Source organism: Cavia porcellus, unplaced genomic scaffold, assembly GCF_034190915.1.
Source record: "Cavia porcellus strain 051 isolate PalLab524CR breed Dunkin Hartley unplaced genomic scaffold, mCavPor4.1 scaffold_31, whole genome shotgun sequence".
In the NCBI taxonomy this organism is placed as follows: Eukaryota; Metazoa; Chordata; class Mammalia; order Rodentia; family Caviidae; genus Cavia; species Cavia porcellus.
In genome coordinates, this window is record NW_026947514.1 from 11,678,502 (window position 1) to 11,750,428 (window position 71,927).

General features: G+C 45.6%; 1 long non-coding RNA gene and 1 pseudogene across 2 annotated transcripts; both read right to left on the minus strand.

Moving 5' to 3' along the window:
* Positions 1–9,389: 9,389 nt before the first annotated feature.
* LOC100720836 (B1 bradykinin receptor-like) lies at positions 9,390–11,490 on the minus strand (annotated as a pseudogene).
* Positions 11,491–15,666: 4,176 nt separating this feature from the next.
* Positions 15,667–42,147, minus strand: LOC111754779 (uncharacterized). 2 transcript variants are annotated; one of them, XR_002789445.2, is made up of 3 exons: positions 41,430–42,147; positions 40,037–40,192; positions 15,667–26,784 (listed from the first exon to the last, which is right to left on the minus strand). It is a non-coding gene; the product is annotated as an uncharacterized LOC111754779 (long non-coding RNA). The 2 variants fall into 2 exon arrangements; XR_010044749.1 differs by having other exon boundaries at positions 15,667–40,192.
* Between the last annotated feature and the right edge of the window lie 29,780 nt (positions 42,148–71,927).

The window sequence follows — 71,927 nt, forward strand, 5'->3', positions numbered from 1 at the left end:
GCGCCTGGGTCTGTGGGGAGCTGGGTCCTGAAAAGTGCAAAGGCTCCAGGAGGATGGGGAGCAGTGGGTGAGTCTGGGGTGCTGAAGCCCTGAGCATCCCTGGCCATCTCAGTGGGGTGGCTGGGGAGCCCCAGTGACCCCAGGCCAGAGTCTGCATTGCTAGGAGCCCACATTGTGGCTGGAACCCTGAGTGCAAGGGAGGAGGAGGAGGATTCCAGGGAGCTGTCGAGGTTGTCGGAATTGTGGTCAGTGCTGGACCCTTTCATGCGAGCTGAGTGGACCAGGAGTTTGAGGAAATGTGCTGCATTGTGGTCCTGGGTCGGGGCCTTGGGCTCTGGCCTGGACCAGTCACTGGGTCAAGTGGGGGCATCCTGGCTCCCCTCACTGTCCCAATCACTGAGGAGGATGTAGAGGAGGAGGAGGAGGTGAAAGGTAACAGCTGGTGAGGAGGCAGTGGGCTCCTGGGACCCTGGGGTGGCCCCGTGGTCCCCATTTCCATCCCCAGGTGCCACCAGGTGACCAGACTCAGTGGGCCCTTTTCTTTGCCCTCCTCATGGGATTTTCTGCCATGAAGCCCATGGGGGTCCCAGTTCCCTCCTTGAAGACCGCGTCGTCTTGGTGTCCACTGAAACTGCCGAGTCCTCTCCTCTTGCGGGGTCCTTCCATCCCCGCTGCTTATTTTGCCCTCAGATTTGGGGCAGATCCCATTTTGATCTTGGCACAGCTAAAAGAGTGATGACGGACTGACTTTTCACCCCCTGCTTCTGTAAGGATGAAACAGCTCATGATGAGAACATTCAGAGACTCTTGCCATACTGTCTGCAAGACATTATATGTCAGGGAAGCATAGTTATATTATTTTCAGACATTTTTAGAGTTTCAGTCATGGTATAGGTTTTCTGATTGTAATGACACTTTGCAGCTTTTCAGCTGAAGACGTGTTCTCATGTTTCCTTATGTAGAACTGCCCACTCTTCCCTATTTCAATAGGGAAATGCATTTGTTTTTATTAGAGCTTGTATTTCTGTAGCTGTATGACTTGATAGAAATGTGTATTGTAAGATGACAGCTTTTTGTATTGCAACCATATCTGAAAAAATATGAATTTCATTAATTTTTATTAGGGTGAAATATACATAACATCACAGAGCTCTAATAATTTCTGAATCTTATTGCTGCCATATTTTGATGTTTGTATTCTCTGAAGATGGGGTTCGACAATGGCCTGGCTTTTATAGCCCAAATAACTCAAAAGCTAACCCAAACTTTGCAGATCAATTAGAAACTCCATTGTGCTTACCAGCCTCAAAGTTCAGGACAAGTAAAAAGGATAAACCAGACTTTAAAGACAGTAATAACTAAGATGGCCTTGGAAACTGGTGAAAACTAGGTGAGTCTCCTTCCTTTTGCTCTTTTGGGTGCAGGATGTACCCTCTGTTACTGGTATTTCCCCTTTTGAGGCTTTTTATGGGAGACCTCTTTGTCTTATCCCTAAGATTTCTGAGGAAAAATTAGCTGATTTAGCTAATCAAGATCTTATTAAATCCCCCCAGACTCTTCAGCCAGTTCTGACTTCCATACACCGGTTGTTTCAACAATGTCTTCTGCCTGCGGCCCACTGCGAGGACAAATGCCCTGCTGTGGAGCCTGGGACACCGGTCCTCATCAAGCGGCATTACCATAAATCTCTTGAGCCACAATTAAAAAGGTCCCTACATTGTAGACTGAGCACTCCAACCACTATCAAAGTAGCTGGAAAGCCTGCCTGGATTCATCATTCCCACTTCAAGCAGGTCTCAGCTTCTGAAGGCGATCAACCTACGGATAAGTAGACTGTCGTTCCCTCCAAGGACTCTATAAAGCTTATGATTTTAAAGCCACAAGGTTATAAACAGATACCTATGTCTGAAAACCCCATGAGCCAATGATTTGGATCACTGACTAAAATCAGTGGGGAATTCTGTACACTAGCAAAAAGAGCTTCATTATGTTTATATGACCGAAGTACCTGTAATGCTGCTGTACTGTTCTGTATGCATTTTTCCGCCCTCTGGGTGACCTAATTGATATGTTAATCAATGCTCCCCTGTATAAAGGATTGTAAGAACCTGAGAACCTAACCTAATTGATATGTTAACCATTGTTGTCCTCTACAAATAACAGATGTGGTGCTAAAATAAGCTGACAAAGGATTGTTAATTACTGCTAGACTTCTCTGTCCTCTGCTAAGGGAAACATTTCCTGAGCAGATTTCCTGGTCTACACCTATAACCCCTTTGTAACCTGTGATATCTACAAAAAGGCTAAAAAGTTTTGAGGCAACACACAGCTTTTGCAAACTCCAACTGCACTGTGTCGCTGGGCCCAGGATAAAATAAATCAGTCCTGGTTTTTAAAAACATGGCTTGCCCATTTTGAACTCGAGGTTGGGCTCTGGGGGCTTGTTTGTGGATTACAAGAGTCATAAGACTTCAGTCTGAGGTTGGCCATTGGAGACGTGTTGCCCAGGTAGGTCAATTTGAATAAGCTTAAAAATCCAGAAGTGAGTCAAAAGAGTGGTGCTGTCCAGAAAGCGATGAATGGAGCATTTGGGGTCAGAGATTCTTCTGGACTAGGAAATAGAAACTGTGCATTGCACTTTGATCAGCCAGGGTAAAGTGATTTTGGTTGCTTCCCTAGCTCGGCTTCAGTTTGCTTTTCTGTAAAATATTTGGAGAAAATATTTCAAAAAATGTAAAGTGACAAATCCATTTTGAGGACCTGACTGAGGGGGTCCCCTTTTCCCCTAGAGACTCCTAGGATTCTCTGGTGGGGACACTAGGACTCCGAGGCCCTTGTGTGTGATATGGCTTCCTGAGGTTTTGTTAACTATACAGAGGGTAAAATGAAGATCTGGTAATGGAGATCATAACTATGCTACACTATTTCATGTTTTATGCCCTAGGAATGAAATACTCCCTATTAGACGCTCTAAGCTTTCTTCCAAGGAATGAATGCTTTTTATCATTCTTATCAGATTTATGTACTGTGGAGTTGTTAGTAGACAGGAGACTTGGAATAAACTGGTAGTTCCTTGGCTTGGATCTCACTTCAGTGCTACAAGAAAGTAAAACAACCAAAGTGTTGAAGTCCAGAGATTCATGTCTGTGCTTTAGTGAGTGAAGCTGAGTCTGAAGAGGACCGATCTTACTAACGCCAATCACCGGCTTGTTTCACAGTCCCCAGGCTCAGAGCAGCACAGGCCTCTGTCCAGTTTATGATAAGACAGCTGTGACTCTTGGCTTCTGTTGAAAGAATGACTTGGAGAATTTGAAACTGTTCTAGATTTCACGTCCAGCCTTAAGAGACTGTGATGGAGGGGTGTAGAAACTGTTTTCAAACAAATAAATATTCCCAGGTGATTCTGATCCTCTGAGGGACCCATTGTAAGAAACATTCCTTAGGGTGAGATTTTCAGGGACACTTCGGGCCAGGCTTTGCTATGTGTGCTGCAACACATCCTGAATATCTGGTGCATAACAGGCCTGTTTGCAGTGTCAAGTTGAAAAGATGTGTAACCTCAAGTTTTTAGGGAGCCTAGCAAGTTATCCTAACAGTCAACATTTGTATTTCACTTTGTAAGGAGTTTCCACCTAAATTATCCCTACATGTTATGTTATATCATTCTTAATAGGTATATGAAGTATTTATTGAGTCTATTTGCAGATAAGGAAGCTACAAGTTATCCCCCATGAACCAGTGATTAAGTTAAGATTCAAGTTCACTTCTGTTGACTCCCGGTCCTGGGTTCCTCCCAGTGCTCTGTTTAGTTTTTCAGCTCTAGAGCACTTGTCGCATTAACATGTTCTGAAGTAAAAGTGTCTAAAGGTAGATGAGTTCTTGCTAGAGGCGCGGGTGGGCAGTGGGGAGGGAGGGTGGGGTTTGGTCAATGTGTACAAATGTGTAGTTACTCAGGAAGCATAAATTCTGGTGTTCTCTTATCTAGTGAGGTGATTATAGATACTAATGTATTGTGTTTTTTAAAACAGCTACACAGAAAACGTTGAGTGTTCTCACCACAAAGATGTGATAAATGTTTGCGGTGATAATGTTCATTAGCTTGGCTTGAAAATAGCACAGTGGCCATGTGACCTTAAACATGACTTCATGCTGGGAGCACTGACACATTCTAGTTTTCTTTAAAGAGGAAAAGATAGCTTATCTCAGAAATGATATCGGCAAACTATCCACATGGAAGAAAACAGATTTAGGCTACACCTTCATCAGGGATGAAAATGAATCCCAGTCTAATTAGAGCAGTGACTCTGACCTGGGAGAAGTGTGCGATGTTTTGGCACAGTTTCGATGATTGGAATGACTGCTTGGCTCTTCTAACATTTATTCCGTTTATTGTTCTGAATGGGTTTTAACAAAATAGTGTCATCATAGAAAATTCTTTCTTTTTATTGTTTGTAACTTTGTTCATCTAATTTTCTCAATTGTTTGAAAGTACACTCAGTTCATTCTACATTGAAGAAGTCAATTTGTACAGTTGCAGGGTATTTTAATAGTGTAAATGTTTTGCAGCATATAAGTCATGTGTCATAAGAGGATACTGACATTTTGAGATACAGCAATACCTACCATTCTATTGGTGACTGCCCTTGGGTGGCTTTGGATTGTTCTAATGACCTCCTTCAATAGGCACAAAGGTTTAGTAGAAACTGGATGCAAAGCATGGTTTACTAAAATCTGATATCGTGTAAAAGTGGGTACATTTTCTGGTATTGATAGTATTTGTTGGTTTTTAAATAATCTTGCAGCGGCTTCCTGCAGACCAAAGAGGAGATGCAGGACAGGTGGCTGGGTGGCTTTGGGGACAGAAAACGGAGGAAGCTCCCTGCAGACCAGATTAACACCGTGCATGCCACAGAGTAAGAACCAGTTTGATTTTTGCTCAGTGGGATTAATCCGCATTTTCCTGGATGGTATGAAATTTAACATAGAGGAAAGATGTGCACTGCATTATTCAACCTGACCTCTGGCGAGGTCTGTAGAAAACTGTTTAATGCTCATTTTCCTTTGATAAAAGTGTTCATGTCAGCGTTGTTAAGATGCAAAGGCCTGATGTGCTCAGCATGCCTGATGCTTGGAGTTGTGTTTTCTCTTCCGCCTGTTTCTGATTACAAAGTGCTTGAGATGAGTGTTGTCATCACTGATCATTTAAACGTGAATTTTGGCTTACATTAGCTCAGCTGTGTAAGCGCCTGACCTGCAAGCACAGGGTCACCAGTTCAATCTCCAGTAGCAAAGTTAAAATAAAATATTAATTTATCATAACCATCTATATAAAGTGCTTTTTAATTTCTAACACCAATTTGTATAACAAAAGAAAAAAAAGGATTCAAATGGACTGATTAGTATTTAACACTTATTTATAGTAGTTGGCACAATTCTTAGTTGTAGTGAATATAATTGTTATTTAACTTAACAGAACCAAAATATTTTTATTAGTCATTTTTTGTAACTTCTTCTGAAATTTCTATGAAAACAAAATCTTATCCAGCTGTTTTACCACCCAAATTTTCTGTTTCTAGCATGAAACATCTAGATTCAGTAAGTCGTACATGACTAAATACAAATATAATTGTAATAGAAAAACTATTAAGTAAAAGTAGAGCCTTATTTTGTTCAGTGCTGAGACTAAAATGTTAAGCTTAAGTTTTGCTTGACAGTAATATTAGCTAGTGGTTTTGAAAATGTGTAATGCTGATTCTAAAATTCTAATAAGGTATCACATTTTAATACCATATGTATTATAGAAGGCTGATTTTGAACTGGTCCTGTGAATTTAAATAGTATAAAGAATTTTCCTGATTCTGTCAGGTAATCCTGTCTCTGCAAAGCCACCTTGTGTGGTTCTTCTGGACATGGCAGTGAACTGGCTAAACCTTTGCTGGTCACTGTTTGCCTTTCTGACTCATGGTACTGCTTATTAATCAGAGTCAGATGCTGAGTGTATAGTTTGAGAATATTTTTTTCCTCTTGGAACTCTATGTGTTACACTCAGTAGTGAAACCCAGACCTGAAAAGAATGTATGCTTGGTTTACTAGACAGACATAGACCTCCAAGAATGTTAGAAAACACTTGGACATGTGGAAATGTCAGCCTGGAAGGATTGGGTGATGGGTGGTGTGGGCATGTCTATGTATTTTTGTGTCCACCTTTTAGGTTTAAAGCATCTTATTTATCATTGTATCTCTGGTGCTGACCTTTAGTAATATGTCCTGAGGTGACACTGAATTATCCATCAGACTATGGTTATGGCTCATGTCTGGATGTCCCCCAAAGTCTCATGTGTTGTGAGGAGTGGGCTGTTTGGAGGCAGCTGAATACACAGTTTCTGACTGGCTCCGTGTCTGGTGCTGGGGTTGGGCTGTGCGAGCTTCGCCTGCCCTCCGACATGCAGCCTGCAGACAGGCTGAGGGAAGAAAAGAGCCTCGCTTCTCCCCTGTGCTCTTGTTGCTTTTGCTGTTTTTCCCTGCTCTGAGCAGATGTGGCCCCTGTGCCAAGTGCCACCCTCACTTGGAGCCTGCAGATTTTGGAGTGAAACCTCTACAAACTTTGAGCTAAAGGAACTTTTTTCTGCTTCATTTTGGCTTGTTGATATTTTGTCTCATCAACGAGATAACTATGTACAGCTTTTGTTTTTACCTTATTTGTCATTGGTGTATGTTTCCAATACTTGGCGGATCAGCTCGTGGTGTCACATGTCTTGATCACTGTCACTCTTCCCTCCCTGACACCTGTTTCCTCGATGCTCTTCTCTTCTGCTTGAAGTTTGTCTTATTTTAGACTTAAACGTATTTCTTATAAAAGAAAAGATCAATGTTGAATTTTTCGTGTCTATCTTACTTCACTTAACATTATGGTCTCAAGTCCATCCACTTTGCTTTAGGTGGCATGAATTCGTCCGGCTTTTGGGCTGAATACAAGCCCATCGTTATGGACACCAACTTCCCTCATCATTTGCCTATGGGGTGATCTGGACTCTTTCCAGAGCTTGGCTATTGGGAGATCTTTTCTGCAATCTCCACATTTTCATATGGACTACATGCAGGCCGATGCTATGACATATTCTTTAGTTTATATCACACATATACTGAAGTTTAGTTAACTATGTTGTGAAATTTTAAATACTTCTTTATTTAGACAATGATTTTAATTTTCTGAACTTTTATGGAGAGAGATAGTAGTAAAATCTAGGCATCAATGACATAAATTCCCCCTACATGTAGTGAAAAGTTGTGACTTCATCTAAGAGGTGTAGAAGATTCTAAAACATTTTGCTTGCTCTCTAGGTGACTTCTTCAATGTCAGACCAGCCTGGTGTATGCAGCCTCTGTCTTTTTGGGAAAATCTGCTTCAGGACGTGGGGCCACAGAGCATTGAAATCAAATGAGATGCGGGACGAAGGCCTTTGCAGTGCATGCTGAGGTCCTCCCTGTGGGTGCCTGTGTGTGTCCCAGGACCTTCTGTTACCTGGACAGTGAATGGAGGAGCTGCAGGACATCAGGGGTTGCAGACTCCACTGCTTCCTCCTGCTAAGCAGGTACCACAATGGCAAGAGGGTGCCTGGTCCACAAGGGAGCGCAAACACACAGCACCTAAAAGACCAGGCCTAGGAGCTCCAGAAGCCCAGCTGCAAGGGGCCCAGCAGGGGTCCCCCCCTGTTAGCTGTGCTCTTGGCCCCTACAAAGTGACCTGCTCAGTAGAAGCCACATTATATCTGCTGGATGAGTGAATGCAGGTCGCGGTTGTTATATCTCCCTCATGTCCTGGAGAAGCTGGGATCTGTACTATTCCCTGGCATTTCAGTATTGGGAATGAACTCTAATGCAGCTTCTCAGCACCATGTGGTCCAGGGTAAACACATGTACAGGCTGGTGCTGCTGGTGGGCCCGAGTGCAGGTGTTTGAAGCCGCTATGCTCTCTAGGAAACCCCTAGGTGCAGATCCCTGGTCCTGGGTCTCACCTGAGGTCCCAATGGCCTTGTATCTCAGGCTATCACAGACTCCAGGAGTGCTGGCCTCCTCTCCCTGTCTGAGATGAATCTGGGCCTCTGTGGCTCTCCCTGAGGACTAGTAGATTTTGTGCAGTTGGGGGCTGCCCACTGGCACCCAGTAACTGTCTTGGTCTCTGCTAACTGTACCTCCTAATCCCTGTCTATTGAACTGACACAGGCCCTGACCTCCCTGTCTCTTCCTTGGGTTCCTGCAGCGTCTGGGACTCTGTGGTGCACAGCCCACACCCCGGATGACCATGCTGTTCTTGAATCTCATCATCTCCCACACCCCTTGCCGTCCCTCTGCATCGTCCACCCAGTCCCATGGATACACTTGACCTTGTCATCACGCAGAGTGACTCTGCATCTAGCAGGTCCCACTCAGACTTTCCTGCCCTGCAGTTGCAGGGTTCTATCCTGCTGGTCACCCTGCATCCTCCTCATATGCCTGCCATCCAGCCCCGAGTTCTCCATACACGGCTGGTTCTTCCCCTTCCTCTCTCTCCTCCCTCCTGACCTACACACCTGCCTGGCCCTGTGTCTGGCTGGCTTCTGTGTCTGGAATACACCTCTTGCCATTTTCTAGGTCGGTTCCCACTTGTTCAGGTTGGGTTATATTTGGCCTCTCTGGAAGCCTAAGTGTCCCCCTCGCTGCCCACACAGGGCCCCTTCTCTGTGCTCACAACCCCTGTGTCACCTGTTCTGTGATCTCTCCTAAGAATTCTTCCTGTTACATAAGCTCAAGGAAAGCCAATGTTAGGGGCTTCCTGGGCACCTGGTGAGAAGGAAATCCCCACCAGCCAGTGTTCAATAAGAACGCTCTCCCCTCCTTTGCTCTGAGCAGCCTTCAGCCCTCCAGCCCTGGGTGCTGGGTGCCTGCAGCCCTTCCTTCCCTCTCCCAGGCTAAGCTTCCACCATTGCTGAGACGCCTCCAGCTGTGCCCCTCATGGTGCCTCTCTGCCCTGAGTGCTCCCTGCTGGCGCTTGCGGGGTGCTTTTGCGGCATCTCAGTTCTTTCTGAGAATTACATAGAGGCTGGAAGCTCCCTGGACACAGGGTCTCTGCCAATCCACCTCTCACTCCTGGCTGTCAACCTAGAATTTTCTAGACCAATGAAATTGTAACAGAGCCTCTTAGTGGATGTGAGGAGTAGTTTCCCTTGAAGCTGGAACAAATCCCTACAAACTCAAAAGCTTAAAGTAACACCAAATTTATTCTCTTCAGTTGTGGAGATGGAGCTCAAGTCAGGGTGTCAGCAGCTGGTTGTCCTGGAAGCTCCAGGGAGAATCAGGTGTCACATCTTTTTCTGCCACTAGAGGGCGCGTGAAAACCATGACTCGGCCACTTTCCTTTACCGCTCAGACCTGTGCTTCTGTCCTGTCTGAGTCTGTGCTTCATGCTGCCTTCTTATAAGGATCTTCCTGATCTCATTGGTCACCAGATAACTCTGGTTCATCTCCACATCAGGATATGCATAAAGTCCTCCTTACCCCATAAGGTACATTCACAGGCACCAGGGCCAGGTCCTGGCTATCTTGGTGGCTGCCATTCAGCCTTGTGTTTATGATGTCAGAAGCAACAAAGAAGCCAGCCTTCCTGGGTTGCTGATGTTTTAACTCCTCCAGAAGAGCTGGTGGCTTTCTAACCTGTGGGGTCAGGACATGGGAGGAAGACTTCTAGGGGTGTGCTGCTTATAAAGCCCCCAGATCATTGGTCCTGATGAGGAGGCCCACAAAAACACAGATCACGGGGTCCACGCACCTGTTGGTGACAGCAAAGAAGTAGGTCAGCTGCAGGCCCAGGTCGGCGACCTCCTCCCAGAGCAGCCCTGGAAGGTGAAGAAGTGGTAGGGGCCAGCACAGCAGGAAGGCAACCACCAGCATGGAGATCAGCGCTGTGGGCCTGCCGCCCTGGGGACCTCCACACTAGCTCTTGCTCACCTCTTCCCAACAATCAGTGAGGCCAGGACGTGGTAGTTGGCAGCCAGCAGAGGAGAAAGCCGAGTACATTTAATTCCACCATCCTTGAAAAGTGCCAGTCCTGGTGGGGAACAGCAGGATGAGGGCAGAGACATTCAGATCACGGAGGGCCTTGACGGAGCCAGCAGGAATGTGGGGGTGCTTGAGGACCCTGCCACCCAGATGAGCAGGCAGATGGCCTACGCATGCCACGGGTACCCCCAGCTGACCCTGGGTTGCACCAGCACCCTGTACGTGTGCTGGCTGATGGCCACCACCAGGAAGATGCTGATGAACAGGTGGGCCTTGATGGCCCCATTGATGACACTGCCCAGGAAGGCTCGAAAGGGCCAGTGGAATCTGCTGCACATGTTCTCTGCCCAGAAGCAGGCCCAAGACAGACATGAGGTCGGAGGCCCCCAAGTTGGCCAGGTAGATTTCTGCCACCTTCAGGCTCGGCTGGGACAGCAAGAGGAGGGACAGGACCAAGATGTTTCCCAAAAGGCCAAAGACACAGAAGATGATAAAAAATGTTGGTAAAACTCTGTACAGCACATCCGAGGCTTCAGGAGAATCATATGATGCGATGTTGGGCTGGGCCCCTGACTTTTGTTGGATACCTGGAGCTCCAGGAGGGTGTGGAACTCCGCTGTAGTGACAAGTGTGTGGGGTAATACAGGAGGTGGAACCTATGGCTCTGCTCAAGTCCAGCCTGTCCTGACCAATAAAGTTTTATTGCAACACAGCCACGCCCATCAGGTACACACTGCCAAGGGCTGCTATTTCATGGTACACTGACAGTGTGTACATAGTATTTTCCAAGATAAAACACACAGGATGGCAGCTCCAGCTTGTGAAGATCCATGTCCCTGCAGGCAGAAGACACAGATGTGGCTGGGCCCTGGGAGAGAGCTGTCACCAAGGGCTGTGCCAGCAGGGTGCTCGGGGTGGGGCATGGTGGAGAGTTTCCAGAACAAGAATATTCTTTTGCTTGGCTTGAAATACTTCAATGCTGGAACAGCAACTAACCCTCATGCAGTAGGGGGTATTGTGCGCACCATGCTGAGTGATTATCTGTTTGCATTTCATTGTTTAATCTTTTAGTAGCCCTGAGCTGGGCAATGACCCACCCATATACTGGGCACTGAGATGCACATCTCACAGCTGGACAGTTGCAGAGCCTGGCTTCCAACTTAGGGGCCCCATGTCTGTTATACTTGCCTGTGACAGCGTGAGTGGATGATGAAGCCAAGCTCCACAAAGTCACCTGAGTGTGAAAGGTCCCAGCTGGTGAGTGACAGTGCCTGGTGTGACCCCCAATCTGCCCTGACCCCAGGCCATGTTCACACAATGCTACACAATGACCCACATCATGCCTCCCTCATACCCAGGGTTATAGCCACTGGTTTCCATGGAGATGAAGAGGTACCACCCCTTCCTGAGGGTGACCAGGCCTGCTGGCTTCTGAGACTCCTGAGGGACAGACATGACTGGGAGTTGGTGGCCACCAAGAGATGGGACCACAGCCAACTCAGGAAACCCAGGCATCAGGTGGGGCCACTGCTATGCAATTAGGTCAGCAGGTCTGGGTTCAGGGACAAGATCCGAGATAAGGAGCCCTCACTGGAAGTTGTGATTGACCATATGGTGACATTTAACGGCAAAGCCTGGAAGCTGTCACCACAGGAGAGGGCAATCAGGAAAGGAGATTGGCTGCTGCTGGGCAAGAAACACGGGGAGCAGCTTGGGCGGAAGAGCCCACGCAGTTCTGACTGGAGCACAATAGGGGTCTGTGCGCTCTGTGGACAGTGGCTTTGTCCTTTGTGGGAGCTCACAAGTCTACAGCTCTGTTTCAGTGTCTGGAAGGACTTTCAAATTGTGTAAGAACTCTTCCCACAGTGATTGACTAAAAACCAGATGTTCAGCAAAAGCTTCTGGTTCTCAAGGAAGTTAAAGATACATGTGTAATTTGCACAAAGCCTCTGATCTCCGGACCTTTGGAGCCACAGGGAGGTGGGACTGGCAGCATAGTGTCTCCCTAAGGTCTTTGTGTCCTTTCCCAAGTCTAGGATGTCCGAATGGGATCGATGTCTTCACACAGATGCTTCTGAGAAGACAGTCTTTGGGGTCAGAGAGAAATGTGACTCAGCTACCTTGCTGGCTTGAAGATGAAAGTGGGGACACAAGCTGAGGGCATTGGTGGCCTCAAGAAGCCGGGAAAGGCAAGAAGCACCATCTCCCTGGAGCTCTCAGAAGGAACCAGACCCAGCAATGTCTGATGGTAACCCTGGCCCCGGGACATGTGCTGTTCAATGCATCCAACATGTGGTAATTCTTTAGAGCCCTGCAGGACTCTTTCATCCGGACCAGGAACACAGGGACTTCAGATCCAGCAGGCACTGCAGCTGCCACATCTGCAGGGCCCGAGTGTGGCCGGCACCTGCGTGACAGGGTTGTCTGGACCAGTTGCTGCCTGTGTTGGGAAAGTCAGCCAGAAAAGGGAAACAGCATGATTTTCTCCACCACATTGGCCCTCTTCACCTGAACCCCGATTCCACCAGGCAGGGGATGAGGATGGTTTTTGAATGCAGACTCAGGGATTAAGAAATGCATCGTAGTCCCCTGAGAGGATGCTACTTCCAAGCCAGGCTTCACCTGCACAGTCACTGCCTACAGAACCTTCTGAGCCATCCTGGAGGGACTGAGCTGGTGATTGTAAATGAGCTCTTGAAGGTTGTCATGGGTGAGCATCTACTCAGGGTTCCGGGTTCTTAGTCAGTGCTGATGGGTTGATTGGCTGTGATAGAAAACAAGGATTTCCAAGTGCTTCCAAATGGTCTCCCTCTCTCCTTCCTGTCCTAGAAAACAATTTAAACCCACACTGAGCATGAAATACAATGTATTCCATTCCAAGTACAATTCTGCCCATTCAGTGTGTTCACTCAGAGAACGCAGGTTCTGCCAATGGACAGCTGTAAAGGAAGCTTTCTATTTATTTTTCCTTGAGATACAAGAGCTCGTTTTGTATCCCACTTTCCTGAGAGACAGGAAACACAGTCATTTACTTACTCAGAAGGAAAACAGAAGAGCTCCGGGCTCTGGCTGGACGGTGGACTGTGAGCGCTGTCTTCATGGCTTTCTGTGCTCCCCACTCTGTAGATACCCGGTTCTCTTCAAGGTCATGGGGCTGCCCAGAGGGAGTCTTTCATGACAGGGGAAGACAGGTGTGTTGGCAGGATCCACAGCCCTCTTCTTTGTCATTTGGGCGTGGCAGAGGATATTCAGCCCCTCTCTGCTGTGTGACCTCCAAAACCTGTCAGGCTGACCTCCCAGCAGGCGTTATAACTTCCAACAGGCTCTGAGTCCCTATTTTGGCTTCCAGACTCCCCAACACCCACACAGCCTCAGCCTGCACTGAATGATGACCCCCCCCCCCCAGTTGGCCTCTGAAAGCTGGAGCTTGGGAGACAGCTTGTGCGGAGCTAAACTCCACACCGCTCCTGCATTTTGGTCATGCAGGTGTCCAGCCAAGAAGCCATCCATGAGGACCCAGGGCCCCAACAGTGAGCACAGAGCAAGTTTAACTCACACAGGGCTCATCACCGAGTGGGGTCAGAGGTGCTACCCTGGCAGCTCTGAGTGCCAACTTCCATGTAAGTGGTTTCTATGGGATTGGACCACCCTGGAACTCACATTTCAGAAACTGAGAAAATCCTGGCTTTCTTCGGAGTCAGGCAGCACATCCTATCAACCAAGCCATGGAAGCTGTGGCTCTGTGGATTCCTAAAACCCCGCTGGGTCCAGAGCCCTGCATTAGGAAGGTCCCAGCCAGGGCAGGATTCTAGGCTACTGTTCCTGCTTTTGAGTCGAACCCCTCTCCATGTGGGGATCACAGAGTGCGGACTTGCTTTACATTTCAGTCTTCTGTGACTGAGGCCTCAGTGGACCTAACTGTGCTACAAACTCTCCAGCAGTGTTTTCCACTTGCTAGAGATCTAAAAATTGTGGAAGAGAAGAAGGAAGAAGAGGGCGGGGAGGAAGAGAGGGGAGGAGGAGGGAAAGCAAAGGAGAGGAGGAGGCAAGGAGCATGGTGGGGGAGTAGGAGGAGGAGGGGGAAGAGGAGGGGAAGAGGAGAAGAGGGGGTCAAAGAAGAGGCTGATAGGAGGAGGAGGAGGGAAAGGCGGGGGAGGAGGGAGAGGAGGAGAAAGAAGGGGGACAAAGAGGAGGAGAGGGGGAGGAGCAGGAGGAGGACAAGTAGGAGGAGGGGAGAAGAGTCCCAGAGCAGGGGCTCCCAGTGACTCCTCTACAGGCTCCTGTAGCAGAAGTGCCTGCTGGACAGTTACCTTGGGCTGCCTGGGCCTGACTAGGAAGACCAACTCCTGCAGGGGTGGTCTGCAGCCCCTCCCGCCTGCTCACCCAGGCCAAGCCCCGGGAAGCTCTGCCACCCACAAAGGCATCAGCTCACCTCCTGGCTTCCCCAGCAGGGGCTTGGCTCAAGGTTTTTCCTCTGCCCAAGAATCCTGAGGAGGAGCTCAGCTCTCCACGCTGTCCCTTTATCCTCTAACCACTCGCAAAGGTCCAGTATCCCCTCTGCGAGGACAAGGGCAGTCCTGATCCTGTCTTCTGGCTCAGAACCAGCTTTGGGATCCCTTATTTATGGGGTGAGTTCTGGGAGACCCCAAGGGCTGGGGAGTCAGGCATGCACACAACGCAACACCTGTGCTCATGGAGGCCTCAGGGCTTGGCTCCCCAGACACTTGCCACCAGAGGTCCGGGAGCCTTCTGACCTGTGCCGCATCAAGAAGGAGCCTCTGGCTGGGGCCTGGCTCCCGCCCTGACTCAGGATGCACAACACACCAGCAGCCCACATTGCTGTGCAGTGGGCTGTGCCACTGGTGCTTCTGGTTGGACTGCAAGGCTCAGCGGGAAATGGGGCTGACTGGCTTCCCCAGAGGTCAGCGTGGTGCCCATCTTGGGGCTCTGCCTGGGGCCACCACAGGCTCCTGACATTCAATGAAAGCCAAGGGGCCCCTTCAGAAACACCGCCTCCTCCTTTCAGAGATATGAGGTCCACTCCATGACTGTCCTCCAGGGTGAAATACCATTCAGGACAAAGCCCCCCTGAGAAGCCCACCCGCTGCTGTAAGCAGCAGGTGACAGGTCCCTTGGAGCCTGGCAGTGCAGCAGGCATCCAGGCTGATGGACACTTGGCCCTGAGGCAGGGCCCTGAGGGAGATGCTGGTGGCAGCTTCTGGTTTTGCCTTCTCATCTGGAGAAATGGCTCATCAGCCAGCTCTGCCTGCAGCCAACCAAGCCGGCCATGTTCCCTTTGCTTTGAAACCCACACAGCCCAGGCCAGCCACACATGGGTGCCCCTGACTGCTGGAGCTCTGCGTCAAGGCTCGCCCATGGGGACACTAGCCCTGAGTGGACCAAGTCCTAGTTTGTCTGTCAATACAACTTAGCTGCTTCTCTTTTGATTTTGAAGATTAGCATGATTTCTTACGCTATGGTTAAATAGTTTTGCTATGTATTTTTTTAAATGCAGAGTTTGTTTTCCTTTGTGAAAATCTGAACCAGAATACAGGCGTGTACCATGACATACCTTGTCATCCTCAATCAATTCCCCCTTTTCTTTAATGAAAACTTTTCTTTTTTAAAAAATTTTTATTTTAAAATTTCTTTTATTTTAAAGAGATTAAGACAAAACAGAACATAACAAAGCAGATCAGAATAGAACAATGTAAGCAACACAATATTTCACCAGAACACAACCTGTAATTGACAGTAACTGCGATAATGTCTCTTTCTTTGAAATAGTTGAGCATAACTTCATATATGATAGTATCAAACATAAGAAAATAGTATAAAACAATTCAAGAGAATGTAAGTATTACAGGGCATTCAGAACCAAATAACAGAAAATGAACAACGGCTACTGTATTACCTCATTTTCCATAGAAGATTTGTTTATACTATAACATGTAATACAATCTAATAAGATACAACATGATAGAACCAATGGAAACAGAAGAGCAAAAGCTTAGTAGGACTGCAGAATAAGATGATATTAAATCAGCACTGGCTATTATAATGACTTGTTTTCTTTAAAATACCTGTTCATACCATCTTAGATAATAAACACTAAAGAAACCAGGATAAATCCATTCCAACGAATGAATGTGATCATTATAAGGCTTCAAAGCAATGTAACGGCAATCCTGATTACCATAAACTCTTATGTGCTCCTACCATTTCTTACACTAGGGAGACTATATGGTACTTGTACATGTGAGTTTATTTCAATCATGAGTATGGTGCAACTCAAGTTGCACCCATTTATTAATAAATATCTCAATGTGATCATTCTTGATAGCTGAATAGTATTCCATTGCATAAAAATAGCACAACTTTTTTTATCCATTCCTCAGTTGATGGACACTTAGGTTGTTTCAAAGATCTGGCTATTACAAATTGTGCTGCTATAAACATGGGTGCACATATATCACTGTGGTATGATGTTTTCAGTTCTTGTGGGAATAAGCGTAGACGTGGAATAGCTGTGTTGAATGGGACTTCCAACCCCAGCTTTTTGAGGAATCTCCATATGACCTCCAAAGTGGTTGCACCATTCTACAATCCCACCAACAGTGCAGGAGAGTTCTTTTTCCCCCACAGTCTCTCCAGCATTTGTTGTTGGTAGTTTTCTTGATCCTGGCCATTCTTTCTGGAGTGAGATGGAATCTTAGCGTGGTTTTAATTTGCATTTCTCTAATGATTAATGATGAACATTTTTTTCATGTATTTATTTGCCATTTGTACTTCTTCATCTGGGAACTGTGTATTCATCTCAGATGCACATTTTTGGATTGGGTCTTTGAATTTCGGAGGTCTGATTTTTTTAAATTCTTTATATGTTTTTGACAGAAGTCCTTTGTCTGAGGGACAGTTCACTAAGACTTTTTCCCAGTTTGTGGGTTTTCTTTTCATATACTGGAGATTTCTTTTCACATGCAGAAACTTTTTAATAAGAAGTGATCCCAGCTATTGATTCTGTGAAGCAGTTCCCATGCGGTTTGATTTCTGTTTATCAATTCTCTACCTACCCCTATGTCTTCAAGATTTTTACTTAGTCTTCCAACAGATTTAGTATTTCTGTTTTAATATTCAGATGTTTGCTCCACTTAGATTTCAGTGTAGTGTATGGTGATAGGCATGGGTCTAGTTTTAGTTTTTGGCAAATAGAGAGCCAGTTTTTCCAGCACCATTTATTAAAGAGACTGTCATTTTTCCAGTGTACATGTTTGGCCCCTATATCAAAGATAAGGTTGTTGAGGGTGTTGGTAGTTGTGGTTGTATCTTCTAATCTATTCCATTGATCTTCAGATCTGTTTTTATTCCAGTACCACGTTGATTTTATTATAGTAGCTTTGTAGTCTAACTTCAGGTCAGGGATTGTGGATTGTCTGCCTTGCCTTTGCTGCTTAGAATTGTCTTTGCTATTCTAGATCTCTTCTGGTTCCAGATGAATTTGAGGAGTGATTTCTCTAGATCTATGAGGTATGTTGATGGTATTTTCATCGGGATTGCATTAAATCTATATAACAATTTTGGGAGAATGGCCATTTCCACAATATTTATTCTTCCTGTCCATGAACAAGGGATGTCTTTCCAATTTCTGAGATCTTCTTCCATTTCTTTTCCAGGGTATTATAATTTTCCCTGTATAGACCTTTTACATCTTTCATGAGATTAATTCTTAAGTATTTCATTTTATTCAATGCTAGTGTGAAGTGTGTGGCTTCTCATTTCTCTCTCTGTGATTTTTTATTAGTGTATAGAAATGCTATTGATTTTTGAGTATTAATTTTGTATACAGCCACATTGCTGAATTTATCTATTATATTTCAGAGTCTTTCAATGGAGTTTTGGGGTCTTCAATGTAGAGTATCATGTCATCTGCAAATAATGGTAATTTTACTTCCTCTTTTCCTGTCTTTACCCCTTTTATTTGTCTCTCTTGTCCAATTGCTCTGGCTAGAATTTCCAGTATTATGTTGAATAAGAGCGATGATAAGGGACATCCTTGTCTTGGACCTCATTTAAGGAAAAGGCCTTCAGTGCTTGGCTATTTAATAGGATACTGGCTCTTGGATTTTCATGGATGGCCTTTATCATATTGAAGTAAAGACCATCTACTCCAATTTTCTGTAAGTTTCTTACCATGAATGAATGTTGGACCTTATCAAAAGCTTTTTCTGCATCTATAGAAATGATCATGTGATGCTTACTTTTGGCTTTATTGATATGGTGCATTACATTTATTGATTTCTGTATGTTGAACCATCCCTGCATGCCTGGGATGAATGCCACTTGGTCGTGGTGTATAATCTTCTTGATGACTTGCTGCATCCTATTTGCCAATATTTTATTGAGGATCTTTGCATCTGTGTTCATTAGGGAGATTGGCCTGTAGTACTCTTTTTTAGTTGGGTCTTTCTCAGGTTTTGGTACTAGAGTAATACTTGCTTCCAGGAATGACTTAGGAAGAATTGCTTCCCTTTCAATTTCATTGAAAAGTTTGAAGACTGTTGGCATTATTTCTTTATATTTCTTTTGGAATTCTGCATTGAGTCTTCCTGGGCCTGTGCTTTTTTTGTAGGTAAGGACTTAATTACATTTTCAATTTCATTAATAGAAGTTGGGTTATTCAGCAGTTTTACATCTTCTTGAGCTAGCTTTGGTATTTCATATGTTTCTAGGAGTCTGTCCATTTCTTCAGTGTTGTTGAACCTATGAGAGTGGAGGTTTTTTTTTTTTTTTTTTTTTTTTTTTTTTTTTTTTTTTTTATCAGTACCAGGGATCGAACTCACGACCATGTGCTTGTGAGGCAAGGGCTTATGCCACTGAGCTAAATTCCCAGTCCCTGAGAGTAGAAGTTTTTGAAATAGGTGTTGATGATCTTCTGTATTTCCACAGAGTCTGTAGTGACTTCACCTAATTCATTCTTTATTGCATGAATTTGATTTTTTTCTTTCTTTTTCTAAACTATGTTGGCTAGAGGCTTATCAATTTTATTTATTCTTTCAAAGAACCAACGCTTTGATTCATTGATTCTTTGGATTGTTTTTAGTCTCTATTGCATTAATTTCTTCTCTGATTTTTAGAATTTCCTCCTTTTAGCTTTGGGCTTGACTTGCTCTTGTTTTTCTAGATGTTTGAGGAGTAGCCTGAGCTGGGAGCAGGCAACGTCCTGGGGTAGGGATTGACTCCTCAGTGCCATTAGGCAACCCTCCCCACTCTGTGGGCACAGTGAGCAGCTTCCACCTAGGATTTAGGAAGCAGGCATCACCTGACCATCTGCTGGCACCTTTGGACTTCCTGTCCTTCAGAACTGAGAAACAGATCCCTGTGATCAGCTCCCCAGGTTACGGTGGGTCACTACAGCAGTCCCAGGGGCCTCTGAGAGTAACATCGTACTACTGAGCATAATACTAGCAGTTTAAAGGAATCTTTGTACTAAGTCCTCTTTCTTCAATCAGTTTCTGTGTGTCTTAGTTACTTTTCTCTCATTGCTGGAACAAAACACAAGACACTCAAAATGAAGGTAGGAAAGGTTTTTGTCTTACAGTTCTTGGAGGTTTCAGTCCACACTCATTTGGCTTCAAGGCAGGGTGGCATGGCAAGGCTGAAGTTCTTGACAGCTGCAAACAGTAAGCTAGACTCGCCAGAGAGAGCGACACACCCCCTATGCACCTTTACATCACATCCTGGCTCCACCCCTGGGCGGGTGAAGCACTCAAACACTAATCCAAGTGCTAGAGGCCAACTAATCACAACTGCTTAATTTGGTTGCATACATAATTCCATGAGGCTTGGGGACCACTGACATAAACCATGACACTATGGAATATTTTCCATACAGTGCCAAACATTTCTTGCCATCTTTCTATTACTTTTTTGTCCTGATCACATTGTTATTATATGATATTATATTGTACTATATTATATTATACCAGGAATGGTGGTGGTGGGGACCAATGATGTCAATCTATCAGTAAAGGATAAGCTGCTTTATAAACAATAAGTTGGATTTTTTAAGATTTATTGATGGATCCAGCAGGGATGAGCCATCACACCTCAGTGGACACCCATCCTTCCAGCACTTTGGCATTCTGGTTCAGTTAGGTTTGAAGCCCGGCATAGACACAGTCTAGATGTTCAGTGTGGGGAAAATTCCTTATTTTTTCTAAACTTGTCACAAGATTGCTGTCCCAGTGTCATGTAGCTAGGATTAGATGAGGTAATCTGGCAGACAGGATAGGAAGTGCTTCCTACAGGGCAGCTATCATTTTCACAGTGACTGGCCTTCACCTAAACATGTCCCACCTTGTGGTGCTATTCATTGTCATCTTCTGGGGTGTTTATGCCTGCTGTGTTCCTGCTGACAGTGGGATTCTCCACTCCTCCTCTAGGAGATTTTCTGTCTGGCTCTCTTTATTATGTAAAGTATCACTTAAATTCTCAATTATTTTCTTTCCAATATTTCTTGATGTTACGAAGACAATACCACCTTTAATGTTGTTCTAGCATTTTTAAAGTTAGAAACATTTATTGACATCATGCAGAATGACTTTTATTATCACCTTAAGCTTTGGCTGTGAGAGGCAGAAAGCCTAATATGAAGCACAAGAAATAGGCCAGGTGTTCCTCTCTCTTTTATGTGAGTCAAACCCGGACATGAGCAGGTTCTGAGTAGGCTCTTCATCCTCAGAGGCCTCAGATCCTTTGATGTCTTGCTCTTGTCCATTTCACCTTGTGTGTAGCTTTGACTTCATTGATAAAAATGATCCCTCCAGATCTAGGCTTCTTTTCTCCTTTCTATTGGCAGAGGGAAAGAAATAGAGCAAAGGTCACCAGTTCTCAGAGAACACTGCTCAGGCTCTGGTCACCCGAATTTTCCTTGTAACCTGTTGGATAGGTTTTCATATGGCCCCACAACAGTGCACAGAGAAGCTGGGAAAGTTAATCTTTTCCTTTCTGTGTCATTACATCCTGTTAAGAGTGTTGACACTTGACACATGCGTAGGGTCTGGCGTGGCCAGGCCATGGTTGAACTGAAAATGAGAAGACACCTCAGGGGGCAAGATAGCTTGAGGCCGCCCCCACATCACAGCCTTGCCCCTGTATTCAGCTTCAATGCTCTCCAATATGTCCCTCTTTTTGTTTTGTTGATACACAGGACAGGGAGCCAGCAGAAGCTAGAGAAGCTGTGTTAGGAGAACTCTCACAATTTAAATTCTGTGTGGTCCATCAGCTCATAACAGTAGCCAGTTACCAGAGGAGCCAGCAATTGTCAGGGGTTGTTAGTGATCCCAGCTTCCCCACATCCAACTTTTACTTGGCATCACACCTCTGGAAGTCACACTTTTCTGCAGGAGGTTCAAGACCAAGCTAAGATGAGATCTGCATTAAATACAATCAGGTTCTTACTTCCTATTTGGTCAGTGAGGTCTCCTCAGGAATTATCTTAGGACCATGCCCAGCATCTCTTGGCTCTTCTAGTGGTGTCAGCCATCTGCATGAGTCATGGCCATTGCTTGACCAAGTTGCTTTCTGTGAAAACTTGGGAGAGCTTTCTCCTGATGACTCTCCTTAGGCACAGCAAACATTGAAGATCACTTTCCTCTGTGGTTTCATCATCTTCTAGATCAGAAGCCAGGGGACTCACTGAGTATCTTAGGATGACACAAGCAGAGGTTGTTTTGTGTCCTGGGTCCCCAATGACCATGAAGGGCTAGGGCCAAAATATGGCTAGGATTTTAGCCCATCTGCCTCTAATTTTTTGTCTCTAAACCTCAGCTGTTGAACATCCAGAAGAAAAGATGGACAATTATAGAGAACATTATAGGTAGTAAGCTTAACATTACTCTCATCTAAACATGAAGCACCTTAGAACATCCAATGAAACCTATTATGTACTATCCATGGGTATTTTAGCATTAGAATACCAATAGTGTTAACAGTTACATACTTTACACAGTAAGTCAGGAATTAATACTGTGCATATTATTGTATCATGACAATCATTACATTTTTACAATAATCCAAATTTCTATTTTGACCTAAAATATCTCTTTTTCAATCACCGTTGTCTAATACATAATAAGTATCTATCCAGCTTGTTGACTTTTAGCGGAATCTCACAAGTTTTTGGTACCAGCAGAGGTCTGAACAGGAAACACAAGTCTGTTACCATAAGAAATCCCTGATTCACAACATGGGAGCCCTATGCATCCAGAACCATGAATACATCCAGTATATCAGGAAGTTGATAGCAGTCAATTATCACAGCCATAGGAAATCATTGCACATGGATTTTCAAACCAGAAGCTTATTGTATTATTTCTTTTGGAGAATGACCAATATGAATACATAACAATAATATGCTTTATAACTGTTAGTTGGAGTGTCTCTTTACAAGACCATGGAAATTACTGGCGTCTTTCATCAATAAACAAGAACTGGTTAAAAATGTTACCAGGCAACTGCTTTCTTATTTATTCATTAGAGAGCTGCCCAACAATCCCAATTATAAGGGATTTTGTTACTTATCCTAATAATGTTATTTTCCTTTTCTAAATAATGAGACTTCGAACTCCATGATTTTAACATATTATACTTCTATACTCAATCTTTGCCTCCTTTGGACCAGCTGGCAACCAAGGAGAAAGCATGCTTTAAATCTATAACCCAATGAATTTTTGGTCAAATGATCCAAAAATGGAAAAAGCAAAAATTATTGAGTTCAAAATGAAAGGAACAGCTTTTCACAGAGCAGACAAATGAACAAATATAGACGGATGATCTGTTACAGATTCAAACCCAGAAACAAGTACACAGCTTGTCAGGGTCTGTGAGAACCCTTTAAGTTCCCCAGGGGCCACTAAGTACTGCCACCTTTTCCCCTTGCTAAACGGGCTCACAGACTCCTCTCCCCCCCACCATGCTCTCAGGGCATTTCTAGGTGTTCTAGGCCACATGGGTTCTTGTATGGGCATTTTTGCTTTTTGCTCCACACATGTAAATGATCACGAAGCTCAGGAATTCCTAGCAACTGCTTAGGAGAAGACTACAGAGAACAGACACACAGATGGACTGACAAACATCTTACAAAATCGTAGTGCACTCAAACATTTCCTTAACCAAAATGAATTACAATAACTTTTTGCAAACTTAGAATCTACAACTATAAATCGACCAGCCCCATTAGTTATAGGCCAATTAGCAGAGATCTCATGGGAAAGGATCTTGGAGAGGACTGTGGGGTTCTGCAAGTAAAGAGAAAATAAGGGACATAGACACCAAGGGTCAGCAAAAAGGCGCCTCCTGGCCGCCATAACCAAGCGGCTTTCATCTGAATTACCGCCAGGTGAGTGGGGTAAATGTAATCATTCAACAATAAATTTCTTGCTACTCTGGATGCAACAACAGCCCCAGTGGGCAAGGGGCTGACAGAAAAACGAGCATGGAGAGAGGGCAGTCCTTCGGGACTTGACCCGCCACAGCTGTGGTGCCTGTGTGAGCACTGCTCTGAAGGGCCTGCTGTAGAGGAGGACAGTCAGACATCAGCAGGATCTGTGTCACCCCGTAAAACATCGAAAAGAAGAGCTAAAACCTGAAAAGGAAAAGTTGTCAATAGCTAAGAGAGACTTGGGCATTTATTCATCTCCCAGGAGAGTGTAGCAGAAGCCATCATGGTGGATCCAAATCCTTGATATCCACGAGTAACATCACGAGCTTTAGAGGAGATATAAGGCAAGACAATTAGTTGAGCTACAGATTCAGAAACATTCAGCTGAATGGGCAGGAGAGATCACACTTGAAGAACAACATTCCAGTACAATCAGCACTCCAACTTTCAAAGCTGGGCTCTTGTCCTTGTTGACACAAAACAGGACAAGCAATTAACTCCCCATGTGTTTATCTTCTTGGGCCAGCATTTACATGGGAGTTAGAACCAGTGGGAAGTTACCCAAAGGCTTTACAAGGCTTGCGTCTTGTGGTGGCAGTGGCGAGGGGGCAGAAGCATATAGTGGAGAGGTGGAAGCAACAGAAGTGACACCCCAGGGTAACCAGGAGACTAACCAAGGGGTGTTCCCCAAGTGGTACCAAATGTTGTCACAGCATCCCAGCAAAGATGCCAGGTGTGCAAGACAGAGACTGAAGCTCGAGGCTCCTCAGACAGCAGTTTTCCTGTCTTGTTGCAATCCTCCATGATGAGCAACCCCCTTCAGGATACGAAGGGCGCTGGATCAGGTCATGACTTTCCAAGAGGGGCATCACAATATCCCTGGAGGTCACAGGGCCTGCCTTGCTGAGAAGGAAAAGCAGCGCTGCTTTGTGGTTCTGCTGGGCTTCAGACAGAGCATTCCCCAAGACTTACCTTTTGAAGGCGTGTTCCAAAAAAATGAAGATAAAATAGATGCGTGTCAGGGCTGTGTTTCACCCCAGGAACACAGTGAAGGAAGGTCACTGTCCACAGTTGACGTCTCTACTGTACAGTCCCTGTTTTGGCGCCAAGCTGTTGTGGTGTGTACCTAGAGCCCCAATTATCCTGATGGGTGCACAGTGAAGGCTCAAAGGAATGAGACACGCGGCATGGCCTTTAGGGTTGCAGGAGGGAAATCCTCAGCAGAGCTCCTTACTCTGCGAGCGGCCTGCAGAGCAACCCTGGCAACAGGTATTTAATCAGAACCAGCAAGGAGTTCAGTGGACAACAGAGGAAACCTCAACAGGATCTTGGGAAGGGTTCAAGGACCCCTCAGAGCAACAAATGAGGCCAAATAAGGAAACCTATCCAGAAAGTCTCCAGGTGGCCTCAGCTGTGGCCCATCTTGAATCTGAGGTGTCTCATTCTCAGTTCAATCATGCCCAGGCCGTGGTGACCGTGCTTTTTTATACCCACAGCATGAAATCCCTACTTTGATTCCATAAGAATACATTCTTTCATTTGAAGATAGATTATTCGTGTTTATTTAGGGAAATATTTTGAAGTTTTACTCTCACATTTGGTCTTTAATCTATATCATACTGAGTTTTACATGCTGGATGAGATAGGTTAACTATCACTTGATCTTCACAATGTGTCTGGCAGTTCTTTTAAACGGGGTTGGCCAAACAAAAGCATTCCAGATCCATATTGTCTTGAACAAAGTTGGATACAAAACCAAGGTGAGGGGAAGGTGGGTTGAAGCAGAACTGCAGACCCCAGGGAGAAGAGCGAGGTGCATGTGGGAGAGTTTCCATGACTGACAGTCTGGAAGCTTAAGGCAGAAATCCCGGGCTTCCCTAGCTGTGGGCACGAATTCCTCTTCCTGAGAGTAGGGTGGGGCTCTGGTTCCCAAGCCTGGCTTTGTGCAGAGCACAGAGAGGACCAGCAGGCAGCAGTGCCCTGGGAGTAAGGGTGCAGTTAAAAGGGCCAGCGCAGGAGACCGATGTTCCCAAGGCCACCACTCGTGGGTCACTGGTGTTTCAGGGAAAACTGAGTCAAAAGGAGCCAGAAACGTATCAGGTACAAGGCAACTGTATTGACACTCCCAGAGGAGTACTCTACTAAGTCCACAGATTTATTACATAGGCTGATTACAGAGAGCTTTTAAAAAACTTTTCTTAAAATAGAGTGCCAGAAGCTACTTGAAAAAGCTAAGCTTTAGCCAAAGGCCACGGTGCAGTGGGTATCTTGTGGGGAGCCTCAGAGGCATATACTTTGGTTTCAGTCACTTTGGTTAGATCTCTAGGCAAAGACACTTTGGATCATCTTTCCTTTCAAGGATCCTCGTGGAAGTCCCTTCATTATAAAGAGAAACACGTTTCCGCATCTGGTACTGAGCACTGAACCCGGAACCTGCACACTGAGCCACATCCCAGACTTTCTAAATTGAGGTAGGGTCTCAGTAAGTTCCCAGGCTGTGGTGGAATTTGTGATTTTCCTCCATCAGCATTCCCGAGTCCTGTCATTATCTTGTGCAATACCAAGCCTAGCTGAAACACCTCTTTTGAGGTATCAGAGAGAGGATTGAGATCCTTCAGAACTGTGCTTCTCTGTGGACTCTGTAAATCTTTTCAGATTCAATTGGATCAGAGGAGTAATTTTAATAATCTAGATTTGGCCAGCTCTGAAATAAATAGCTCAGGTAAATGTCTGCATCATAAATGCAGTTTAGTTTGTGAATAACTCTTAAGATACTTCAGGAGCCCTGAAAGGAAGAGCTTGACAACCATCAAAATGACACAGCAGTGTTGCAGAGTTTGTATGAAGCAAAAATAGCCAAGTTAAGGCATCAACATCGGGAGGAAATATGCAAACATAAGGAAATCGCCCAGGTAAGGCCTCTCTGAAGATAGTGAAGTCCCAGTTAACACAGCCTGGGCAGTGGACAGCACAATGGGAAACGTGCTACAGGGACAGCTGGCGTTTCCTGTGGTTCCCTCTGGAGTGCGGTGCTTGCTGTCAAAGTGGAGTGTGCTCCACCCACTCTGCTGAAATACGGGATTCTGGGCTGTGCGACCCCGATCGTCTGTGCCAGAGGAAAGCTCTTGCACAGCAGAGTGTAAACAAAGCGCTGGGCTGTGTTCCCATAGAGCTGCATTGAGAGATACAGCCTTGGACCTGCCCTGGCCCCCTGGTGAGAGTTTGTGAATTCCCGCTGCAGGGCTTAAGACTTGAAAGTATATAACCGTGACCACGTGATGCCTGTGCCTTACATCTGGACGACCACGCTGAAGAGGAGAAGGAGAGAAGTCTGACATCAATGAAGAAGGAAGAGCTAGCAGGGCTCAGAGAACCACAGCGTCCCTCTTCCACGCGGGACGCTGGGGACTCTGAAGAGACAGCTGCAGCCCTGCACTGTGAGAAACAGTGCCCGTGAACAGACCTGAACAAGAAGGCCAGGGAACACCGCATCATTCCAAGAAAGTACAACAAAGTACTGGAACTCATGGCCACTAAACAAGGCATCACCAGGCTGCATAGGAGGTAGGGAAGGTAGTGACCATGACTTACAGAGTGAAGCCATGCACAGCTCAGCTCCTCCCCACTTATGCAGGATATTATGTATGGTATCGAATGAGAGAAAACAAGGAAAGCATAGAATCGAAATTGTCACACCAGATTTTCTAAAATGCTCCAAGAAAACGAACTAGGATGCAGTTCCCTGAAGGGAAAGGGTGTTGGTTTGGAGCAGGTAGGGCCCAGAAAACAACAGCTTAATTCTGGGTGCGGCCTTGGTGGGAATCTCAGGGGACTGGGACATTTTACATTGATAGTGGCCTGCTAGAGGACCATTCTTGTGTGTGTTTAGAGACATTTACTTCGCGGTGGTGTGATTCCCTTAAAAGGTTTCCTATACAGCATCTGAATGTGTCTTCCTCACATTACGAGATGTTTTGAAATATTATGCTTAGAAGAATAAGTTTTTAATCATCCTACTAATTAGAGAAAAACTATTTAGGTGCAATTCATGTATTTCTGTTTTGTACTTCTTTTTATTTTTCCAATCCATTTTGTTCATAGATAAAAAGAAGAAAGTAAAAAACTACCACAAAAGTTTAAAGTACATCCCGGGTAACAATGGTGTATACATTGTACATTGCCCTCTAACTCATGTTGTCGGTGTCGCTCCCGGCCGGCAGGAAGAACACACGACAAGATCTGGCAGTGGCTAGGCTCTCTTTATTTTCCTTCTCCGCACAGTCTGCCCCGGGATTCTTCCCGGCCGAAGCCTCTACCGGTCCGCTCCCCGCGGCTCCTTTCGTGCTTCTCTTCTTGTGGCGGGAGAGGCACTCGCTTATATGCAGTCACAGCACCCAATCAAAGCGAAGCGGGTAATGCAAGCTAATTGGCTAACATCAATTGTTGCTAGGCAGATTATTCTGTGAGGCAGGCTGTTTACGCGGCAAGGACACCCAGGAAGCAGGACGCAGGCGCCATCTTGGCGCCCTCGATGGGAGGGGTAATCTAGCTCAGGCTTTGCTCTTTCCCACAGGCCCCATGGCTGTTATGCATGGTGGCCTAGCATAGCCGCGGCTCCCAACATCATGTATTTCTTTACAGCAGAAATATTCAGAGGAACATTGAGCTCATAAATTCAATTCTAGGCCTGCATCAGGGCTCTCGGTCATTTTGAGATTCCTGTAGGACAGAGGAGCGCTGTGAAACCCACACTATATCACTTCCACTGAGCTGCATCCAAAATGCCTGTGCCTCAGTGATCCTTGTCTGTGTGGATTGTGTGTGTGTCACTGAAAACAAGTTTCTGGAACCAGAAATGACTACTACACAGGATCCAGCACTGCAAAGCAAAATGCTGGGGACCCGAAAATCTGACTTGAGGGGTCAGTGGTCCCCACCCTGGCATCTGAAGTGTGTGGCATGAGAGCAGCACAGTGAGCATATTAGGCTGTGTGTGTCCTCACCAGGCTCTGTGACGTGTGGGCCGCTCTACATACGCTGTTGTTTTCCAGTGCCCAGTATTGGACCCAGAATAATGACACTCAGCTACATTGTCACACAGTTTCCTCTCATCTGTCCTGCGATGGCATCTGGCTAATTTGCTAAACTGTTCAGGCTGGGCTCAAACCAAGGCACAGATCACCACACTCAGCTCTACATGCTGATATTAAACCTCCTTACAGAGCTGTGACGGGCCGGGCCTGGCTGGATAGGTGTGAAATTTCAGCACTCTTGGAGGCTGAAGGAGGTGGATTGAAATTTCCAGCCCATCCTGGACTTTAGTGTGACTCTGCCTCTAAACAAAAGAAAACCATACCAAATCTATGAATGTAGATTACTCAGTAGCAAACAACTAAACAAAACAAAACAACAACAGCAACAAAAGAACCACAAAATCAAACTGTGCTAGTTTTAATTACTGTGTTATGTGCTGCTTAAGAAGGCTTAGTGAGGATGTGGCTGACCCTAGCATGGTGGATGGTTCTAGGACTTACTTGGTGGTGCGGTTTTTGTGTCATTTCTCTACTTTGCACAGTAAATGTGTGAAAAAGAGATGACAGGCTGAACAGTGGCCTATCAAGGAAAGCTTTTCGCTCATTTAAAAACTCCCAGACAGAAGATGCAAAGAACTGGACTTCTTGGCCAGCTCCCTTTTTCCGCTGGGCCTCGATATTCTGGCCAGTCAGATCCACTGATGCCTGTCAGCACCAGGGTCTTTCTGCCTCAGAGATGCCAGCTTTGGGGGTTCTGGTCTCTGCAGGAAAGAGACCCAGAGGGTGGAGCACCCTGGTCACACCGCCCAGCAGGGGGCGCCATGTCTCCAGGTGTGAGGGGAAGAGAGACAGGAGAGCAAGGAGCTTTCTGGTGCCCTGTGCACATTTGCTCTTTGCAGGTTTAGGATTCGACTTACTCTTTCACTTTACTGACATTTACTCATGGAAAGAGTGCGAGTTTGTTGAGGTTTTCTACCTTTTAGGATGCTTCCTGAGCTAGATTTTAAGTACTGTATTACTCAGGATAATTAATAGACGTTAAACATTTGCTTCTGATTTTCTCTATAATTTAAAGAGATGTTTCTGTAAGTTGAGCTTCACTACTCCAAAACCTAATTACCCCGAATTCCAGGGCTCTGACTTTCTAGATTTTACATTTTTGGATTAGGAGTGCCACCCAGTGAAGTCTAATGAAATATTCCAAAATAACACATCTGAAATTGAAGATAGTTTTTGTCCCAAGCATTTTGGATAAGAAATAGTGAGCTTGTATTTTGACTACAATCAATAATATCTTTTTGGTGAACAAAGTATGTTGTCAAAAAGTCTTCAAAACGATTTCATTTTTCATATTTGCTGTAAAATGAAAAAAGGTGAGATGTAAACGCTTTGGAAATTAACTGGGCTCCCTACCCAGGAGGATGCACTGAGAACAGGAATACAGGTGCCGTCCTTTGGTGTGACTGATTTATGTTGGGGTGCCTTCTGTGTATCATTTCCTCTTTGCCAGGAGATAGCGTTTCTCTGTGATGTCCAGGCTGGCCCTGACCTGCTAGGTGCAAGCGATCCTCCTGCCTCAGCCCCTGCTGAGCAGCTGGGACTCCAGCCTCCTGCTGTCCTGGCCAGCTTCTATGTTGTTAAAAAACTGGAAAGTTTCCATGAAATCTTAATAGAATCCTACACTGCATACTCATTTCAGATGTGCGTTTAAACCAGAAAGGAATTCAGAATGGCCAGCCTCACTGTAGGTCTCCTGTGCCTGATGAACAGGATCTCAGCCATCTTCCCCTCAGGAGCATGAAAGGGGCCATCTATTCCAGCACTATGGAATGAATTAAGTCTGTAAACCGAGGTACCCGTATATTTCCTCCTCAGGTTCTAGGGATTGAACCCAGGGCCTACTCATGGAGATATAACCCCAACTCTTTTTTTAATTTGTCATTTTCAGAGAAGGTCTTATGAAGTTGTCATGGCGGAGCTCAATCTTCCTGCATCAGGCTCCCTGCATGATGCACGGCAGGTATGCACCACCACGCCAGCTCTGTTATTTTCTTCTGAGACTCTGCATAATAACCATGGCCACAATGCATTATGCTATCTGAAGAGTTTTGACTTATAAATGCAAGCATCCTTCCAGCTGTGCTGTGCAGCTCTGTGCCAAGGTGCCCCGAGTCCTGGTGCATCTTAAGCCTAAGCCCAGCCGTCCCCGGTTCTGGGAGACTGTCCAGGCCACAGGTGCTCAGAGGAGGCTCCTGAGTGCACAGACGGTCACAGCTGCACTCACACCTCAATGGGACTCGGTAACTGCAGCCGCAGCCCTAAGAAGTTTCCTCCACTTCCCCTCCATAGAAGGCAGCAAACCGTGTTCCGTTGACAACTTCATTGTCTCACTTAACATACTTGTGACATTTTCATCTTCACACTGTTTGAAACATCTCTGCTTTAACTATCGTCATTATGCTTCCTTTACAAATAAAGTTCTACTGTTAGGATCTTGTAGAAACCTGGGTTCACTTAGTAAAGTATGATTACTGGGTCATCTTAGAGAAGGCTTTATGCCTTTCAAAGCTACAAAGCTGAGAACAGGCCGGATGTGGTGTGTAAAACTCTCCTGCACCATGTGGATTTCATAGGTAGAGATCAGCCTTCTGAAGGCACCACAGAGTGCCCTGCAGGATGAGCTGCTGAAGCTGCAGCCAGCTGCTCAGGCTGTGCCCCCGGGGCCAGTGGTGCACCAGCACCCACTGCATCGTCCTCTGTCAGCTCTGGTCCCTCCTTAGACTTCAGTGCTCTGTGCTGCGGACAGAGACTTTGCACCCCTGCTTTCACGTCGGCAGCAGGAGATCAACAGCTCACCCAAGGAAGTCTCAAGCCTTGATTCTGAGGTTGTCCAGGGAGGTAATTTGGATGAGTGTAGAAAACCAGAGGAACTCGAGAGTGCTGCCATCCAGGAAGGGATGCGGGGAGCATTTGGGGTCAGGTATCCTCCCAGACTAGGAAACAGAAACCCTTTATTGCACTTGGAACTTGGGCAGGGGCCACGTGATTTCGGGGCTTCCATTCTCAGCTTCAGCTTGCTTTTCTGTAAAATACTTGGGAGAAAAAATTTCAAAAAATGTAAGGCAACACATCCATTTTAAGGCCCTGATTTGAGGGGTCCACTTTTCCCCTAGAGACTCTCAGAATTCTCTGCTGGGAATGCCAGGACTCCAAGGATCTGTGTGTGACACTCTTGCCATGGAGTTTTTGTGAGGTTTTGTTCACTTTTCGGAGGGTAAAGTGAAAATCTGGTAATGGAGATCATAACTAGGCTAAACTACTTCATGTTGGTTCTCATGCATGAGGGATTAAATTCTTCCTATTAGGCGCTCTGAGCTTTCTTTCTTCCAAGGATTGCTTTCTATCATTCACATCAGCTTCTATAAACTGTGGAGCTGGCAGTAGTCAGGAGACTTGGATTAAACATTGGCTTGGATTTCACTGCCTCAGTGCAAAACAGAAAAGCGTCCAAGGTGTGTCAGTTCAGAGGTTCATGTCTATCTGTTTACAAATGAAACCGAGTTCTTACCAACTCCAGTCGCCGGCTTGTTTCACATGCCCAAGGCTCAAACAGAGCACCCATCTGTCCTGTTTACCCTAAAGTAGCTGTGACTCTTGGCTTTTGTTGGAAGAATGACTTGGAGAATTTGAAAATGTTCTAGATTTCACGTCCAGCCTGAAGAGAGACTGTGATGCAGGGGTTCAGAAATTATTTTCAAAATACATCTTTTGAATGAAAATCTTTTTAACAGATACGTGAAACTGAGCTCTGGAGGCAGCAGTATCAGCCATGAGAAGGCAGTGTGAACTTTAGAAATGAACACCTCGTAGAAACGTCTGCAGGGAAGGTACCTGAGCTCCCAGCGTTCCAAGGGATGGACAGGAAGTCTCCTGGGGGCTGCAAGAAAAGGACCTGCAGTGCGGCCCCAGGAAGGAGGCTGAGCACGTGCTGCTCTGAGCAAGTGTGGGCAGGAGAGAGCAGGCGTGTTCAGGGGACAGCCAGGCAGGAGGAGGCTGAGGGAAGGAGCCCTGATCACCTGGTGTCCTCCTTAAAGAGCAGGGCGGGTTTGTCGACTTAGGTTTACTTCAAAGTGTTGTGGTGTGTTAAATCCTTTTCCCACAGAGGCATCTGAAAACCTCTTCCTCAAATTATTATAGTTTGAAATATTTTATTAGGATAATATTTTGTGACCTGCTAATAAAAATGGATTTAATAGCAATCATCCATTTCTTTGAACATACTCTGAGAGAAGACTGAAGTCATTTTAACCAAATCTGAGGCACCTGTCATGGCTACTGTCAATTTTGTCATATTTGGCTCCCCTGTATGACAGAGGAGCCTGTGAAGACACAGCACATTTCTGGTCTTGATCTGCCCAAGAAATACTTGCACATGGGCCTCAATCAATTCGTGTGTGTGTGTGTGTGTGTGTGTGTGTAGCTGAAAAGAAGCTTCTGGAACCAGAAATGACTGACTACAGGTGCTGCTCCATCCATTCTGCTTTATTGGGAAACAAAATGCTAGGCTCTTTCTAGAGCTCAGCTATTGGGAGAACTTCGTCCTCTGAAATCTTAATTTGGACTACCTACAGGTGCCTAGGACTACATGTTCTTCAGTTTCCATCACACACGCATGTAAATTTAGCTCAATATATATATATTGGAAGTTTAAGAACTTCCTTAGTTATTTAGCCAAATATTTCTGTCTTCTGAACCTTAGAAAGAAAAAGGAGTGAAATCTAGCTATCGTTTACACGAAGTATCTGCACGCTAAATTTAGTGAAAAGCTGTAACTTCATCCACGCGCAGAGAAGGTTCTAAAACACTTTGTGTCTTGCTGTCCTAGGCGCAGCATCTAGAAGCAGAGCCTCAAATGCCTTATGTCAAGACCTCAGGGCCTTCTTGCACGCCCTCCTTTCCTCTCCTCCTTTCCCATCCTTCCTCCTCTTTTAGAGGTCCCAGCCCAGATGGATTTGTGTGACTTAGAGCTAGAAACATTAGTGTGGGCTGAGATGAACAGGGTTTGTAGAGCAGAGAGCAAGGTCAGTCCTCTGTCCTATGCTTGCAAGTGTGTGTGGGGGAGAAGGTAACACCCGAAGCTGTTCCCATTTGGAAAGTCAACATTTACAGGTGATCCAGCTGGGGTATCCGGGGACCCTCCATGACAAGCACACTGAATGAATCTGTCTCAGTGCTTCCTTTCTCTAAGGCCCATTTTATTGGTCTTATTCCATTGCTGAGTGAGCAATATTGGAGGGTTGTTTTCTCTCATCAATAAAGCTTTGAATGTCCACTAAGACATCAGGTTGTAAGCTAAATACCTATTCCATTGCAAATGAATGGGTTCAGCCCAACAAGGTAGAGAAATAATCTACCTGAGAATGAGATTATTTGAATGCCTGACACATGATCAGGTAATATATGCACATGGTGTTTTCTTGTGATGAATGCGTGCTAAGTATGGTTGTAAAATAGCACTGTCATGGGGATTGCAGTGGCTGAGAAATCTTAAATGCACAAGTCCTTCTTCATCTTTCCAGTGGGTGAGGAAAGCGTGTGTCCTGCAACACTGAGGAAACCATATGAAATGGGTGATTCCAGAGAGTGAAGCTTATATGTTTCATAACTGGTAATGAAACAACCATACAGTAAGCACTCAACATGTGGTATTACCACTGAGGTGGAATTCTAAAATTGATAAATCATGGGGAGTGAATTAATTTGAATTATTCATCTGTATGTCTGCTAATCAATTTGACAAAACATTGAGGACATTTTTATGCTATTATTTCTACTCAGCAAGGGTATTCAACTGACTTCTTCGTGAAGGGTAGAGAATAAGAATCCCTACTTTATTATTTGGGAAGGCCAGAATCAAAGGAAGCCACAAGAGAGGGATCCATTGCAGTCCCCACCCTGCAGCTGTGCCTCTTTTTAACCCACCGGGCCTGGCCTCTGGTGACCTGGCTGTGTCTGAAGTCTGTGTCACATGTTCTACCACGTGTATCCCTTTGCCAGTGTCACCCACAAGCCCTAGGGTTGTACTAAAGACTTTTGAGAACAGTAGTGGTTTCTTCAGGCGGAGTGTTAAGCACTCTAATACTGTCAGCAGTATTAGTACCTACTTTATCACAAAATAGCCTTTCAGGAAAAGTCCTGCATTAGCTTGCAGTTGTAATTCCCCTAAATTTTAAAAACATATCATTTTACAATATTAAAAATGCATGTGTCAGAGAAAAGACTGCTATATAATCTCGTGTTTTCTTTTCAGATTTTACCTAAGTGAAGCTAAAACAAGTTTTGTTTTAACTTGCAAAACAAAGGAAAAATAAAAAATAATTCTATCTTTCTCTCTAACAGCCTTTTAGTCTTGCTGAGTATAAGCCCACTTGAGGCAGAGGTGAGGTTCAGCTTTCAAGGGAAGCAAAGCATTTTAGAAAACAGATGCAAAGGAAGCACGGATGGCCTTTAGAGAACCGAGGTCACAGGGGCCTGAGAGGAGGCTGTATTTGGTTGCTGCATTGCTGTCACCCATGCGTGTTAGTGTGACCACCGCCCCAGAGAAGATGTGGCACTGTCGTCACAGGGCCCCACATGTTGCCCCCTTTCAGCCATCCTCACCCCTCCTGCCTCCCACCGTAATCCCTGAAGGCCACTGTCTTCCTGTCGCCTTAATTCAGTTATTTCCAGAATGCGCTGTGAGTAGAATCCTAAATGATGAACGCTCTAGAGAGTGGTCTTTCTCACTTGGCACAGTTCCCTTCAGCTCCATGCCAGGGCCCGCAGTATCAGGAGCTTGGTCCTTTTTTGGGTGAGCGCTGTGTGAACGCACCATTCCACTGGAGCAGGGAGGAGCCTGTTCAAAGGCGCCCTCTGAAACTGCAGCCCGCCTCGCAGAAACGCAGCCCTGACTGACTGGGTGTGAATGCAGCGGCACCCACAGAACTGGGATGCGCGATGTCCCAGAACTCACTGCCACCGGCCTCTGTCTGGGACATCAGGACTTAAGAGATTCAGCAGCTGGAACCCTGGGTCCCCTCACGGTGGCTACTGAGGACGGGAGGTCACTTCAGTAGCACCAGAACCAGCACCAGCACCCGCCAGGGATGTGGCACTCAGAGGAGAGAATGACTCTTTAGTGTTCTATAAACTCATCATCGAAACGCTTGGTGTGGAGTTTGGGGGTACCCAGTGGTTAGTGGTTGAGGGGTGCACTTGATTCTTTCATGTGGATGTGGATAAAGCAGAAGCACTAATATAGTAAGGGAAAGTGGAAGTGGGAGTAATCCTAGTATTTAAACACATGCCACTAAATGTGGTTGTTTACAAAGGTTGCCCTGATGATCTGCAGGTTTTAATGTATTGGGAAGACTTTAATGTTTATGTGCTGGTGGGTAAAACTAGTTTTCAGAAAAATTAAGTAACTGAGATGGGGCTGCTCCTTAGCGTCACCTTTCTCCTTAACTAATTACTGAGTTTCTCTTTCTGAAGGGTGTTGGACAGGAAGCTGTCTTAGTCCACATCAGAAATGTAAAACTCCCTCCTGTCACTCTGCCCATTATTATTTCTCTGTGCCCAACACGTGCTCCCCCATTACAAAGGGGTCCCATCCCCTAAACCCAGTGTAAACTGACAACGTGATAACTTCATGCCTTACACACACTTTCCCGAGTCTCCTAGATCACTGGCTGCTTTGCACTGAAGTTTCAGTGCTCAGTGTTCAGGCAGGAGCCGTCCCTGGACAGCTTCTGCCTACTCCTCAGCACATGCCTGACTCATCTCCAGAGACTTAAGTCCCTGCCTGTGGCTGCAGCTACATTAGGGAGTTGCCCTGGGCTGGGATCTGGAGGGGCCTGAGCAGCTCATTCCCAGGATGGACAGCATGGGGGATGGTGGGGGTCAGGGCAACAGAGAGGCTGACTCCATCCAGTAGGAACAGCAGGATGGACAGAAAGTCATTAACCAAGTACTATCTACACCCTGGGCCAGCCCAATGCCTAAAGTAGTTTGGAGATTGCACCTCATCTTGGCACTTGGCAGAGAAAATGTGCTAGCTAGGTCAGCACTGGAACAGAGCTGCACGAGGATGCTTTGCAGGCTCATCCTTTGAACCACATGTGTGTGCCCAGCTGTGGCACTGGCTTTGGATCCAGGCTGGATCAAAATAGGTGACCCTGTCAGCCACATTCCTGGGCAGCACATGGCGACCTTCTCCCAAGACGCTGGTGCTATGAATCGAGGATATCTCTGCCTTTGCAGAGGATCAGCTGACCTTCCACACAGCGGGCTGCTCAGATCCTCTTTGCCTTGGGCTGGGCCCTGGCACTTGTCCTGCCACACATCTGATCCCTGACTTGTCAGAGTCCCTGAAGATAATCTGAGCTCAACTACAGGCTCATGAGCTGCGCCCTGAGTTCTCAGGCAGCACATTCTTCCTGAACATGGGGTCGCGTTTTGCAATTTATACAAAGACATTTTTCAGCCAGAAGTTTTATGTGGACAGAGAAAGACAGTGTGGTCTTGTGTCCATTTTCACAATGGAGCAGCAGTGGGCTGTCACTTCCGTGACCAGCTCTCTATTCCTGCCCGTTCCTGCCTCTGCTTCCCAGCCCGTGCCTGTGGCCTGGAAATCGTACTGCTTTGGAGTCAGACCAGCTTGGTGTATCCAGCCTCTGCCTCTGGGAAAAATGTGCTCCAGGAAGTGGATTGTACAGGGAGGTCAGATCCAGTGAGATGAAGGATGGAGTACGCTGCAGCCCAGATTCGGTGGTCCTCACCTCCTGCCCCTGGGGAAGCCCTGGCCTTCTATTTGCTGCGATTCCTGTGAATGTGGAGGAGTTGGAGGCCACAAGGGCTTTGCAGACTGCACTACCTGCTGCTGCCCTGCAGGTATGACAGTGGAGAGGGCGCCCTCTCCACGGGTGGGCATCAGAGTGAGGCAGCATCCAAGTGTCCATGCCCAGGGAGCTCCAGAAGCTCAAGTCCAAGGGGCCCCGCAGGGCTCCCCACTTGTTCCCTGTGTTCTTGGTTCTGCAATGTGGCTGGCAAAGTAGACACCACCACTAGCTGCTGGATGAGTGAATGCAGGTCAGGGGTGCCTGGAGCAAGTGTCTCGGGGGTCCAGTCAGGGCACCTCCTACTCCTGCCCATGTGACTGACATGGGCCCTTCCATGCCTCTCTTCTCCCTGGGAACCCATAGTGCTCTGGCCTCTGTAGCTGCCATGCACAGCCCATCTGGCAGTGGCCACACTGTTCTTTGGTCACATCATTGTGTATCCCTCTCTACTTCCCCCTGCCCCGTCCACCCGGGGCCATTGCACACAGTGGCTCTCCATCTGGAAGTTTCCATGCAGACATTCTTGCTGTTATTGCCATGTTATTGCTGCCATAGTTGGCATTTGAAGTGGACCCCAAGGCCCATGTGGTATGGGCTGGGTGCTGAGCCAGCAGGGGATCTGTGAAGGGTAGTCTGGTGGGAAGAAAGTGGGTCACTGTGCTGTGCCTTTGAAGGGATGTGCTGACCCTCGTCACTTCCCGTCTCCCTGTGCTTCCTGACTGCCATGAGCGAGCAGATCTTTTCCACAGGACCCTCCATGAGGTCCTGTGCTGCCACAGACCCAGTGTATAGGGTCTCTCACACTTTGAGCCACAGCTAAACTTTTCCCTTGCTGAGTACCTCTGGTGTTCTCTTAAGGCAATGCAAAGCTGAAGAACATGCTCCTCGCCTTGTTACCTGCCCGTTTCAGCTGTATCCACAGCCTGGCAGGAAGCCCAAAGCTTGAACCATGGCCATGCCTCAGGCACAACCCTGTTCTGCAGCAATCTGCCAACCTTTCTGGGCCTGCTCTGCAGGAAACCTCTGGGCACAGCTAGAGTAAATTCCCAGAAAGGACTCACATTTTCCAGCTTCAGTGGGCCCCAAGAAACTGTCACCCTTGCCTAGTGAGCTATCTTCTGCTGGTCACTTTTGCATCCTCCTATATGCCTGCCTCCAGCCCCAAGCTCTCCATAACTGGCTGGTTCTTTCCCTTCCTCCAGATCCTCCCTCCTGACCTGCACACCTGACCGGTCCTGTGTCTGGCTGGTTTCTGTGTCCTGAACATTTCTTCCCCCATTTTTTGATCAGCTGCCCTCACCTGGGTTGGGTTATAGGTGGCCTCTCTGGAAGCCTAACTGTCCCACTTGCCCCCAACCTGGGACTCCTTGTCTGCACTCACATCTGTGTCTGTCACTTGTCTCTGACACTCTTCTTACAATGGTCTGTGTGCCCTGAACTCCTTGAAGATAGACACTGGAGCTCCCTGAGAACTGGAGACAAGGAGGTGCCCACCAGCCAGTGTTCAGTAATAATACTTTTACCTGGTTTGCTCTGAGCTGCCCACAAACATGGTGAACTTTCAGATGGAACAAGCCCTGGTGACATCTGACTGTAGCCTTGGCCCCTTGACCTGTGCTGTTCAATGCACCCAATGTGTGGTGATTCTTTAGTGCCCTGTAGGACACTCCCATCTTGTCAAGGAACTCAAAGGTTTCAGATCCACCACGACTGCTCCAGAAGGCACTGCCCCTGCCCTTTCTGCAGGGCCCAAGTGTGGCTGAGACTTGTGGGACAGGGTCCTCTGCACCAGCTGCTGCCTGTGTTGGGAAAGTCAGCCAGAGATGGGAATCTGCTTCCCTCCCTTCCTGGGCTTAGCCTGGGTACACCTGACTCATGGCAGGTGCTCATGCCATAGACATCCACAGTAGTGTATTAATATTATGTTGTTTCTAGGAACCCAGCTTGCTAGGTTCTCCAGTGGGAGGGAGTAGACAGCCATGCTTACGTTTACAAGGCCCGCTCAGGGGTCTCTCCTGTCTGTGTGTCTCACACTAGATATGCAGCCCCTGTCATCTCTGGTTTCTGTCTTCTCAGCACATTTTATGTTTCGCACTGCTGCTTGTTAAACAGCATCATTTTCTCCACCACATCAGCCGTCTTCAAATGAACTCTGATTTCAGCACTAAGGGGATGAGGGATGCATTTGAAATACACACTCAGAGGCAGTGAAGTACCCTGGGAGGATGCTCTTTCCAAGTCACGCTGCACCCACACAGTCACTGCCTACAGAACCTTCTGAGTCAGCCTGGAGGGACTGAGCTGGTGTCTGTATATTAGCATTTATAGATTGTCACAGGTGGGCATCCCCTCAGGGTCCCCAGGATTTTAGTTAGCAATGATGGGTTGATTGGCTGAGACAGAAAAAATGAATTCCCCAAGAGCTTCCAAACAGTCCCCCTCTCTTGCTCCTGTCCTAAAAAACAATTTAAACCCACATTGGGCGTGGAATACAATCCCTTCCATTCTAAGTACAATCCTCCCCGTTCAGCATGTACACTCACAGAATGTACAGGCATAAAGGAAGCTTTCTATTAACTTTTCCCTGAGACACATGAGCTCCTTTTGTATTCCTCTTTCCTGAGAGACAGGACGTGCAGGCATTTACTTACTCAGAGGGAAATCAGAAGAGTTAAGGGCTCCGACTGGGCTGTGGACTGTGAGCGCTGTCTTCATAGCTCTCAGTGTAGGATGCTCTGTGGACATAGGGTGACCTTAAATCACATCACCTCTGCTCCTCTAGGTCCTGTGGCAGCCCAGAAGTGCACCTTTCAAGACAGGGGAAGACAGAGGTTGTTGGTAGGAACCTCTTGTTACTTTGTCATTGGGTGTGGGCAGGGGATACTCAGTGCCTCTCTGCTGTTTATCCTCAGGGAGACCTGCCCAACTCCTCCCAGCAGGCGCTATAATTGCCAACAGGCTCTGAGACCCTATTTGGGCTTCCAGACTCCTCGACACTCACAAAGCCTCAGCCTGCACTGAGAGATGACTTCCCCTCTCTCATTGGTTCCCTGTTGGCTGCGGCCTCGGAGATGGCTTGTGGGGAACTGAACTCCACACTGCTCCTGCATTTTGGTCATGCAGGTGCCCAGCCAAGAAGCCATCTGTGAGGACCCACGGCCCCAACAATGAGCACAGAGCAAGTCTGACTCACACAGTGCTCAGGGCCAAGTGGGGTCAGAGGTGCTCCCCTGGCAGCTCTGAGTGCCACCTTCCATGTAAGTAGGTTCTATGGGTGGGACCACCCTGGAACTCACATTTCAGAACCTGAGAAAGTCCTGGCTTACTTTTGCAGTCTGGCAGCACATCCTAACAAGCAAGCGATGAAAGCTACGGCTCTGTGGATTCCTAAAACACTGCTGTGTTCAGAGCCCTGCATTAGCGGGGTTGTAGCCAGACCAGGATTCCAGGTCCCTCTTCCTGCTCCTGAGGGGCAGCTCCCCCAGGTCTGGAACACAGGGGCGCCCTCTTCCTACAAAGTGGAGGCTACGTTTTACATCTCTGCCTTCTGTGACTGATGCCTCAGTGGAACTAATTGTGCTACAAGCTCTCCAGCAGCTTTCTCCGGTTGCTAGAAATCTAAAAATTGTGGAAGAAGAGAAGGAAGAAGAGGGTGGGGGAGGTAGAGATGGGGGAGGAGGGAAAGCAAAGGAGGGGAGGAGGAGAGGAGCATGGAGGGGGCAGAGGAGGAGGGGAAATAGGAGTGGAGGAAGAGTGGGGACAGGAGGAGGAGGAGGAAAAAGGGGAGAGGAAGAGGAGGAGAGCGGGTGGAGTAGGAGGAGCAAGACTAGCAGGAGGGAGAGAAGAGTCCTAGAGCACTGGCACCCAGCGAGCTCCTCTACAGGCTCCTGCAGCAGAAGCATCTGCTGGAAGGTCACCACGGACTGCCCAGATCTGGCTGGGCCGATCAGCTCCTGAAGGAGGGGTCTGCAGGCCCTCCCTCCAGGCCTGCTCACCCCAGCCAAGCCCCTGGATGCTCTGCCACCCACAAAGACATCAGCTCACCTCCTGGCTTCTTCAGCAAGGGCTTGGCCCAAGGTTTCTCCTCCTCCCCAAGAATCCGGAGAGCGAATTCTCCAAGCTGTTCCTGTAACTTCTACATTGTCCCAAAGGCCCAGCTGCTGCGATCTGAACACTAGGGTGCCCTTGAACCTCCCTCCCGGCTCAGAGCCTGCTCGGGGATCCGTTGAAGGTTAAGCGCTGCGTTCTGGGAGACCGCGAGGGCTGGAGAGTCACGCATGCGCACACTCACTGCAGCCTCTGCGGCTTGAAGGCTTCCAGGCAGACTCCTCTTGCCACCGGAGGTCTTGAAAGTCTCTGAGTTGTGCCTCATCAAGAAGGAGCCTCTGGCTAGGGCTTAACTCCTGCCGTGGCTCCCCTGCCCAACACCCCGGCACCCCTCATTGCTGCGCAATGGGCAGTGCACTGCTGCCTCTGGCTGGGCTGTAAGGCTCAGCGGGAGATTGCCATAAAGGCTTCCCCAGGAGCACAGTGCTGTGCCCAGGCCCAGGGTTGTACTCGCGGCCACCAAGGCTCCCTGGATTCAGTGAAAACCAAGGGGCCTCCCTCAGAAAAACTGCCTCCTCCTGTCAGAGGTTTGCAGTCCATTCCATGACCCGCCTCCAGGGTGAAATGCCATTCAGGACAAAGCCCTCCCTGAGAAACCTGCCTAGTCAGTTAAGCAGCAGGTGACAGGGTCCCATGAGGCCGGGCAGTGCCTAAGACATCCAGGCTTGGCCCTGAGGCAGTGCCTGAGGGAGGAGCTTGTGGCAGCTTCTGGGTTTGCCCTTTCATTTGCCCAATATGGCTCAGAAGCCCCTCTGCCAACAGCCACCCAAGCCCACCTTGTGGCCTTTGCTTTGACAGCCACACAGCTCACAAGCCAGGCCTGGGTGCTCCTGACAGCTGGAGCTCTGCATCAACACTTAGCCCTGAGCGAATCAAGTTCTGATTTGTCTGTCAATAGGACTTAGCTGCTTCTCTTTTGATTTTGAAGAGTAGCATGATTTCTTCCACCATGGTTAAATAGTTTTGCTATATATTATTTTTTAAAATGGAGTCTTTCGTCCTTTGTGAAAATACGAACTAAAACTACATGTGTGTTACATGACGTACCTTGCCATCTTCAGTCATTCCCCCCTTTCTTCAATGAGAACAATCCTAATGTTTCTTTTTTCTTATCTTCTTTAAGTCAGTAGGCATGTTACATTCTGAGCAGATGGACCCAAACTCAGGGTGAATTATATTTGTAGTTTCCCTTTATTTTCCTGTTAGTGTCAATGATCCTTCCTCAGTTGAATATGTGTCCTTGTATGAAAAGAACTCCTTTAGTGACCCCTTTCCCTCCAGACACAGCACAGGAGGTTCACAGATGGGTGCCCCCATAGGAAATGCTTGGATACCCTTTATATGTTGGCATTCCCTGATGAATTCCTAGATGAACAAAGGCGGACACAGACTATCCTGACTTCTGGGTGGTAGGGTGACAGCTCATCCCTTAGACTGACTGTGCACAGCCCTTTCTTCCTGCTAAAGTCCTGTGTGGACACCTGATCTGGGGTGTGATGCTGGGAGAAGGCAGCGTCCTGGGGAGGGATTGGCTCCTCAGTGCCCTTATGCAACCCTCCCCACTCTGTGGGCACAGTGAGCAGCTTCCCCCTGGGAACCAGGAAGCAGGCATCACCTGATAATCTCCTGGCACTTTTGGACTTCCTGTCCCTCAGAACTGTGAGAAACAAATTCCTGTGATCAGCTCCCCAGGTTACGGTGGGTCATTACAGCCGTCCAGTGGCCGCTGAGAGTAACATAGTACTACAGAGCATAATCCTACCACTATGAAGGAATCTGCGTACTAAGTCCTCTTTCTTCTATCAGTTGCTACATAATACATTCCATAAAGTGCAGACCTTTTCCTACGTCTTTCTTTTGCTTTTCTGGTCCTGATCACTTTCTCTTCATTATATTATATTATATTATATTATATTATATTATATTATACCAGTAATGGTGGTGCTGGTAGGGAACAATGGTCTCCATCTATCAGGAAAGTATAAACTGCTTTATACAAAGTAAGTAGGACTTTTAAAGCTTTATTGATGGATCCAGCAGCAATGAGCCATCACACCTCAGTGGACACCCACTGTCATGGTTTATGTCTGTGTCCCCCAGGCCTCATGAGTTTGAATTGTGCATTTGTTATTCGTTCATTGTCTAGTGCTTGGATTGATGGGTTAGTGCTACACCCACTTAGGGGTGGAGCCAGGATGTGATGTAATGGCAGGAAGAAGCTGTGTCTTGCTCTTTGCTGGTTCCAGCTTGCTGTGTGCAGCCGCCATGAACTGCAGCCCAGCCATGCCCGCCTGTCTTGGAGCCAACTGAGTGTGGACTGAAACCTCCAAAAAACTGTAAGAAATAAATCTTTCCTTTCCCAACTTGGGCATCAGGTATTTTGTCTCAGCGATGAGCATAAAGTAACTAAGACACCCACCCTTCCAGCACTTTGGCATTCTGGTCCTGTTAGGTTTGAAGCCCAGCATAGATGCAGGATAGCTGTTCAGTCTTGGGAATTTTCCTTATAACCTGTCACAGGATTGCTGTCCCACTGTCACATGGGGAGGATTAGATGAGGTAATCTGGTTGACAGTATAGGAAGTGGTCTGCACAGAGCAATCATTTTCACAGGACCGGTCTTCACCTAAACATGTGTCACCATGTGGTCGTATTCACTGTCGTCTCCTGGGGTGTTTGTGCCTGCTGTGTTCCTCTTGACTGTGGATTCTCCACTCCTTGTCCATGTGATTTTCCCTCTGGCTCTGTTCATCATTTAAACTATCATTTAAATCCTCATTTATTTCATTTCAGGTTTGCCTGAAGTTAACTAGACACAACTATGTTTTATGTTATTCTAACATTTGTAAATTCAGATATATTTGTTCACATCACTCAGAATGATTTTTATCATCAACTTAAGCTTTGGCTGTGAGTAGCAGAAGCCTAATATAAAGCAGCTGAAATAGGCCAGGTGTTCCTCTCTCCTTCCTGTAAGTCAAGCACAGACATGAGCAGGTTTTGGTAGGTCCTTCATCGTCAGAGACCTCAGATACTCTGTCTGACTTGCTCTTGTCCCTTTCAAGTTGTGTGTAGCTTTGACTTTATTGATAAAAAGGATTCCTCCCAATCTTGGCTTCTTATCTACCTTCCATTGGTACTGTGATAACTCGGACCCCGGTATGAAATTCAAGGAAGCAAGAAATTAAAATTTGGGAAGCAAAGGCTTTATTTCCAGGCCTGGTGACACAGCCTCCAGGAGCCAATTTGGAGACTGTGCACCTCACAGCTAAAAGTCAGGTCTTTTATCTTATAAATCCACAAATAGCTGCTAGTCACACAATGTAAGGAAGGGGATGGAGGTGTGACGCCCTACAAAGCAGAAATGGCAATTGCAAGTCTCCCTGAATACTAGCAAGTTTAGATAAGAAGAAATCTTGTTTTTCTTAGCAAAGAATAGAGAAGTCTAACAGCAATTAACAACCTTAGTTACCTTACTTTAGCACTACAACTGTTATTTGTAGAGGGCAACAATGGTTAACATATCAATTAGGTAAGATTTTACAATTCTTTACAGAGGAGAGCATTGATTAACATATCAATCCTTTACTCAGAGGGAAAAGGAACACACAGGTATTGCTATGATACAAACGAAGCTATTACAATCTAATGCAATTAACACAATTTGTGACGGGCTATGGGGTAGGGAAGACCAGGGTTGTCAGGAGCTATTACCTCAGGCCTTTAGGAAGTTAAAACTTAACCTAGTTAGATGTGAAGGGAGGAGGGGAGGGGAAGCAGCAGGTGGGCTTATACAGAACAGACCTTATGGCACTATAGTTAGGGGGCCTTAGGTTATAACAGTAGAAGGAAAAGATATCGAGCAAAGGTCAGCAGTTCTCTAAGAGCATTTCTTAGGCGCTGGTCACCTAAGTTTCCCTGTAGCCTATTGGATAGGTTTTCATATGGGCTCACCACAGTGTATGGGGAAGCTGAGAAAACTAATCTTTTTGTTTCTGTGTCATTATGTACTGGTGGTGCTTTTTTATATACCTACTGTATAAAATCCCTAAAGCCATAAGAATTCATGGCTTCATTTGAAGATAGATGCTTCTCTTTCATTTAGGAAAGTATTTTACAGTTTTGTTTTCACAGTTAGTCTTTATATCATCCTGAGTTTTACATGTTGGATGAGTGAGGTTAACTATCACTTGATCCTAACACTGTTGGCTGGAAGTTGCTTTAAAAAGGATTGGTGAAACAAAAGCATTCAGATCCCTGTTGCTTGAACAAAGAGTTGGAAGACGCAAACCAAAAACGGTGGCCAAAGTTCTAGTTGGATGTAAGACCAAGGTGGGGGGAAGCTGGGGTCAAGCAGAACTGCAGACCCCAGGCAGAAGAGCCAGGTGCATGTGGGAGAGTGTCCATGACTGACAGAGTCTGGAAGCTTGAGGCAGAAATCCCTCACTTCCCTAGCTGTGAGCAGGAATTCCTCTTCAGGAGAGTAGGGTGGGGCTCTGTTTTCCATGGCTGGTTTTGTGAGAGCAGAGAGAGGGCCAGAAGGCAGTGGTGGCCTGGTTGTAAGGGTGCAGTTGAAGGGGCAGCGCAGCAGACCGATGTTCCCAAGGGCAGCACTCGTGGGTCCTTGATGTTTCAAGGAAAATTGAGTCAACAGGAGCCAGGAGCTCAGGAGAAAAGTGGCAGCTGTATTGATACTACTGCACCCCATTGGAGTATTCTACCAAGTCTGACATGCTTATTACAGAGAGATTAAAAAAATTTTAAAAATAGAATAACAGAAGTTATAAGAACGATATAAGATTTAGCTGAGGGCCATGGTGCAGTGGGTATCTTGTAGGGTGTAAAGGTATATAACTTGATTTCAGTTACTTTGCTTATAGATCTCGAGGCAAAATGTTTTGGCTCATCTTTTCCTTCAGGAATCCCTATCTAGGTCCCCTTATTGAAATCAGAAACACATGTTTCCACATCTGGTACCAGGCATTGAACAAGGAACCTGCACACTGAGCCGCATCCTCAGCCTTTCTATTTTGAGACAGTCTCAGTAAGTTCCCCAGGCTGGGATGGAATGTGTCATCTTCCTCTTTAACATTCCAGAGTTCTGTGATAATCTTGTGCAGTACCAAAACTAGGCAAAAAAACTCTTTGAGATATAAAAAAGGAGTGAATGTTTTCAGAATTCTGGTTCTCTGTGGACATTGTGTAAATAATTTTCAGCATTAGTGGGATCAGAGAAGTGATTTTAAAAATCTAGCTTTGGACAGCACTGAAATGAATAGTGCAGGCAAATGTGTGGATCCTAAATGTGGTTATCCTTGTGACTAACTCTTAAGATACTTGAAGAGCCCCAAAGGAAGAGCTTGACAACCATGAAAAAGAGATAACAATGTTGCAGAATTTACATGAAAAAAAAATAGCCAAGTAAGGCATCAACACCAGAAGGAAACATACAAATATGAGGAAATTGCCAAGATAAGGCTGCTCTGAAGATAGCGAGGTCCCAAGTGAAGCAGAGTGGTCAGTGGATAGCGCAATGGGAAATGGGCGGCTATGAGAGCTGGTGTTTCCCTGTGGTACCGTCAGTAGTGTTGTTGTTGGTGTCACAGTGGAGTGCACTCCACACACTCTCTGCTGCACAGTACGAGATTCTGAAAGTCCAACGTTGATCATGTGTGGCAGAGAAAAGCTCTCCCACTGTAGTGTGTGAACCGAAGTGCCGGGCTGTGCTTCCATAGAGCTGTATGGAGAGACACAGCCTTGGACTTGCCGTGGCCCTTCCTGAGAGTTTGTGAATTCCTCCTCCAGGGCTTAAGACTTGAAAGTATATAACCCTGACCACATAATACCTGTGCGTTACAGCCAGAAGTCCATGTAGATGAGGAGAAGGAGAGAAGTCTGACATCAATATAAAAACATACTGCTCTATCTGAAGAGAGAGCAGGGCTGAGAGAACCACAGCATCCCTCCTCCACCAGGGATGCTGGGGACTGTGAAGGACAGCTGCAGCCCTGCGCTGTAGAGAAACAACACCTGTGAGCAGACCTGAACAAGAAGGCCAGGGAACATCACATCCTCACCATGAAATATAATAAAATACTGGAACTCATGGCCGCTAGGGTAGCAGCCAGCACCAGGCTGCACATGGAGAAGACAGAGCCATGCTCTGGAGCTGAGGGTGTTGGCCACGATATGCAGAGAGAAGCCATGCACAGTTCAGCTCTTGCGAGGCCCAGAGTGTCTACTTTGGTTGATACCAAATCAGACCTAGAGATGAAATTATACCAAAAATATTCCTAGGAGATTTTCCAAAACCTCCTAGAAAACGAACTGGGATGTAGCTCCCTGAAGGGAAATGGTGATGGTTTGGAGCAGGTAAAGAGCAGAAAACAACAGGTAAATTCTGGGTGCAGCATTGTGGTGCGAAGCTGAGGGGACTGAGACATTTGAACTGCCAGTGGACTGGAAGAGGACACATCTGTGTGTATTAGACACGTTTACTTCGCGGTGTTGTGGTTCCTATAAAAGATTCCTATATGGCATCTGAATGTGTCTTCCTTACATTACGAGACATTTTAAAGTATTTTGAGTAGAATGATAAGTTTTTAATCACCCTACTAATTGAAGAAAAATTACTTAGGAGTAACTCATGATTTCCTTTTTTTCATTTTTTTCTTTTCTCAAAATCAAATTCAAATAGCTTCCAAATCTAGAGTCTTGACTTTATAGATTTTAGATTTTTGGATGAGGAATGCCAATCAGTACAGTTTAATAAAATATTCTGAAATAAATCAAATTTGAAATTGAAGATAATTTTTGTCACAAGTGTTTTGGATAATAAATACTGAGCTTGTATTTTGACTACAATCGGTAATATCCTTTTGGAGAAGAAAGTATGTTCTCAAAAACTCTTCACAACCGTTTCAGTTTTCTTTTTTTTAAGATTTTAAATTTTTTATTTAATGAGAAAGAAAAAATCAGAAAAAAGGGTAAAAACAATACAGAATTTCAGAAAAATAAACAGGAAGAAATCACCAGTCGATAAGTTGCATACCGTTGTCTTAGAAATAGTTGCTCGAGTTACAAAATTAAAGCATACAAAGTGATATTCAAATAATGACACTGCAAACAGTACTGCTCAACGATCCAACAAGAACTTAGTAATATGGTTATCAATCCTACACACTTGTTTTTTATCTTAAAGAGGGTAAGATTAAATATAAGAAAACAGTTTATAAGGAAACAATTTAAAGAAATATAGATTTCAAAGCAAGTCCACTGGAGATCTTCACTGTCTATCTTATTGTCTCTAGTTTTCTTCCAAATACTTGTCCCCATCTTAACGCACATTGAATCTATACTGAATATTATAGAACTAATCAAATCATGACAGGATGATGAAGGCTTTTTAGGTCTTCAAGACCTGATTTTGGAGAAGTCAATAATGACTACCATAATTCTCAGTCTCTTGTAGTAGCTGTCTTTATCATTACGTATGCTGAAATTGAACATAAGAGACTAGACTATTATCACTCTGAACCGTGAATGATAGTATTGCTAGATTTTATATCATAATGCTACAGAAATAGCCTTGGGTTTCTTAGTGTCTCTTCTTCAGAGTATCTGTTCATTACATTGTGTATTATATAATGTGTTCCGTAAATAGTTTAGAAATTCTTCCCATGTATGAATCTCTACATGTATATCTTTCCTTTCAGTATTAGAGGGAAAAAAGATTAAAACAAGACAACAAAATAAATTCCTAGAAAAACATGAAATGAAGAAGACATACAGGACTACAATATGAGGTGATCTACAGTAGTTACTGTGCTTTCTCTTGTTATTTTCATTAGACTTGTCCACATCATCAGGCATAATATAATTGAACATAACATTACATAGCTATTTTAATAAAAACACAACTTTGAAGACATTGTAGGACTTGAAGCAGTTGATAATCAAAACCAGAATGGGTATCTTTTACATCTTGTCATCATCAGAATAGTTGCCTCTACTCTTAGACTTGATACTATCAAGCATACCAAATTGAAATAAAATCAGTCAAGGCGAAACAAACCAGTATCAAATAAGACCAGTCATAGTAAGACAAGGTAAGTATTACAGGGTTTCAGTATAAGTGAACAGGAAATTAAGGATAGTTACCATGGTATAACTTGCTATTTTTGGGTTAGCTGTCTGTGTCCTCAAATCTAATATTAGTATCTAATATTAGAACAAAATATAATCAAACTAGACAGAGCAATAAGACTACTGTGACTTTTAATCCTGATACACTATTAACAATGTCTTCTGCCTTCCTTTTTTAGACGATTCCTCCCCTTTCCCTTTCTCAGGGTGCCTTGTATATTTTGGGTCCCAGTAGCTCTTTTAGTTTTTAGATTAGAGGCCAATCTTTTATTTATCTGCGTGTTGCTAAACCTTTTTACCCCTGAGCTTGATCTTGAGCTGTACTCTTTTACTTACTAAAGTCACAAGGTTTTCCTTCCTTCCAGCTGTGTAGTTCTACACTGTCCAAAATTGTCATAGCTTTCCAATCTATCTGCGGCTGCAGGACGAGTTGTCCATATTTCTGATTTCCTGTCACATACAGCATTGTTTTCTCATCTTTGACTGTCAGTTTATTAACCCTCTTTCAGTTTGATAGTATTTCCTATTCAGAGCCTCTCGATGGATCCTGCCTCCTAATCTACTCTGCCTGTTTCTTTTTTGTTAGCATATCAGAGCTATCTATATTAAAGATTACAGCTTACTGTCTCTGCCTCATTTCTGCTACTTTATTCTTCTGCTATTATTTGTCCACTTTGCTCCTTCATTACTGTCTGCCCCATTCATTGAGGCCTCTCTGCTGCTGTTGCTGTAATCCTGGTATCTTTTTCCTCTCTCTCTCTCTGAAATGTCTTTCAGCATTTTTGTAGGGTTGGGTTGGTGGCCATGAACTCCCACAGTTCCTCCTGTCATGCAAATATCTTGTTTCCCATTAATTTTGAGAGAGAGATTTTCTGGGTACATCAATCTTGGTTGGGGGTTATTTTCTTTCAGGGCTTGGACTATTTCTCCCCAGGCTCTTCTCAGTTTGAGAGTTTGTGTTGATAAGTCTGTCGTTATTTTGATAATTTTTCCATTGTAGGTAATCTGCTTCTTTTCTCTTGCTGCTTTTAATATTTTGTTCTTATGGTGGATTTCTGGAATCTTGATTATTGTATGTCTGGGTGTAGGTCTGTTTGGCTGGAGTTATGTATGCCTCACTCATCTGGATATCATTTCTTTTTCCTATGCTTGGGAAGTTTTCCTTAATTGTATCTGTGAATAATCTTTGTCATTCATTTGTGGTTACTCCTGCTTCTTTGCTCACATTTTTTATTCTTAAGGTATACATCCTCTTGTTGTCTTCTAGCCTTTGAATTGTTTCTTCCTGGTTCCTTGTTATTTTTAAGAGGTTTTTTCTTTCATGATCACAAACCATAAATCTTTCTTCAAGTTTCAAAAGGCTAACTTTAGTTTCTGTCAAGACATTTTTCCAGCTTTCAATGGAGATTGTAGTTTCCTGGTCATCTCTTTGGATCTGTTTCATGTATTCTAGATTTTGTTTATATTCTTTGTCAAAGGTTTCTCTTCCTTTTCTGAGTTCCTCTGTTCTTCCATTTGTGTTCTCTTGGGCGGGTCTTATCATTTCTTTTATTAATCTTTTTATATCTTGCCTCACTTGGATCAGAAGTACAGTTTTAAATTCATCTATGAGGTCGTGAAGGTATTTCTGCTGATGCTATGTTTAGTACTGCATGATTACTGCATTGGTTCTCTTCTGTTTTTACCTCTCCTGGGCTTGTTTTTCCAGGGTCAGTGGCTGGAAATTACTTTTTTATTTCTATCTCTTGCCATGTTTCTGGTTTCTTTCAAAGAGGTATATCCTGGGGGTCTCTGGCCCTCTCTGTATTGCTTAGGGTCTTTCTGAAGCATGTTGACTGGGGTTTTTCTGCCCTCCCCAACTTGCTCTTATCTGAGGTTTCTTAAACTGCCTCCCAGGGGCTCAGGATGGTGTGGGTATACTCACCACAGACCACCCAGTCCAGAGTTGATGGTGCAGGCTGGGAGGCCCAATTCCCCGAAGATTGTGGAGCTCAGTAGGAAACCGGAAAGTTCTGGTTCCATATTTTTGATTATTGTCTGAAAAGGTGTTTTCAGAAGCAGATTCTCTGGGTTCTGTGCATGGCAGTGGCTACATGGGTCTCCAGCGGTGTGAGCCTGGTGGTGGAAAAGACGACACAGGGGCCTCGGGGTGCTCTGATGGCAAGGACCCAGTCAGCACTGGTGCCCCGGGCTCAGGTCCTCATGTGAGTGGCGGGGGTAAAGGTGGCGATGCGTCCCAGCAGGTCTGATCCCGCACCCGCAATGCTGCAACACGCCCTTTTCCTGGCGCCCTCCAGGTTGCAGCCCATTTCTCAGGGGAGGCAGTGGTGGCGGCCCCAGCAGTGGTGGCGGGGGCAGGGCCAGCCAGTGGGTGTCCAGGCACTCTGCTCCCCCATCCTCTGGCAGGCCCATGGTGACAGAGTCATAGGTGTCGGCTGGAGCACGCCAGCTCGAGGATGGCCTGTCTCCACGAGCCTAGGGCAGCCCGAAGGCGCTCAGGGCTGCACAGTCCCGGCCGGCCAGGACTGTATGTTTGATTGGTTTTTATCATCTTTGTTTCTTCTTGGGACAAAAGAATTCCTCTCTCTCTATTCGGGGCTCCCCACTCTGTATTATGTTGAATTCTAAGTTGACTGTCTCAGGGAGCCTCTGTAGCCTGCTGTTATCCATCCGCTATCTTTGCTCTGCCCTCAACTATTTCATTTTTAATATTTGCTCTTAAATGAAAAAAATGTGAGATGTAAACACTTTGGAAAATAATTGGGCTCCCTACCCAGGACTGTGCTCTGAGAACAGGAGTACACGGTGCTGGGTTTTGGTTTCATCGATTTATCTTGCACGGCCTGCTATGTATCATTTCCTATTTGCCGGGAGACAGGGTTTCTCTGTGCTGCCCAGGCTGACTCTGAACTGTGAGGTGCAAGGGATCCTCCTGCCTAAGGTACTGCTGCATGGCTGGGATGCCAGGCTTCTGCTGTCCTGGCCAGCTTCTATGTTCTTAACAATAATGGAAAGTTTCCATGAAATCTTAACAGAATCCTAAACTGCATATTCATTTCAGATGTGGGTTTAAAACAGAAAGGAATTCACTCTAGTCAGCCTCACTGTGTGTGTGTGTTTCAAATTCTTCAAAAGCAGCATCTGTGCTAAGCACCTGAGAAACTGCTCAACATGTGTGAGTAGCCGTGGTGCATCCTTTGCAAGGTCTTCATACATCAGAAGAGGTATCGCTCTTGCGAAATCTGGGCCTTAAATGAGGAAAAATAGCTTTTTTCAGAAATGATACCGGCAAACGATTCCCTTGGAATAAAACAGATTTAGGCTTCACCTTCATCAGGGACGAAAATGAATCCCAGTCTAATTAGAGCAGTGACTCTCACCTGGGAGAGGAGTGGAATGTTTTGGCACAGTTTCGGTTATTGGAATGACTGCTTGGATCTTCTAACATTAATTCAGTTTATTGTCCTGAATGTATTTATCACAAAAATAGTGTCATCATAGAAAACTGTTTCCTTTCACAATTTGTAACTTTGTTCATCTAATTGTCTCAATTGTTTGAAAGTACACTCATTTCATTCTACACTGAAGAAGTCAACTTGTGCAGTTGTAGGATATTTTAATATTTTAATAGTGTAAATATTTTGCAGCACATAAATCAGGTGTCATACGAGGATACTGGCCTTTTGAGATATAGCAATACCTACCTACTGCCATGGGATGGCTTTGGATTTTTCTAATCACCTCCTTCAAAAGAAGAAAGGTTTAGTAGAAATTGGATGCAAAGCATGGTTCACTAAAATCTGAAATTGGGTAAAAGTGGGTACATTTTTTGGTATTGATAGTATTGGTTGGTTTTAAATAATCTGAAGCTGTTTCCTGCAGACCACGGACGAGATGCAGGACAGGTGTCTGGGTGGCTTTGGGGACAGAAAACGGAGGAAGCTCCCTTCAGGCTGGATCAACACCCTGCATGCCACAGAGTAAGGACCATTTTGATTTTTGCTCAGTGGGAATGGTGAAGGGAGTGGGTGGCACACTCATTCCGAGAGGCTGGTTCTCCCGTAGGTTATTTTCTATGACCACTGTATTATTTAGGAGTTAAGGCAACATTTAGAGGTGACAACCTGGTTTCCTCATCTGTATGTGTATGTTACTGTGACCCTGTATATGGTACTTTTATTCCAGTCTTAGCTATTTCCTGATAGGGGCTCGGTCATTCAGGCATTCTTGCAGCAAGGTTCCAACTCTGCCATGGAAAAAGGCTTCATTTCCCTCCTGGATGCATGTTCAGGGTCCCTGAGGCCCTGACATCCATGAGCAGAGCTGTGTCCCCTAGGCTGTCAGCACTGAGAATGCAGCTGTGGTCCAGGAGGGTGGCCTGGCCCTGAGCCCTGTCAGGTAGGAGGAGGCATCAGGACCTGGGAAGGGGCGGTGCCCAGCGTGTGATGGGCCCGGGTGACTGTGAATTGAGAGCAGCAACCCCGTGACCTAGGAGAGTCCTCCTGTCTTTTTGAAGAAAGGGAACACGAAGACTGGGATTAATCCCCATTTTCCTGTATGGCATGAACCTGTAGAGGAAAGATGTGCACTGCGTTATTCACTCTGACCTTTGGCAGGGCTGTAGAAAATTGTTTAATGCCTATTTTCCTTTGATAAAAGTGTTCATGTCAGTGTTGTTAAAGATGCAAAAGCCTGCTGTGCTCAGCGCGACTGATGCTAAGAGGTGTGTGTTCTCTGCTGCCTGGTTCTGATTACAAAGTGCTTGAGGTGAGTGTTGTCATCATTGATCGTAAAAATGTGACTTTTGGATTTAGCTCAGCTGTGTAAGTGCCTGCCGTGCAAGCACAAGGTCACCAGTTCAATCTCTGGTAGCTAAAATAAAATAATATAAAATATTATTTTGTCATAATCATTTAACAAAAGTGCTAGCGTTTTTATTTCTAAAACCAATTTGTATAACACAAAAGAAAAAAGTAAGGATTGACATGGCCTGATTACTATTTAACACTTCTTGACTATTACTATAACTATTACTATTTAACACTTCTTTATAGTAGCTGGCACATTACTTAATTGTAGCGAATATAATTCTGTTATTTACCTTGAGAACCAAATATTTTTGTTAGTCTTTTTTTGTAACTGCTTCTGAAATTTCTGTGAAAAAAATCTTGTATAAGTCTTTTAACACCCAAATTTTCTATTTCTAACATGAAATATCTAGGTTCACTAAGTAGTATAGAACTAAGTACAAATATAACTATACCAGAAAAAGTATTAGTAAAATTAGAGGCTTATTTTTTTTTAAGGGATGAAAATAAAATGTTAATCTACAGTAAAGTTAACTAGTAGTTTTGAAAATGTTTAATGTTGATTCTAAAATTCTAATAAGGTATCTAATTATAATAGCATGTATTATAGAAGTCCGATTTTGAACTGGTTCTGTGAATTTAAATAGTATAAAAATTTTCCCTTTTTCTATCAGATAATCCTGTTTCTTCACAAGCCACCTTGTGTGGTTCTTCTGGACATGGTAGTGAACTGGATAAACCTTTGCCTGTTCACCTGTTTGCCTTTCTGACTCATGGTGCTGTTTATTAATCAGAGTCAGGTCCTGAGTATATAGTTTGAGAACATTTTTTTTCTCTTGGAACTCTATGTGTTACACTCAGTAGTGAAACCCAGACCTGAAAAGAATGTATGCTTGGTTTACTAGTCACACATAGACCTCCAAGAATGTTAGAAAACACTTGGACATGTGGAAAGGTCAGCCTGGAAGCAATGGGTGATGGGTGGTGTGGGCATGTCTATGTATTTTTGTGTTCGTCTTTAAGTTTAAAGCATCTTATTTATCATTGTATCTCTGGTGCTGACCTTTAGTAATATGTCCTGAGGTGACACTGAATTATCCATCAGACTATGGTTATGGTTTGTGTCTGGATGTCCCCCAAAGTCTCATGTGTTGTGAGGAGTGGGCTGTTTGGAGGCAGCTGAATACAGTTTCTGACTGGCTCGGTGTCTAGTGCTGGGGTTGGGCTGTGCGAGCTTCGCCTGCCCTCCGACATGCAGCCTGCAGACAGGCTGAGGGAGGAAAAGAGCCTCGCTTCTCCCCTGTGCTCTTGTTGCTTTTGCTGTTTTTCCCTGCTCTGAGCAGATGTGGCCCCTGTGCCAAGTGCCACCCTGACTTGGAGCCTGCAGATTTTGGAGTGAAATGTCTACAAACTGTGTGCTAAAGAAATCTTTCTCTCTTTCATTTTGACTGTTGGGTATTTTGTGTCACCAAGAAGATAACTCACTAAGACAGCTATGTACAGCTTTCATTTTTATCTAATTTGTCATTGGTGTATGTTTTCGATACATGGCGGATCAGCACATGTGTGTTACGTGTCTTGATCACTTTCACTCTTCCCTCTCTGACACCTGTTTCCTTGATGCTCTTCCCTTCTGCTTGAAGTTCATCTTATTTTAGACTTAAATTTATTTCTTGTAAAAGAAAAAGAGGTAAGTGTTCAATTTTTCGTGTGTATCTTACTTCACTTAATATTATGGTCTCAGTCCATTCACTTTCATTTAAGTGGCCTGAATTCGCCCAACTTTAGGGCTGAATAAAAACGCATTGTCATGGTTACCACACTGCCTTTATCCATTTGTCTGCTGGGGTGATCTGGGCTGTTTCCAGAGCTTAGCTATTGGGAGATCTCTTCTCCTGAAATCTTGACGTTTTCATATGGACTACATGCAGGCCGATGCTATGACATATTCTGTAATTTATATTACACATATATTGAAGTCTAGTTAACGATGTTGTGGAATTTTTAAAACTTCCTTATTTAGGCAATGATTTTAAATTTTCTGAACATTTAAGGGGAGATATAGTAGTAAAATCTAGCCGTCATTGTCATAAATTCCCCCTACATGTAGTGAAAAGTTGTGACTTCATCTAAGAGAAGATTCTAAAACATTTTTCTTGCTCTCTAGGTGCAGCATCTTGAGGGGAGTCTCAACTCCCTCTTGGCCAGATCTCATCCTCCCCTTCCTTCCTCTTCTTTGCTCTCCTTCTTTCGTTTCCTTCCCCTTTCTTTTGTTAAGCCCAAACCCTGCTGGGTCTGCCTGGCTTACAGACACGAAGCAGTGGTGCTTTATGTGGGCTGACGATTTGCAGGACAAAAAGTGAGCTTAGCCTTCCATCCTGTAGCTGGAAGGGTGTCTTTGAGCTTAGAAGAAACCCCAGAAGTTGTTCCTGTTTGTAAAGCCACGGAGTACAGGAAATGCAGCTTGGGAATCTGGGCAGCCTCAGGGGCAAGTAGACTGAATGGATTTTCTTCAGTGTTTCCCTGGCCTAAAGCCTCCTTTATTTGTATTTCTTTTGTTGAAGGGAGCGATGTCAGAGCATTGCTCTTGTCAGTGAAGTTGTAAGTGGTCATGGGTAATAAAGAGAATTCTGGGCACTAAGACATTGGACCATAAGCTGAATACCTGTTCTAGTGCAAATGTATGGATTGTTTCAGCCCCAAATGATAGAGAAATGACCTGAGAATGAGGTTATTAGAGTGCCTTAATGAATGAAGAATAGCTAAGGGATGTACAGAGTGTTTTCTTCTGATGGATGCACTGTAATTATTCTTGTGAAATAGCATTTTCCTGAGTGTTGCAATGACTGGGAAGTCTTCAGTTCTCAAGTGCTTTGTCTTTTAGGTCATAAGGAAAGTCTTTGCCCTGCAAGGCTGAAAATGTCATAATAAAGGGGGTATCCTAGCATGGGAAGTTACGTTTCACAACTCCATTCAAAAATAGAATCAGCACATTCAATATTCACTATACGTGGGGACAAGCTTCTCTTTCCTTTTCTTTCTGCCAGTCTTTTTCCGTACTTCTTCTCCCCCTCTCACCCATCTGCAGTTTACAGACCTCTGCCATTGGGGTCCAGGCCCGCAACAGCAAAATGTTACATTTATTTGGTTGCCAAATCTGGAAACATAAAGCATATGTAAGGCATTGCTTTTTTTCAGAACACATTTTGCTTTACCAATTGTGAACTTAATTGCATTTTCATAATAGAAATTAGCATTTATGTTTCAGATTTGGGTCTATTTGTGGTTGGAATTTGGATAATTAAAGAATCATTCAGCAACTACTCTCCACATGTGTTATCAGCAAGTGAATTTTCCAATTGATAATAGCTGTGCCTGGAGACACTTGCCTGCAATCCCTGCACTTGGGAGGCTGAGGCAGAAGGATCACTGTGAGTTTATGGCCAGCCTGAACTGGATAATGATATCCTGTCTCAAAAAGACAAAAGGTATATAAATAAATAAATAAATAAATAAATAAACAAATAAGTAAATAAACTGAGCATAGTGGTGAAAGAATTAGTCATCTATACGTCTGTGAATCAATTTAATGACGCAGTGAGTGCTTTTTTATTTTCTTAGTTATATTCAGGAGCTTTTTCCACCTGACTACTTTGAGAAGGGCAGAGATTAAATAATCTCTATTTTATCTTTTATGCACAGCAGAACCACAAAAGGATTCAAGAAATTTGAAGGTTTTCCAGTTCCACTGTCTGCAACAAGACTCTTTTTTTGAACCCCACCCTTTGTTAGCATTTTAATGAGCCCCCCATCCTGAGGTTTCCAGTCACCATGACACAGCCCTCCCAACCCCTTAGCCTTCTCCTGAGCTCTTCTGCTGAGGAATCTGGCCTGCACCATGCCAGGCTGCCTGGGAGCCTTCCCTTCCTGGAGCTTTGCAGCAGCGGGATCGCACTGCATCAGTGGTGGGAGCTGCTCCAGCCTCGCTGTGGGCAGCCTGTACTCGTGGTTGCTCACTGACCGGTGTTTACCGAGGTCAAGCAGAAGCCCTGGTTCTCTTTAAGTGGAAATGCCTCATCCAGCCTTCCCAAGGTGACCTGGGTGATATTTGTTGAAGTCGGTCCTGTGGTGATGCAGTCTCCAGCCTTTCCTGGCCTCTGGTTGCTTCCCGTGCTTGCTGATGTGGCCGTGGCCATGGTTCACATGGCCCTGGGTCCAGCTTCTGGGTCCTCCGCAGTCTGGATGGCTGTCAGCGGCTGAGAGGCAAGGTAGCCTGGCCTCCTTAACTCACTGGGACTGGCTTCTGAGGGCCTGGCCATCTTTCATGGCCTGTCATGGGCTCTGCCATGTGTATCTGGCACAGGCCTGAGTCATCGACTTTGTGCTGCTGTGCTAAAGGCTCTGAGAGCGCTGGTTGAATTTCTGGGTTTAAAGAACCCATCCACAGTAGGAACATATAATGTACCACAGAGCGCCCTCTGGAAAAAGTTCTGTAGCTGTTTATTGTTGTAATTTTCTTAATTTGATAAAAATATTCTTTGTTCTTTTAGAAATAGCAGGTGTTGGAGAAGTGTTTGTCATAGAATTTAGTGCTTTTCCCTTCTCAATTTCACTGCATTTTGTTAATGTTTTGTCTTTATGTGTAAAAATAAAGGTGCAACAAAAATACTGGGGTGTGGATCCATAGCAGTGTTTTATTTTGGTTGGTGATTTTCAAGCTCTTTGAAACTAGAGATTGTTGTACTCTAAGAAAATAACTTCGTTATATGTGTATTATAGCAAACGTGCAACATGGCTTACTAAATGTGTTTTTTTATCCTTTTTCCCTAACTGACATGTTAAGTGACCTAATTAATATGTTGAGTAATACTCTCCTCTGTAAAGAATTGCAAGAATCTCACCTAATTGATATGTTAACCATTGTTGCCCTCTACAAACTACAGAAGTTGTGCTAAAACAAGCTAACAAGGGTTGTTAATCACTGTTAGGAGCCTCTATTCTCCGCTAAAGAAAACTAGGATGGCCCACTAATTTACACTTGTTTAAAGTAACCTGCTTGTGTGCAGAGAGATTTGCATATGAGTTTAACCCTTTACCTGACCTTGACACATAACAGCCATTTTCTGTTCTGTATGGTGCCTTATTGCCTCCCTCCCCCCTCACCTATCTATCTAGGCCATAAAGAATTTGGGTTTCTGGTGACCTCTCCCCAACCGGGTGATGATCTGTCATAAAATGAGCCTGCACCAATTTTAAGAACTGTTTAGCTTCAAAGAAATTACTGGGAAATACTATGGCCCAAACCCCAATTGGTGCTTTCCTTTTGTTCTGTATGCATCAAATGAGTTAGATATCAGATCTTTGTAAAACTTAAGTTTCAGCTTCTTGTAACTCTTGACCCCTTCGCACCCACTAGCAAAAATGAGCTGTCCTGGGATAATTAACTCTCCACTTTCTTCTCCAAATATTGCTGCAGATGTGCCACTCCGAGATAATGTCAGTCTGTAGGATGGGAGTAATTTGAGAAACACCAGGAACTCCCGAGATTGTCAGAGCTAAGTGGACAGCAATACAGTTTCCAGACTTGGGTCAACATGTTTGATGGCTCTGCAGGTTTCTTTGTTTCTCCCCCCATTTTCCTCCAGCCTCTTTTTAAAGTCCTCCCTTCAGTCTCTGAGATACAGTCTCCAAATTGGCTCCCGGAGACTCTTCTCCAGGCCTGGAAATAAAGCCTTTGCCACCTAAATTTTCGGGCTCTTGCTTCCTTGAATTTTATACCGGGACCCGAGTTATAACAGAGATGTGGTTTATCTCTTAACAGTAATAAAAGGATTTTAGAAAATTTGTCCAAAGCAAACACAAGCAGTCTCAGGGGCCAGTGACACAGCGGAGAGGCCCGCGCTGCTGCTGAAAACAAGTCTTCTGAGGAATAAGAACTGAGACGAGGCTGCTTCCCAGGGTCCTCTTCCTCCTGGACTCATTTATTTAGTTCTTCCCTAGGGTGTGTGGAAGGAAGATGTGCTAGAAGTTCACATTAGAAATGTGACACTGCCTCCTGTCACTCTGCCCATTGTTATTTTCTGTGCCCAACAGGTGCTCCCCAGCTTACAGAGGGGTCCCATCCCCTAAACCCAGTGTAAACTGACAATGTGGTACCTTCATTTCTTACAGATTCTTTCCCGAGTCTCCTAGATCACCTGCTGGTTTGCACTGAAGTTTCAGTGCTCAGTGTTCAGGAAGGAGCTGTCCCTGGACAGCTTCCCTCCTGCTCCTCAGCAAGTGTGTGACTCATCTCCAGAGACTTAAGTCCCTGCCTGTGGCTGGTGTCACATGAGAGAATTGTCCTGGGCTGGGATCTGGAGGGCCTGAGCTGCTCATTCCCCGGATGCACAGCATGGTGGAGGGCTGAGTCAGGGCACGAGAGAGGCTGACTCCATCCAGCAGGAACAGCCAGAAGGACAGAAGGCCACTGACCATGTGAATTCAAGGTGCAGAACCGACCCAATGCTGACAGTAGATCGGCGAGTGAACCACATCTTGTCACATTGCAGAGAAAACGTGCTTCCTAGGTTGACACTAGAATAGATCTGCGGGAGGACCCTTTGCAGACTCTTCCCTTCAGCCCACATGTGAGTGCCCAGGTGTGGTGTTGGCTCAGTTAACCTGTGGACGTTTCCAGGTCCCTGGGCAGCACAGCATGCCCTTCTCCCAGGGCGCTGGTGCTGTGAACCAAGGAGAGGATCTCTGCCTCTGCACAGGAGCAGCTGACCTTCTCCACAGCAGGTTGGCCAGATCGTCTTCTTTGGCTATGCATGGGGCTCTGGCACTTGTCCTGCCACCCAGGCTTCTGATGCCTGACTTGTCAGAGTCCTTGCCGACAATCTGAGCTGGACTACAGGCTCATGAGCCGTGTTCCCTGAGTTCTCAAGCCACACATTCCTCCCAAAACTGGGGTTGATTTTTGAAACCTGCAGCCAGGACTTTTCTCAGCCAGAAGCTGGATGCAGACAGAGAATGAAGAGAGATGTGCTCAGGTCCATCCTCACAGTGAAGGGCAGCGGGCTGTCCTTCACTGTCCAGCTCTCTATTGCTGACTCTTCCTGCTTCTCTTCTCAGCCTGTGTGTGAGGCCCTGGAAGTCACACTGGTTTGGAATCAGACAAGCCTAGTTATGCACCCTCTGTCTTTTTGGGAAAATCTGCTTCAGGCCATGGGGTCACGTAGCGTTGAGATGAAATGAGATGCAGGAGGAAGACCTTTGCAGTGCATGCTGAGGTCCTTCCTGTGGGTGCCTGTGTGCATCTCAGGACCTTCTATGACCTGGACCTTGAATGGAGGAGCTGCAGAACATCAAGGATTGTAGACTCAACTGCTTCCTCCTGCAAAGCCTGTGCCACAATGGCAAAAGGGTGCCTTGTCCACAAGGGGGCCCACACAGGGCACCTAAAAGACCATGCCTAGGAGCTCCAGAAGCCAGCTGCAAGGAACCCAGTAGTGCTCCCTTTGTGTTAGCTGTGTTGTTGGCCCCTATAAAGTTACTTGCCCAGTAGAAGCCATCATTATATCTGCTGGATGAGTGAATGCAGGTTAGGGTTGCTGGATCTTCTTCATGTCCTGGAGAAGCTGGGATCTGCACTATCCCCTGGCGTTTCAGTATTGAGAATGAATTCTAATGCAGCTTCTCAGTACCATGTGGTCCAGGATAAACACATGTGCAGGCTGGTGCTGCTGGTGGGGCCGAGTGCAGGTGTTTGAAGCCCACTCTGCTCTCTAGGAAACCCCTAGGTGCAGATCCCTGGTCCTGGGTCTCCCCTGACATCCTGATGGTCCTGCATCTCAGGCTATCACAGGCTTCAGGAGTGCTGGCTTCCTCTGTCTGGGATAATCTGGGCCTCTGTGGTTCTCTCTGAGGACCATTTCTGCTGGGGCTGCCCATTTGCCCCGAGTAAGTGTCTTGGGCCCTGTTCACTGCACCTGGTAATCCCTGTCCATGAAACTGACACTGGCCCTGACCTCCCTATCTTATCCCTGTGTTCCTACAGGGTCTGAAACTCTGTGGTGCACAGCTCACACCCCGGATGAACATGCTGTTCCTTGATCTCATCATCTCCCACACCCCTTGCCATCCTTCTGCATTGTCCACCCAGTCCTATGGCTACACTTGCCTTTTTCACTGTGCAGAGTGACTCTGCATCTGGCAGGTCCCACTCAGACTTTCCTGTCCTGTAGCTGCACGATTCTTTCCTGCTTTCACCCTGCATCTTCCTGATATGCCTGTCCTCCAGCCCCGAGCTCTTCATACACGGTTGGTTCTTCCCCTTCCTCCTGCTCCTCCCTCCTGACCTAAACACCTGCCTCCACCGGTGTCTGGAAGGCTTCTGTGTCTGTAATACATCTTTCCCGATTTTATCAGTTCCACTTATTCAGCTTGGGTTATAGCTGGCCTCTCTGGAAGCCTAAGTAACCCCCTTGGCTGCCCACACAGGGCCTCTTCTCTGTGCTCACAACCCCTGTGTCACCTGTCTTGTGAGTCTCTCCTAACAATTCCTCCTGTTTCATGAGCTCCAGGAAAGCCAATGTTAGGGGCTTCCTGGGCACCTGGACAGAAGGAAGGCGCCCACCAGACAGTGTTCAATAAGAATGCTCTCACCTGCTTTTCTCTGAGCAGTCTGGGGCCCTCCAGCCCTGGGTTCTGGATGTCTGTACCCCTTCCTTCCCTCTCCCAGGCCAAGCTTCCATCATTGCTGAGACCCCTCCAGCTATGCCGTTCATGGTGCCTCTCTGCCCTGAGTGCTCCCTGCTGGCTCTTGTGGGGTGATTTTGTGGCATCTCAGTTCTTTCTGAGAATTACTTAGAGGCTAGAAGCTCCCTGGACACAGGGTCTCTGCCAATCCACCTCTCACTCCTGGCTGTCAACCTAGAATTTTCTAGACCAATGAAATTGTAACAGAGCCTCTTAGTGAATGTGAGGAGCAGTTTCCCTTGAAGCTGGAACAAATCCCTACAAACTCAAAAGCTTAAAGTAACACCAAATTTATTCTCTTCAGTTGTGAAGATGGAGCTCAAGTCAGGGTGTCAGCAGCTGGTTGTCCTGGAAGCTCCAGGGAGAATCAGGAGTCACATCTTTTTCTGCCACTAGAGGGCGCGTGAAAACTATGACCCTTGGCCACTTCCCTGTGTCATGCAGACCTGTGTTTCTGAACTTCTGTGTGAGTCTGTGCTTTGTGCTGCCTCCTTATATGGATCCTCTTTATCTCATTGATCCCTGAATAACCCAGAATCATCTCCACATCAGGGCCTGCATAAAGTCCTCATTACTCTGTAAGGTACATTCACAGGCACCAGGGCCTGGTCCTGGATATCTTGGTGGCTGCCATTCAGCCTGTGTTTACAATGTTGAAAGAAGCAACAAGAAGCCAAGCTTCCTGGGTCACTGCTGTTTTATCTCCTCCAGAAAAGCTGGTTGCATTCTTTCCTGTGGGATCAGGACATGGGAGGGAGACTTTCACAGGTGTGCTGCGTATAAATATCCCAGAACATTGGTCTTGATGAGGCGGTCCACAAAAACATAGATCACGGGGTCCACGCACCTGTTGGTGACAGCAAAGAAGTAGGTCAGCTGCAGGCCCAGGTCGGTGACCTCCTCCCAGAGCAGCCCTGGAAGGTGAAGAAGTGGTAGGGGCCCAGCAGAGCAGGAAGGCAACCACCAGCATGGAGATCAGCGCTGTGGTCCTGCCGCCCTGGGGACCTCCACACTAGCTCCTGCTCACCTCTTCCCAACAATCAGTGAGGCCAGGACGTGGTAGTTGAGGCAGAAGATGGCAGCCAGCGGGAGGAGGAAACCGAGGACATTTAACTCCACCATCCTCGCAAAGTGCCAGGCCTGGTGGGGGAACAGCAGGATGCAGACAGAGACATTCAGATCAGGGAGGGCTTTGATGGAGCCAGCAGTAATGTGAGGGTGCTCAAGAGGGCTCTGCCACCCAGATGAGCAGGCAGATGACCTGGGCGTGCCACCGCCACTGACACCTCAAGCTGACCCTGGGTTTCACCAGCACCTTGTACCTGTCCTGGCTGATGGCCGCCACCAGGAAGATGCTCATGAACAGGTGGGCCTTGATAGCCCCATTGATGACACTGCACAGGATGGCTCCGAAGGGATGTACTCCAGATATCCTCTGCCCAGAAGGCAGGCCCAAGACAGACCTGAAGTCGAGACCACCACATTGGCCAGGTAGATTTCTGCCACCCTCAAGCTCTGTTGGGACAGCAAGAGGAAGGACAAGACCAAGATGTTTCCCAAGAGGCCAAAGACACAGAAGGTGGTAAAACTCTGTACAGCACCTCCCAGGCTTCAGGAACATCACATGATGTGGTGTTGGGCTGGGCCCCTCACTTTCCTTGGACAACTGCAGCTCCAGGAGGATCTGGAATGCCACCCATGGTGATCTGCAGTGACAAGTGTGTAGTTGGAACCTATGGCTCTGCTGAAATCCAGCCTCTCCTGACCAATAAAGTTTTATTGCCACACAGCCATGCCCATCAGGTACACACTGCCAAGAGATGCTATTTCCTAGTACACTGACAGTGTGTAGATAGTACTTTCCAAGAAAAAACACACAGGATCGTAGCCCGAGCTTGTGGGCTCCCTTGGGCTCCCTCCAAGCAGAAGACACAGATGTGGCTGGGACCTGGGGAGAGGACTGTCACCAAGGGCTGTGACAGCAGGGTGCTCAGGGTGGAGCATGGTGGACAGTTTCCAGAACAAGAATGTTCTTCTGCTTGGCTTGAAACACTTGAATGCTTGAACAGCAACTAACCCTCACTCAGTAAGGGGTGTTGTGCAGACCGTGCTAAGTGATTACCTGTTTGAATTTCATTGTTTAATCTTTTAGCAGCCCTGAGCTCACCACTGACCCACCCACATATTGGGCACTGAGATGCCCATCTCACAGCTGGGCGGTTGCAGAGCCTGGGTTCCATCTTAGGGCCCCCAATGTCTGTTCTCCTTGCCTGTGGCACCATGAGTGGATGATTAAGCCAAGCTCGGGGAAGTCACCTGAGTGTGAAAGGTCCCAGCTGGTGAGTGACAGTGCTTGGTGTGACCCCCAATCTGCCCTGACCCCAGGCCATCTTCACACAATGCTACACAATGACCCACATCATGCCTCCCTCATACACAGGGTTATAGCCACTGGTTTCCATGGAGTTGAATAGGCACCACTTTTCCTGAGTGTCATCATGACTCCTGGCCTTTGAGACTCCTAAGGGACAGACATGACTGGGAGTGGGTAGCCACCAAGAGATGGGACCACAGCCAACTCAGGAAACCCAGGCATCAGGTGGGGCCACTGCTATGCAATTAGGTCACCAGGTCTGGGGTTCAGGGACAAGATCTCAGATAAGGAGCCATCTCTGGAAGTTGTGATTGACCACATGGGTGACATTTAAGGCCAAAGGCTGGAAGCAGTCAACCCGGGAGAGGGCTGTCAGGGAAGAAGATTGGCTGCTGCTGGGCAGGAAACACAGGGAACAGCTTGGGGGGGGGGCGGAACCCACGCAGTTCTGACCCACGACAATAGGGCTCTATGTGATCTGTGGACAGTGGCTTTGTCCTTTGTGGGAGCTCACAGGTCTACAGCTCTGTTTCAGTGTCTGACAGGACTTTCAAATTGTGTAAGAAATGTTCCCATGGACTTCCGGGAGAACAGGGCAGATATATAACAACAGCCCTGGAGGCTCTCTGAGACAGCCAGCATAGAACCCAGGAATGGTGTGGTGTGGGGAGTCTTAAGCAGGGGGATATATTCCCTGCCGATGCTAAGCTGAGAGAAACTAAGCTGAGAGAAACCAACCTGAAATGCAATCCCGGTGCTATGACTGGAACAGTTAAAGTCTCACTGCTGAAGCTGGAACCCGTGCCTCTGGAAACTGAAGCTTGAATTTCCTGCCACCGTTGCTGCATCTGATTTGGCACAGCAGGAATAGAGGCTTGAAAGCTCTGAGAGCAGGAATCGGTGAACCAAATTGAGAGGAGACCTGGCGGGGAGCCCTGCATCGATCTGCAGTGAGTGAGAGGAGCAGCAACTCTTCCATACACTAGGAGGCTCCCACAGAGGACATTCTGGGACCGAGCAGACTGACTGGAACAGGGTGCTGCAGTGACTTCAGTGACATATTCCCCTCTGAAGCAGGATTGGTGGGGAGCACTTGACCTGGGTGACGCTGGACTAAGACCCAGTAGGCTAGCCCAAACCAGGTCCCTGCACCTGGCAGAGCACCCTAATGCAGTGAAGCCTTCAGCAGGTTGACTGACCTGGAGGTGTGGGCTCAGCATAGGCTGCCCAGTTCTGTGTCTCCCTAGTACACTGCAGTGGGTGGGAACACCTAGATGGTGTGATTCAAACAAACTGTAACTGACAAAGGAAGAAACTGGGCCTCTTATATATGCTTGTATGGAAGGAACAAAAAGTATGGGAAGAGGGAGCAACAAGAAAGAGTCCTCAGTCTCCAAGCCTGAGAACACTGATCCAAGAAAGGTAAATGCAAAGGAGAATGAGGACAGAAAACAGGCAATATCAGGCATGGCACCAATGACATAAAGCGCTATCTCCGGGACCTCATAGACAAGTTCAAAGGTGAAGTATTTAACAAAGTAAACAAGCTATAAGTAGAATAGTTAAAGAAATGTTAAGCACCTCCTGAGAAAAAACAGATGGTGGAATGGAAGAACAGAAAAAAAGGGGAAGAATTCTTTGATGGAGAAAATAGAGACAACATAGAATACATGAAGCAGGTTCTAAGAGATTACCAGGAAACTAACAACTCTATTGAAACCTGGCAGAACAGCTTGAAAGAAACTAAGGATAGATTATCTGAACTGGAAGACAGATTTGTAATGTGGAAGTGTGAAACGAAAAAGTTCTTAAAAATAACAAGGAAACAAGAAGTAACAATACAAATGCTAGAAGATGAGAAGAGGACCTATAACTTAAGAATTAAGAATGTAAAGGAAGAAGTAGGGATACAAACAAATGAACTGCAAAGGCACAGAATCAAGGAGAACTTCCCTAATGTGGGAAAAGTTAAAGATACTCAGATCTATGAGGCATACAGGACCCCAGCCACCTACAACCCAAACAGAACTACACCCAGGCATATAATAATCAAAATTCCAGAAATCTAATATAAGAACAGAATATTATAAGCAGTCAGAGACAAGAAACAGATCACTTACAAGGGAACACCCATCAGAATTACAGCAGACTTCTAGGCACAAACCATCAATTCACGAAGAGTATGGGGGGAAATAATTCAAGCTTTGAAAGATAATAACCTCCTTCCAGGATTGATATATCCTGTACAACTGTCCCTAGAAATTGATGGAAAAACAAGGTACTTCCAGGATAAAGAGGAACTAGGGGAATTTGCAACCACCAATTCAACTCTACAGAGAATACTGCAGGATATTCTAAAAAAAAAAAATAAATGCCAAGATTCGAGAAACAGTGGCAGAGAGGCCACAATGAATGGAACAGAAAGCAAAATGAAGAAGACAAACTGACAACTAATGACAGAAAAAGAGCTCAACAGAAATGAGGCAGAAAACGTTGGATGGTAGGAACAGCTATTTTGGAGAAAACAAGACATCATAATAGCTAGTGCTGATTCAATATCATCTTGTTTTGAAGTTCCATCAAGCTTTTTCTCTTTTGTCTCCATTGGTCTTAACATGTTGTATTTTTTTGGATTTTATAATATGTGATAATATAAACAAAACTTTTATAGATGAGATTATACAGAAACCATTGTTCATTTTCTGTTACTTGATTCTAAATACCCTGTAATCCTGTCATTCTATTCAATGGTTTTACATTTTCTCGATATGTTTGATGCTACCGTACAAGCAGTTACACTCAAAGATTTCAAGGAAAGAGACACTATGGTAACTACTTTTATGTCGGGATATCTTGTGGTGAAACACTATTTTGCTTAAATGGTTATGTTTTGACCTGCGCTGTTTTGTTGTTATGCCCTCTTTTATCTCAATCTCCTTTTTATATTATTTACTTTTTTATTTTTATCTTTTTAATTAAGGGAAAAATAAATAAAAAAATAGCAGGATATATGATAGTAACCCACTTTGATTTCCTATTAACTTGAATTGAATCCCTGTATTGCTCTCACCACCTTATTTTGACTGATTTACCTCTATTCTGTGTTGCGTGATACTACCAAGGTCGAGAGTGTAGGCAACAACTGTGAAGACAATAAGATTCATTATGATGCCCATTCTGATTTGACTATTATCTTCTTTTGAAGTCCTGTAATGTCTCCAATGTTTTGATTTTATTGGTTTTGTTCTTTACCATTTTATTCAATTTTATTATAACTGATGATATAGGCAATTCTTTTTAAGATAGCAAGAGGCATTATGGTAAGCATTGTTGATCACCTTGTATTTTGTTTTTACATGTCCATCATTTTGATTTGACTGACTGTTTTGCTATGTCACAGTTGGTTTTACTCTCTTCAAAAAAAGTAGTACGAACTGTGGGAGTAATAAGACCCAAAATGTATAATTGTCATCGTACAAAAGAGAGGAAAAGAAAGTGTTTTAAAGGATATAACTGCATGTATATTTAAGTGTATTAGATAAATAACCATACTACTGATTTTGTTGGATCATTGAACAGAACTGTTTGCTGTCTCACTATTTGAATGTCCACTTTAAATGCTTTAATTTTGTAACTTGAACAACTATTTCTAAGATGACAATATGTAATCTATCAACTAGTGATTTCCTACTGTTTATTTTTTCTGAAATTTTGTATAACTTGTACCTTTTTTCTGTTTTTTTTCTTTTTCTCCTTAAATAAATTTTTAAAAAAAGAACTGTTTCCATGGTGATTGACTAAAAACCAGATGTTCAGCAAAAGCTTCTGTTTCTCAAATAAGTTAAAGATACATGTGTAATTTGCACAAAGCCTCTGATCTCCAGACCTTTGGAGCCACAGGGAGGTGGGACTGGCAGCATAGTGTCCCCCTAAGGTGTCTGTGTCTTTATCCCAAATCTAGGATGCCCGAATGGGATTGATGTCTTCACACAGATGCTTCTGAGAAGACAATCTTTGGGGTCAGAGAGAAATGTGACACAGCTACCTTGCTGGCTTGAAGATGAAAGTGGGGACACAAGCTGAGGGCATTGGTGGGCTCAAGAAGCCGGGAAAGGCAAGAAGCAGCATCTCCCTGGAGCTCTCAGAAGGAACCAGACCCAGCAATGTCTGATGGTAACCCTGGCCCCGGGACATGTGCTGTTCAATGCATCCAATGTGTGGTAATTCTTTACAGCCCTGCGGGACTCTCTCATCCGGACCAGGAACACAGGGACTTCAGATCCACCCCAGCCACTCCAGCAGGCACTGCATCTGCCACATCTGCAGGGCCCGAGTGTTGCTGGCACCTGTGTTGCAGGGTTGTCTGCACCAGATGCTGCCTGTTTTGGGAAAGTTAGCCAGAAATGGGAAGCAGCATGATTTTCTCCAACACATTAGCCCTCTTCACCTGAACTCTGATTCCACCAGGCAGGGGATGAGGACGGCATTTGAATGCAGAATCAGGGGTTAAGAAAGGCAGCATCGCCTCCTGATAGGATGCGACTTCCAAGCCAGGGTTCACCTGCACAGTCACTGCCTACAGAACCTTCTGAGCCATCCTGGAGGGACTGAGTTAGTCTTTATAAACGAGTCCTTGAAGGTTGTCATGGGTGAGCATCCCCTCAGGGTTCCGGGGTTTTTAGTCAGTGCTGATGGGTTGATTGGCTGTGATAGAAAACAAGAATTTCCAAGTCCTTCCAAACAGTCTCCCGTTCTCCTTCCTGTCCTAAAAAACAATTTAAACCCACCCTGGGCATGGAATACAATGTGTTCCATTCTAAGTACAATTCTGCCCATTCAACGTGTTCCCTCAGCGAATGCAGGTTCTGCCAATGGACACCGGTAAAGGGAGCTTTCTATTTATTTTTCCTTGAGATACATCTCCTTTTGTATTTCACTTTCCTGAGAGACAGGAATCGCAGTCATTTACTTACTCAGAAGGAAATCAGAAGAGCTCCGGGCTCCAGCTGGGCCGTGTACTGTGAGTGCTGTCTTCATGGCTTTCTACACTCGCCACTCTGTGGATACCGGATTCATACCAAGGTCAAGGGGCTCCCCAGAGGGGAGTCTTTCAAGACAGGGGTGTTATAACCTAAGGCCCCCTAACTATCAAGCAGTAAGGTCTGTTCTGTATAAGCCCACCTGCTGCTTCCCCTCCTCTTCTCCCTTCAAATCTAACTAGGTTAAGTTTTAACTTCCTAAAGGCCATAAAACAAAGGCCTGAGGTTATAGCTCCTGACAACCCTGGTCTTCCCTACCCGGTAGCCCGTCACAAATTGTGTTAATTATATTAGATTGTATTAGATTGTACATTCTTCACAAAAATAGCTTCGTTTGTATCATAGCAATACCTGTAACTTGGCCTTACTGTAAATGTGTGTTTTCCTTTCCCTCTGGGCAAAGGATTGATATGTTAATCAATGCTTTCCTCTGTAAAGAATTGTAAAATCTTACCTAATTGATATGTTAACCATTGTTGCCCTCTACAAATAGAACAGTTGTGGTGCTAAAGTAAGGTAACTAAGGTTGTTAATTGCTGTTAGACTTTTCTATTCTTTGCTAAGAAAAACAAGATTTCTTCTTATCTAAACTTGCTAGTATGCAGCGAGACTTGGAATTGCCATTTCTGCTTTGTAGTGCATCACACCCCTATCCCCCTCTTTACATTGTGTGACCAACAGCTGTTTGTGGATTTACAAGATAAAAAGTCCTGACTTTTAGCTGTGAGGTGCACAGTCTCCAAATTGGCTCCAGGAGACTCGTCACCAGGCCTGGATTTTACCTAATAAAGCCTTTGCTTCCCAAATTTTAATTTCTTGCTTCCTTGGATTTTATACCGGGGTTCGAGTTATCACAAGGGGAAGACATGGGTATTGGCAGGTTGATGTCACCTGGGGGGGGTGGGTAGAGCATATTCAGCCCCTCTCTGTTGTGTCACTTGGGGGTGGGCAGAGCATATTCAGCCCCTCTCTGTTGTGTCACCTCTGAAACCTGCTAGCCTGCCTTCCCAGGATGCACTATAATTTACAACAGGCTCTGAGTCCCTATTTTGGTTTCCAGACTCCAAACACCCACATAGCACCAGCCTGCACTGAGAGATGACTCCCCCACTCACAGTTGGCCCCTGAAGGCTTGGGAGACAATTTGTGCAGAGTTAATCTCCACACCGCTCGTGCATTTTGGTCATGCAGGTGCCCAACCAAGAAGCCATCCATGAGGACCCCAGGGCCCCAACAGTGAGCACAGAGCAAGTTTAACTCACACAGTGCTCAGCTCTGAGTGGGCTCAGAGGTGCTCCCCGGAGCTCTGAGTGCCAACTTCCACATA